General features: G+C 44.0%; 4 protein-coding genes across 8 annotated transcripts in view; 1 reads left to right on the forward strand and 3 right to left on the reverse strand.

Moving 5' to 3' along the window:
• The first annotated feature begins 4,856 nt into the window (after positions 1–4,856).
• med9 (mediator complex subunit 9) lies at positions 4,857–6,980 on the forward strand. Of its 3 annotated transcripts, none has more exons than XM_084670935.1 (3): positions 4,857–4,980; positions 5,342–5,617; positions 5,908–6,980. In XM_084670935.1, the coding sequence occupies exons 1-2, from the start codon at positions 4,892–4,894 to the stop codon at positions 5,568–5,570; spliced, it is 318 nt and encodes a 105-aa protein (XP_084527061.1). In that variant the 5' UTR covers positions 4,857–4,891; the 3' UTR covers positions 5,571–5,617; positions 5,908–6,980. The 3 variants fall into 3 exon arrangements, with proteins under 3 accessions (XP_084527061.1, XP_084527062.1, XP_084527060.1); XM_084670936.1 differs by having other exon boundaries at positions 5,342–5,605; XM_084670934.1 differs by having other exon boundaries at positions 5,342–6,980.
• On the reverse strand, positions 6,959–9,225 carry rasd1 (RAS, dexamethasone-induced 1). Its single transcript, XM_084670933.1, has 2 exons — positions 8,374–9,225; positions 6,959–8,186 (listed from the first exon to the last, which is right to left on the reverse strand). The coding sequence occupies exons 1-2, from the start codon at positions 8,963–8,965 to the stop codon at positions 7,657–7,659; spliced, it is 1,122 nt and encodes a 373-aa protein (XP_084527059.1). The 5' UTR covers positions 8,966–9,225; the 3' UTR covers positions 6,959–7,656.
• Positions 9,226–11,197: 1,972 nt separating this feature from the next.
• pemt (phosphatidylethanolamine N-methyltransferase) lies at positions 11,198–35,480 on the reverse strand. 3 transcript variants are annotated; one of them, XM_084670927.1, is made up of 7 exons: positions 35,150–35,480; positions 33,234–33,341; positions 23,953–24,068; positions 19,833–19,978; positions 16,888–16,999; positions 12,716–12,770; positions 11,198–11,373 (listed from the first exon to the last, which is right to left on the reverse strand). In XM_084670927.1, exons 2-7 carry the CDS (start codon positions 33,324–33,326, stop codon positions 11,362–11,364), a joined length of 534 nt encoding a protein of 177 aa, XP_084527053.1. In that variant the 5' UTR covers positions 33,327–33,341; positions 35,150–35,480; the 3' UTR covers positions 11,198–11,361. The 3 variants fall into 3 exon arrangements, with proteins under 3 accessions (XP_084527053.1, XP_084527051.1, XP_084527052.1); XM_084670925.1 differs by having other exon boundaries at positions 12,696–12,770; positions 35,150–35,463; XM_084670926.1 differs by having other exon boundaries at positions 12,696–12,770; positions 35,406–35,426.
• Positions 35,481–51,937: 16,457 nt separating this feature from the next.
• Positions 51,938–71,618, reverse strand: part of rab26 (RAB26, member RAS oncogene family) — a 19,771-nt gene continuing 90 nt past the window's right edge. Inside the window, exons 1-9 of the mRNA XM_084670258.1 lie at positions 71,514–71,618; positions 70,641–70,751; positions 60,545–60,586; positions 59,805–59,871; positions 57,600–57,652; positions 52,986–53,051; positions 52,581–52,637; positions 52,336–52,412; positions 51,938–52,124 (exon numbers count right to left, since the gene is read on the reverse strand). The exon at positions 71,514–71,618 is cut by the window's right edge and continues 90 nt beyond it. Of these exons, the coding sequence (XP_084526384.1) occupies positions 52,022–52,124; positions 52,336–52,412; positions 52,581–52,637; positions 52,986–53,051; positions 57,600–57,652; positions 59,805–59,871; positions 60,545–60,586; positions 70,641–70,751; positions 71,514–71,618 (681 nt within the window). The 3' untranslated portion in view covers positions 51,938–52,021. The remainder of the gene's footprint in view (positions 52,125–52,335; positions 52,413–52,580; positions 52,638–52,985; positions 53,052–57,599; positions 57,653–59,804; positions 59,872–60,544; positions 60,587–70,640; positions 70,752–71,513) is intronic.

The raw sequence follows: 71,618 nt of genomic DNA on the forward strand, positions 1-71,618 counted from the left end.
TGTCATCCCTCTGCAGCAGTGTTGGCCATTAGCAGACAAAAGTCTCATCTTTGTCAGCCTCAACTCCGCAGTAGCACAACCTCAGTGTGCACATGATGTGAATGGAGCAGAACCAGGATGAGGTATCTGGCTGGTAGGGAGCGTCTCCAGAAGCCCTGATGGGACTGGAACAGTCTGAATCTGTTGGCATAGCTGATCTCAACAGCAACTGTATCATACCCTTGGGTTGGATACAGACAATTAGTAAAAGGTACAGACAGATCTTGAATGTGACAGACAAACAGGGTAAATTTACATTTGCTGCACCTGAGTGCTCAGGCCTTTCTAAAGCCCTCTCCCAACAGCTAGCCTGTGATGTCCTTTCTGAAACTAGTTAACAATTGACAGAGGTCCCCTGCAACAAGGTAAGGACGGAAGGAAGATGAAAATAAAACAATATTTAACTAGAGGGCATTGCAGTCAAGATACTTTTTTTTCTGCTGTGTTCGAGAAGCTCTTGAACTTTCTTTGAGGCAAGGGTCAAACATTGGAGCAGCATAACACTTCAGTGTATAGGAGAGCTGAAGAAAATGAGAGAGAGAGAGAGAGAGAGAGAGAGAGAGAGAGAGAGAGAGAGAGAGAGAGAGAGAGAGAGAGAGAGAGAGATAGAGAGAGAGAGAGAGAGCTTGGATTATGCTTATTTGTGGAGGTGTATTTTATTTCATGTTGAATTTGTATTCATGAGTTTGTAGTACAAATGGTTGAACAAAAGCAACCATTTCACAATTTCCAGGAGAGGCATGTTCCTTCTGTTGGACTACAGCATAGGCAATACAAACTACATTTCAAGATTTTTTAGAATAATGTGTTTGTGGCCCAGGAGCAACTGGCAAATGTAAACTTTGCAAACAAACTTGAACACACATGCTAGGTGAGGAGCCACACTGAATCTGCAACTGCAAATCAGGCTGATAGCACATTACAATAACTGGATGTCAACATTACAAAACCAGAATGCTTTGATTGCTTTGTTAATATATGACCCATTTTGTCATGGCAGTTTCTTTCCAAGATTGTTTTTCCAACATCATAAACACAGCTCAGAGAGGAAGGAGACAGTCAAGAAGAGAGAGAGGAAGGAAACAAAGCTATAAAACGGGGATGTGCTTTATGAGAAACTCATAAAGACTCATGAAATATCAACTGTTATGGAAAAAAGGAAAAAGAAACAAGGCGCCAATAGCAGCTCAGATCAAATCATAAAAACATCCATCTCTCTCATGCTGTTCACACCCGTGTTTGTCTAGGCAGGGCAGCCATGACAGGGAACTGTTACTGATTAAGTGCTAATTATCGACTGGCAAATCGCAGCGCTGAAGGTGGAACTACCGGTGACAACATAGCCTCAGGATAATACACCTAGGTATGAGAAACATGTCTAAAACAAACCCTGAACACAATAACACCATGCCTCCGTCCAGAAAATGAAACCAGCATTTTCTGGATTACAGGTGTAAGTAAGACAGTGGAAGGAAATTAAATGGACAGCCAAATGAAAAATTCAATAAAATTGGCTTAATTGGAATTGGTGGAATATGTTGCAACATGTTGTTGTCTACATTGTCCTGTGTAAAAGCAAAACAAAAACCTGAGGGTTAAAAATCTATAAAAACTTCACAGACTGTTATCCAAGAACTGGTCTTGTGGAGTCCATTGGGGATTGTTCCACAACAGACGTGCGACTCAAAAACAAGATGTTCCTGTACACAGGATGTTAGTGCAGCGTTGTGGATTCCTATGTCTATCTGCTCTCTCTGTAGATTCTGCTCATTCAGTGTGCAGATACAGCAGTAGCAGCACTGTTTATCACAACCAGCCTAACCTGATTGCAAACGTGAATTTTATCACTAAAGTGGTAGCCAACTATCCGGTCAAAATGGCCAGCTCATGGTTGCCTTAACTCTTCTGGTTCTTGACTACAAGTCAAGGGGACACAACCTCAAGTGCTATTTTCAGGGTTTATGGTTAGGGTTAGAATTTGTATTAGTGTGTGAGATAGAGAGAGACAGGGACATTTAGTCAGAGACAGAGAGAAAAAGAGACAAAGAGAGAGAGCCTACAATACGTAACTTGTTAACCTGCTAATGTAGACTGTTATGGAGGTATGTTATTTCTCATAACAGTCTCAGATTATCAAGATAAGATCAGTAGAAGCACACAGTCACAGAACCAAGCACTGCATTGACCATCTCACTCTGACAGGGTCAACGATTGCATCATGTGTCTCTTGCAAGACTATTTCTGTTAGATTACATGGAGCACTACATTTCGGAGACGGTTATTTCAGGAAAATTGCCTGATGTTTAAGAAAAAACACAAGAGCAGGTTTCCTGTCTTCCTGTGGATTTCAGGTGCCACAGTTTGTCTCTGGAAAACCAGCTTTGAGTAGGAGACTGCAAAGATGGAAAAGTTGTTCATACTGTTTTCTGCCTCAACCATCGGATGACCTTCAAGAACAGCATCCTCACCATATGAAAGAGCTGATGGGTTTTCTCTAAATCTTTAGTCATTCCAATGACTTCTAAATTAAACTATTATCATCAAATAACCTCAGGAGACAGTGATGGGGTGCATTTGCTGAGGACTGACTCACTCTCAGTCATCGTGAGTTCATGAAACAAACTCCAGATTTAGAATATCTCCGAGAAGATGAAGAGATTAACAGAACCGTGTCACATTTGGTCTCATCTCATCGCTGTAGTTGTGGCTCACTGGTACTGGAGCTCTGCTGGGATTGCGTAATGGTTGAGTGATTGTGATCCATGAGATAACACAGACATGGGACTGTCACTAGAGTCAGAGGTCAACTCTCCTCTGGCCCAGTTTGTAAAATGTGTGAAATTACAATTGTTTGCCTCCTTGGTTTGACCTACAATCAGAGAGGGCAATGTAAAGAAATGGGTCAGTTCTAATCTACCTTAGCTCTGTTGTCTATTGAGCTGTCAATCTGACCGTAGTTGTGTGGCCAGACACTGTAAGTGACCCTGGCTCGTGAATGACCACCATCATGTTATATTCAGGTCAAGGTACATCTTGTTCAAATCCTCATGGAACCAATAATCAAGGTGTTACGCAATTGAGACATAGGGTTCTATTGAACACATTGTTTGTGTCTGTGGTGTTTGTGTCTGTGCTGATTTTACATAAATACGGGTGCAACTGTTTAAAGAACCAATTGAAACAGAAAAAAACACCTTCTAAAGATTTATTGTAGAACCAGTTTATTTTCTGAAAGGTTTTAGCTCAAACATTAACTTGCAAACTCATTAGAAGAAAGGGGATGGAATTTAGAACCTTAAGGTTATGTTTTGAAACTTTTTGAAAGGGTGCTTCTATTGTTACAGTTTATTCTATGTATGGCAACGTTTTGCTTTGGTTTGTTTAGTAAATTGTGGCATATCTTGTTCCTAGTTAAGTTGGGTACAGTAAAGTACAGTACTAAGTACTAAGTACTAAGTGCAGTAAAACATAACACTCTCAACTTATAACTCACTCAACTCTCAACTAATAATTGTAAATACCAATTCTTTCAGAGTACAAATTGAAAGATGGTAATTGCACTTTAGAGTCACATATTCTGTGACTCTTACATAACATTATGTAACACAAACATGTTATAAATTATCCCTCAACAAACACTGTAGGAAGCAAATACCTCATGACAAACATCCATTAGACTAGCTGAGTTCAACAAATTAGCTCAATTTCTACACACACCGACAACAGACAAGCCTAATCGTCATGGAGGATTCACACAGACAGTGCCCACTATAACATGTTACAGCCATGAGCTGGAACAGATCACTGTAACACGACACAAAAAGCGCGTAACTGCTACTCATGCTAGGGTATGAGCCAGTCCCAGTCCCGTCAAAATCCTGAGTCATCATCACATGGTGATCTTCAGAGCCAAATTTCACGCAGCCAAGTCAATTTGCATGGTTCTATGAGGACAGCTTAGACAGTGTTTGTGGTTGATTGAGTGAGTGCGTCACAGAGTAGGCCCCCTGTTTAAACACTGGCAGTGGGATCTGATCAGAGGATAAGATTTGTGATTGCATTATTTGTCTTAATTTGCTCCCTGATGTGAATAGGTTAAGGTATAGGAGAAACACTCAATGAATTATGTGTATCCTGCATCTTGTTGTTCTGTCCAATGTGATCTCAGTGATGAAATTCTGGTCTCCCAGAGTAATTTGTGTGCCGATGTGAAAGGATGCCACATATCCCAATTGCATAACATTGTATTTCCACTCTACAGAAGAAAAGATTGTGTAGTTTCTCTGCTAACATCTTCTCTAAGCTGTTTTGATGCTGAACAACAGGGACATTGTTATCAGATCCAAGCTAACCTCCTGATCTGGGCCATGTCTGTTGGTGCTGCTGTAACAGGCTTACAGGCAATTTCGAAGGATCATAAGTTTACTGGGTTGCTTAAATCCAGCATTTGCAATATCCCAGTAGGTTTATGGTTGGTCTGCACTGTATTGTATCCGACTCTTTTCTATATCATTCTGCCCATCTCTCTCTCTCTCTCTCTCTCTCTCTTTCTCTCTCTCTCTCTCTCTCTCTCTCCCTCTCTGTCTCTCTCTCTCTCTCCCCCTCTCTGTCTCTCTCTCTCTCTCTCTCTCTTTCTCTCTTTCTCTCTCTCACTTACAACTCTCTTTCTGTGACGCATGTTGAAGTATGAGTGCAGCCGCTTATTCCCCTTGCATGCAAGCATTTCAGCAGGCTGACTTGAGCAGTTTACCGTGTCGTTTGAATGAATAGAAAATGTGCTACAATAAACCATTATGACTGGTGTTATATGGAAAAAGCCCATAAGAGCTCTGGCATCGCGTTCTGATGACGTATGGGACTGTGTCATGGTAGAACGATGGAGGTGGAGACAGCGAATCAAGAGAGTTCATGGCTTCCGCTTATTCTTGAAATTGTGAAATGGTAAATACTTGTTATTGTTTGTGAACGTGCCACAGTCGTACTTAACCGTAAATGGGTGCTTGTGCCCTGTCCTAATAGTTTTACTCTTGAGACTGGCTATGCTAATAATTAGTTAGCGAGGCTAACAACAACAGCTAGCTGGGCTAGTGCATGACAACAGCTATACCTAGGCTAGGTTAAAATAGTAGCTGGGTCATTCAATCCGGTTCCTTTTTGTGTTGCCATGATTTAGTGCTACATATCTCTCTAATATAAAATAAAATTGCATTTCGTTTGGATTTTTAGATTTTCCGATACAGACACACGCACAGAAACACTTTGAACGGCTATCATTAAGCAGTCTCTTCTTCCTTTCCCCCAGCATGGATAAAGACAACCAGGATGTGAACCAGGAGCTTTCGAAGCTGAAGAGCCGCCTCCAAGAGACCAGGGAGAAGATATTGGCCATGCCCGAGATAGAGAGCAGTCCTGGGGAGCAACAGGAGCAGCTGAGGTCTATGAGGGACCAGGTGGAGACCAAGACTCAGCTCCTGCAGAAATACAAGGGCCTGTGTGTATTTGACTCCTCCACTGCACAGAAGGACCAATGATGAATGGATGGATGGATGGACAAACCATAGAGAAGGTCCATTGGCTGGTTCGTTTGAGAATGAATGAAGAGAAAGAACATGCCTGGCATGGACTACAAAAAGATTGTTCATCATGCTGGAAGGCTAGATGGCCATTGGCATTCGTAGATTGCACATACTTCAGCTCTAGCCGTAGCTAGATATACTTTGTAATAGCAGACAAGTGTTGATCATACAGGCCAATAGCTTCTGATGTATAGAGTATATATTTAGTTAATGCTTTTGTCATATGTATTGCAAAACAAAACAAACATTTTAAGTCAGCATCCTGCATTTACCGTCTTTTTCCCTCTCCCAGCTGAAGACTGTGAAAAGAATCAATAGGCATACCAAAGCAAATCCCTGGCCAAATCTATAGCAGTCTCCTCATTGTTCAGGCACAGTGAACACACTGTTCAAGTGTACATGGTGATGTCTACAGATCCCTATGACGTTAGCAGGCAAGTGTTGACACTTCTACACATGGACTGGGGGTGTGTTGGGAAATTGGGATTGGTTCACATCTGTTATTTGTATGCAACATATGGAACATCTCAGCCTTTGGGAAATTATTGTTAGATATGTGCAATGCATGGATTGTGCGTTGACAGTGCATGTATCAGATAGTTCCTGGCAGGAGGCCAATAGCACAACCTGCCTACAATACACCCACATCCAAAGATAAGGAGTCATTAAGAGCCATGGAAGGTTGTCAAACACACCTTGTCCCCATCCAACCAAGCCAGTCATGAATATTAATTAAGACTTTTAATTATGTATGCAAATAAACCCCAAAGGAAAAGGGGGGTGGAGTGTTACAGTTGTTTGTGTGGGGTAATGATTATGTTCCTCAACAACAAAGAGAAGGCCCTGTTCCTGCCTCCACACTCAGACATGATAATGAAGATGTTCTCTGGGACCGCTGCATGCATTGACAGCACACACAGGATTATGAGGATCTGGAAGGTTAGAATGTCCCAGAGGAAAGTATATTTTTTACACTGTTCCAGTTCACAACTGGGCAGGAGGGGGATGGGGGCGATCAACTGGCGTCTATAGGTTAGATAGCTGTGGTTTCTGTAACTTGTGTGGGTGGGTGTTTAGAGCTCTATCCCCCCCAAACCTAGGTTTCATGTACTAGTTAAGATTGCTGGGAACATCTGTCTAAAGGGTCAAAATAGGAACTATTCTCAATGGCTCTCATGCAAACAGCTTTGAGACCTTCATTTATGTTGCTGTTGTGGTAGCTTTGATATGTGTTGGCTAACAATAGGCTATGATGTATAATTGAAGAAAGGTATATATTGTTATCAATGTATAAGGTGTGAACTATAATGTTACTGGGATTGGTCAAGATAAATAAAAAGCAGTTTCTGACAGAATTTGAATTTATTTTTTCAGTTCTCTTTTTTTCTTTGCAAAAGTAGACGAAACACGAGAATAAATATACATGCACAGTACAAAATGTTGTTCAGATGCAAACATTCAAGTTTAATTATTTGTTATAAAATCTATAAGTAAGGGATAATGCCCGACGAGGTATACATTATCAGCTGATAATGGACGATGGGGAGGCGTGAACCGTCCGACGCGCAGCGGAGAAAATCAGAAAAAGAAATCCGAAAATCAGAATCGAGTATTCACCCAGACCATGGTACTATGTAAACAAATGGCTACTGAGCATGCATAGCATTCCGTTCTGGAGTAGCCCTATCTTCTGACGGTCTGTTTAAAGCCAGATGTGAAAGCAATACATTTTACGCAGTGGTGTACTGCAACTCAGAAGTAGCCTATATCACAAGATTTGAAGCCACATCACACTCTGACTCAACAGAACAAAACAATGTTCTTACGTGCCCTCCCATGTCTGAGGTGTCCTAAAGACAGCCTTGCACCCAAGACCATGTAGTGCGGGGATCGCGGCACCTGTCAAAAGTCCCATCATGGACTGCCTGGAGACAGTTCAACTCAGCTACAGCTGAGTCAGTTGTTGCCTGACAATCGAAGCATACTGCAATTGTCTAATTTCACTGGTGTTTTCCACAGGTTGTTTTACCTAACAACACTCTTAGCTTATCACACATCTCTCTTTATCCTTCCCCTGCCCACCACCCATTGCCTTCTCCTTTATGTACAACAAGTCGCTGTGGACGCTCGGGCGCCTGGCAAATGGCGCAACGATGCCGTACGCGTCTCCACTGTCCTTTTGTTTCTTATTTTTCAGTGACTTTCTGTGCAGCATGTCACAGTACTGCACCGAAACCTTCCGATGGAGGTCCGGGCTCATCTCGTGCGGCAGCTTGGCCATGGTGAACAGCGTCTGAAACATCTGATCAATGTTTGTGTTGCGCTTAGCTGAGATCTCGAAGTAAGCGCATTGTTCATCACCGGCCACCAGCTGCTCAATCTCTTCGCGTTGAACCTCCCGATAGAATTCACGGTCTCCCTTGTTTCCGCAGATGACCAGAGGCACGTCAATGTTCTCTTTGGTCTTATTTTTCAGGCACGACTTGGTTTCGAAGATCTGGCGTTTGAGTCGCTGGACCTCTTGAAAGGAATCGCGGTTGTCCAGACTGAAGACCAGAATGAACACGTCACCTGAAGGGAAAGACAAGAGGGGCATGGTTAAGTTTCATTGCTGTCATTGAAAATATAAAGGCTAATACGGTATTTGGATTGTGAATGCATGAGGTAAATGGAAAAAATAAACAACTTTTGGGGTTTTCTACAAAGATCATACTGAACAGTCAGCTTCTGATTTTGCATAAATGAACCTGTTAATTACCTGTCAGTATAGATAATCTCCTCATAGCGGGGAATGGGTGGTTGCCCGAAGTATCCAGTATGTCCAGTTGGTATACATCTCCCTTGATGCTGTAAAGTTTCCTGTGAAAGTCCTCGATCGTCGGCGTGTACTGCTCCTCAAATCTTCCGTTCAGAAACCGGGACACGATGGCCGTTTTGCCAACTTTCGTGGACCCCAAAATTACCATCCTGTAGCAGTTCTTTGCAGGTATGTCAAAGTCAGTCTCCGTTGGTGACATTTTCTTTATCATATTTGTTAAGTGGTTCGTAGAGTGTTTCCAATGTATGTGCACTGACCGTTCTACAGTTAAAGCCAGAGCTGATTTTAGTAGAGTTTCGGCAAATGTTCTGAGTTTTCTCTGAGGCGTCTCTGTCTCAACTTCGGAGAGCGCACGGTATTTAAGCAAGTAGTGAACCCCTCCTCCAGGCGACGTCACTGGGCACTCGGCGCTCCATTGAGCGGAGAGGAAAATGTAACAGGTGCCTGCTGATGCGTCAATCTGTTCCAGTGAATGTGAGAGCATGGGAACTGCACGACTCCCGCGGGGACAGCTAAGCATAGTAAGGGACATGGGTAAAAGCAACTGGATTTTGACTATAGCTGGAAGTCTGATTCTGTTTCACCCTGTTGTATGGAAATCTGCATGGCTCCCTGGAATATTCCCCGTGTTAATAATTGATTTGTTCTTCCGGCATTTAGTCTGCACTGGAACACTTAGTTTAGGATAATGTTGAACATTGACCATTTCTAACAATAACAAAGCTTGAAAACGGATATTAAGTCTTGTACTTTAAACACTGTGAGCAATTGGCTTCTGTAAATTGCCTCGATTGCCTGCGTGCATAAATAACGAAAAAACAATATCAGAAGATAACTCTCCTATAACAATGACTAATTAGCAATAGGCAATTTGAAGTTCATTCCATAAGCATGGATAACAAGTCCTAGTGCTGAGGGCTGTGTGTCAAAACTTAACAATTAGGTTACATTTGGCGGAAACACCTGCAACAGAACTAGATGGATACAAAAAATATATTTATATTCTGTCTAGTTCTAAAATTCTCCGCAAGCGTAAAAAATACATTTGTATCCCCCCTCTAGTATTTTGCTGTAAATTACAATCTAAGCAGGGCTAATCGTTCTTATAACATGTTTTTATTTATTTAGCGCCTTTTATATTAGGCATTTGCATTCTCTTGTGTCTGCAGCCCTGCTGAGAACGCACAAGCTGAGTGAGTAGGCCTACAACGTGTGGCTGCAGTGCTGTTGTTACCAAGCGCACCAAATGGAGGCGCTCATGTCTCAACTCTCCGAAGAGATCTTTTGTGAGAGACGGAGTGCACTGAAAAAGCTCTTAAATGTATTACTGGGATTTTTGGTCATGTTTGACTTTAGAGTGTTGACTCAAATTATTAGATTCAATATTTGTGTATGGGTTGTGTATCCTCTGATATTTTCTGCAGCATTTCTTCCATCTTTAAGTTTCAATATTTACATGGCATCAAAGCTCCACCAATGAACTGATCCACCTGAATGATTCATCTATCCCTCGATCCATCACTCCATCCTGTAACCCAGGTAGCAGTGTGATCAGAGCTATTTTGACTTTCTGCAGTAAGTGTGTGTCAGGATGAGCTTCTTAAAATATATTCAATGTGGTTCTGCAGAGGCATGATGAGCTGATGTTCTCCACCCAAAACAAGACCGGTATGTGTGTGTGTGTTTCAGCTGAGAATCAATGAGTTGGCAATAGACAGCTAAAGAAAATGAGGGGAAAAAACAAACTGGCAGCTGTTCTGTACTTTACACCCCTCAGACCAGTAAGAAAGCTGGGTTCAGAGTGAAAGAGAGGACAACAACAAAGTCAAGATTTTTTTTCAATTTTAACAATGTTTAAGTCCTTCCATTCTGAGCAGGTGGCCAGGTAGCCTGGTTTACTGCTCCACCCCTGCTCTAATCAACCCCCAACTTGTTGGATTCAGCCAGCCCAGCTAAGGTGAGAATACCCAGATTTGAAGCAGTAACCTTCTGGTTCAACTTGACCTCAAAACCCCCTGGTTTTAGATCCGGCTTCCAAGCTATCTTACCCTGGGTAGAGGAGGAACAATACCGGCCAAAGCACCAGAACAAACCAGAGACAGGACATGGAGTAGTTAACAAGATCAGTTGTGTATTCACAGTTTCGGAATGGTCACCTGTACAGTTTCCAGGTAAAAATGTCTGGAATGATTGTCCTTGCTTGTACATACAGTGAAAAACCACTGGCTATGACTTACATAGCAGACTAACTATGCCAGTATCAAACTAGGCATGACAGATTCTGGACAGTCTAAAAGGATCTCCCTCTCAAACCTCACAGTAGCTTGAATTGTATGATCCAGATGGCTAGCTGACAAAAAAGCCTCTTGTTCAAATACTCAATTCAATAAGGAAAGAAAATGACAAAAAAATATAAAGAGAAAAAACAATTAGGCAGACAGACATTCATCATCATTACCTAGAATAGGCTAAACATTTTCCCCAAGCACACCTCTCACCCAACCTGCCCTCCCTCCCTCCCTCCCTCCCTCCCTCCCTCCCTCCCTCCCTCCCTCCCTCCCTCCCTCCCTCCCTCCCTCCCTCCCTCCCTCCCTCCCTCCCTCCCTCCCTCCCTCCCTCCCTCCCTCCCTCCCTCCCTCCCTCCCTCCCTCCCTCCCTCCCTCCCTCCCTCCCTCCCTCCCTCCCTCCCTCCCTCCCTCCCTCCCTCCCTCCCTCCCTCCCTCCCTCCCTCCCTCCCTCCCTCCCTCCCTCCCTCCCTCCCTCTCCCCTCTTCCCTGAAAGTCCTCCATGGCGAGGCGGGGGTGGTTTGAGGTTGACCGGTAGTCTGGCAGCTCCCTCTCTCGGGGGTGTGATCCCTGGACAAACACAGATCACTGTCCAGGCCCTCATTTGTGCTTGCAGCACTGGGCTCTCTGCCGATAGATGTTCTCAGTGAATGGTCTGCAAATACAAATGGCACCATAAAACACAAGCTGCCCTGGTCCGTACCAGCCTGTGCCAGGACCTGTGTGTAAGAGCGTTGGTGTACATTGTGTGTGTGTATATATATATGTATGTGTGTGTGTGCACTGTACATGCTGCATGTATGTGTGTACAGTACACTTTGTGTGTGATGTGTGTGTGCGCGCAGATGTCTGCCTTCCTGCCTGATATCCACTGTTGCACGAATGGATGCACACCCCAACACCTCTATCCTTATTTAAACAAGCTCTCATTCTCCGTGCCTGTTTCTCTCTGTACTCTCCTGTCTCCATATCAACAACCCCCGTCACACACACACACACACACACAGCCCTAGCAGTCTTGGGGTGACATTTTTTCAAAGACTTTGATTACATATTGGTATGTAATATTGGTAATAAATCGTAACATAGGTCTCCATGACGCCACAGCACATGTTGTTCCAGCGGTAGGTTCTTTAGGTAGAAAAAACTCAACAAGACATAGTCCTGCTTTACTGGAAATGACACGTGGATCATTTTGTGCAGTAATAGACCTTGCAAATGTATGCTGACAAGGATTCAAATTTAGTCGCAGTTTAATTGTAACATTTCAGAAGAGGGCCATGTGACAGGAATGAAGACTGAGCTGTGAAAACCTACCAGAGAGAAGGTATATTGGGTATATTGAGTTAAACGTGTGTGTGTATGTATGTGTTGGTGGGTGAGTGAGTTAAATATAGGTGATCATGATTACAAATAAATGTAATCTTCCTTCCTGTCACATATGTAATTTGTCTGTCTGTCTGTCTGTCTGTCTGTCTGTCTGTCTGTCTGTCTGTCTGTCAGCTGTCTAGTCTAGCTTATATTCTAACTCTAGAACTAGAGCCACATGTGCGCACACATTCACACAAAAACACACTTACACACAAGCAGCCATATAGTTGGTACATGGCTCCAGTTTGAGTTCTGACTACTCTGATGTGTGTACGTGTGTGTGCGTAACGTTTGTATGTGGTGTCGAGGGAGAAAAAAACCCCTACTTTCCCTCCTTCAGTGTCAAACTCATTGAGATGACAGTTCTGAAGAACAGTTTGAAAGAGAGAGAGAGAAAGAAGGTGAGCGAAAGTAAGGGATATTGTAATGTAGAGCGAGACCTGGACCCTACACTGTACATGAAAATCTTATCAAGTAACCTCATTTGGAAATGCAATGAAATGAAGCAAACAGATACTGTCAAGCTGACATGCAGATTGACGGAGAAGTAAAATAGATACAGAAATTGAGAGAGAGAAAGAGCGAAAGGGAAAGGTATACACCTACCCTTCAAAGATGATGGCTACCTGGTATGTGATGGCGACCACAGCAGCCAGGATAACACCCACTGGGCTGGCATTCCTGAAGGAGACACAAAATATGTTTTACCTATATAACACACACACACATACAAACACACACACACAGGCCTGGCTCTTGCACTTTTGATGACTTGTCAAGATTTTCTGGACCACCCAGAAGAGCCATGCTCACAAACCCAAGCCGCCCTCTACACACGCTGCCCTTATAACTTTTTTCCTGACCTGGATTTGAGAGTCCTACAGACAACATGCCCGGTAAGGTCTGAAAATAAATGGAAGCCAAATGACTTAAGTGTATTGATACATATCCCGTTGTTCTCTCATCAGGTCTAATTATCTAAGTGGACAAAGTGAAGGTGGAAAAGGCATTTGAGGGGGGTAAAGTAATGGCTGTCTGGATCCAGTATCCAGCTGACCCCGTTGGCAACGTAACCAGTATTGACCTGGTTCTTTGATTACTGGGGTGCTAGAGGAAGTTCACACATGCTAGTTTAAATTGCTCTTTTCCTTCTTTTGATTGCTCCATTCTATACTTTCCCTCAGCATTTTTGATTATCCAAACCTCTTGTTCTGCTTTCAATGTGCCCTACTCAGCCTCGTTGGACCCAAGAATGTTCCCAATGGCACAACAGCACCGGCTGCACACACACTCATACACACATTTGACCGGTCTGGACATGACTCAGCGGCACACGAGGAGAGTCAGAAACATTCAGTGCTAATATGGGTTGTTATTCAGTACTATCTGTCTGGCAGATGGAGGGTCCGGTCCTGAAGCCTGCAGGCTTGGCTGGGCTAGACTAGGGGATGGAAGACAGACACACACAGAGAGGAGAGACTAACACTAATACTAAGACAGAGATACAAGTCCATGCATATTTTAACAGCAGTCTGTTGGTTAGCCTTGGTAGGCAGACACAAGACTGTTAACACTCAAGTCTGGGTCAGTCAGCTCTGAGGGCTGTACTTCGCATTCTAAATGTTGGGTTCTAAATGTAGTTTTCAAGAGAGGAATCCAACCACCATAACACTTTCTTTGACTACGGCACAAACGAGTCCACTCCTTGAGGTGTTGCTTATCCACGTTGTGTAAGTAAACCAGTTGTTCTCTCTCTTTCTCTTACATAGAACTGACAGAACTGATCTAAGGCTACAGAACATGGCCCGGTTGGGAGCTACTGTTACAGTAGGACAGGTAGAGAAGTCTGACCTAGATGTATAAAGTATTCAAGCAATAGCTCACAACAGGCATTGGTATATGGTTATCATATCCCAGCTAAGATGGCCAAACAACGCACCTTAGCTGTGAAATAATAACCATATCCCATGGCCTGTCATGGGCAATTTATTAAATATCACTTTGTGGAGAAAAAAAGATAAAAGAGAGCTGTCCAGTAGGACCAGCAGATGACCCGAGCAGGATCAGCAGGGGACAGTGGTGGGTCAGTTACATAACAACAGATTATAAAGTATAGTATTATGCTACAGTGAGTGGATATGCTGATAAGAAAACCTGTACCTATCTGACTGCAGGTACATGACTGACTGCTCTTGACTATTAGATAGAGAAGCCACTGTGTATGTGTGTGTGTGGGTGCGTGCGTGTAGGTGTGTCTGTGTGTGTGGGTGTGTGTGTGCCAGAGATTCTCCTTTTTCTTCATCTCAGAGATATCTAATTAGCCTGGTATATTGGCCATGAGAGCTCAATGGTAATATGATTTTGCTGCAATACCGTGGTCTGGGAACAGACAGAGACAGGGGAATGACAGAGAGAGAGAGACCGAGAGAGACCGAGAGAGAGAGAGAGAGAGAGAGAGACATGGACTGTGTACAGCCAGAGAAAGACTTAGAAATGAGGAGTAAAGGACCGGGTAGGTGGGTCCTTATGGGTCACGGTGATCACAACTTATCTGAGGAATATTTCATTCAATTGAATTACAACTGAACCACCCACCTGTGAATACAATAAACACACACAAAAGTACACATTGAGAGAGAAACAGTGTTTACTGCGTCCTATCTGAACAGTTTTTCTTCTTTAAAACACACTTAAAACCATCTTGGGAAAAACAAAGAGGTCATTAGCAGTATCTGCCACTAACCCTCCAGTTGTCTGCTCTCGCATCCCATATCAAGACTAGTGAAGCCAAACACACACTCTGAAACAGCAAGGCCAGAGAGAGGCAACAGACACACACAGAGATGTTTACAGAGGTCTCTTGACCCACTTGAGGTTTTTTGTTGCAGAACGATTGCTGTAGTGTAAGAGACCAATTACATCCCGGGACTGAGGGAAGACAAAGAGGAGAAGATGGCGGAAGGCCTTGTTATGGTCTTTAAACCCCCCGCCATCAAGGAAACACTCACGAGCCTGTCCTCTGCGCAGTCATTATGACGGGCTCAGGAGAAAGTAGGTTAATTCATTTCTGGGTGGAGGAAGAGATGGTTAAAAAGGCGGAGCATGTTACTCCTTCTGCGGGTGTGCGTCTTTTCCTCAGCGTCGTTGACCTGTTGTCCTTCTCTTTCTTACTGCCTGACCAGCCAACCAATACAGTCACACACAAATGTGGGTTAATGATATGCTAACATGGAGGTGGCACATACAGCTGTCCTCTAAACGAGTGGGTGGCTGGTTGTGTGTATGTGTGTATGTATGTGGGTTGTCAGTGACGGATGACACACACCAGCTCTCTGCTCCATATGGCTTAGTCTGCAGGCTACACAGACTGCTGGGAGAGTGAGAAAAGTCCCTGGAGGACCATGATAGACAAATCATGATAAAGCATCATGAGCAACCTTAACTGTTTATGAGACCCCAGGCTCAAACTAAAAGAACTTAGGATGAATATGGTACTGTCTCGACAATCTTCCATTCCAAAACAACACCTGCCTGCATCTGTTCTGCAGAATGTTGACATTTCAAAGCCCAGTTGGACTTCTGAGTTTCTACTTATGTGGTCTATGTCAGTGGTTTACTGCAACAAAAACATGTATGGGCTTCCATGGCGACATCAGTATTAGAGCCAGATGTGGATGTTTCTGCCTGCTAATTATGCAAAAAACACACACACACACGCACAAACACACACACACTCATGTTTACACATGAGATGTTTGGGTCAGCTTCAACAAAGCCTGATGTGCCTCTTCTTCTTGGGGTCTCTGAGGCAAACCCGCAAGGGATTAAAGGCATTGAAGTATGGCCAGATTTAGAAAGTATAGCGCGGGATGGTGGGATAGAGAGAGGGAGAGAGGGATAGTTAGAGAAGGAGAGTGAGAGAGGAAGAGAGAGTGAGGGAGAATGGAAGACAAATGGAGAGAAAGAAAAAGAAAGAAAAAGAGAAAAAGCGAAAGAGGGGAGAAAGACAAGTACTAGTGGGGGGGCTAATAGTTGGGAGGCGACAGGCCGTTTTCCTCCTCAGTGACTGCCTAGCAACAACCCAGTTGCCGTTGTCATGGAGGCTGTGACAAACACTCACGCACATATATTTTACGCAAAGATTTTCTGTCTATATCTCTCTGTATCTTCTTCTCTTTGACACGGGGATAGAATAACGTAGTATAATGACTATTATTCTGTCTTTATTTGTTCGATCAATATTTACATACGATTTACACAATGCCACTCAAGGGTTCGCATTATGAAAGTTTTCTTAATTTTCTTTTCTATGCGTGCCATTACAGTACATCACTATCATATACACCGATAAACATTATGACCATCTGCCTAAAGTGCTGTTGGTCCAACATATGCAGCCAAAAACAGCACCAGCCCGCAGAGGCAAGGACTCTAGAAGACCTCTGAAGGTGTCCTGCTGTATCTGGCACCAGAACATAAGCAGCACATCCTTCAAGTCTTGTGAGTTGCAAAGTGGAGCCGCAGTGGATCAAACTGGGTCCAGCCCATCAATCAATTGGATTGAGATCTGGGGATATAGGGAGGCCAGGGCAGCACCTTGAACACTTCATCATGTTCCTCAAACCGTTCCCAAACTGTGTGCAGTGTGGCAGGGAGCCTCATCCAGCTGAAAGAGGCCACTGCCATCAGGGAATATGGGGGGAAGGAGGGTAAAAACAAACCTAGGAGCATTCACATTCACGTGCAGGTGGACAGGTATTCATGTGTGGCACTGATGGCAACACACACACACACTTACATGAGTGCCAGGCCCAGGTAGTTGGCAGTGCTGCCCCAGTACATGGGGTTTTCTGTCACATTGAAGGGAAAGCTGGTTACCTTCTGATCCATCAGGATACCAAAGTAGTCTCCTAAAACAAACACACACATGCAGTCAGTACATTGGACCAAGACTCTTGCACAGCATATAAGGAACCATCTCATGTACAGTATTATATTCAGTGTTTTAAATTGCTTAAAGATATATCAATGTTTTTGGAAAGCAGGGGAAGAGAGATACGGATTGAAGGAGAAAGGGATGGATGAAATGGAAGGAAAGAAGGGAAGTCAGATGACCAGATATGGGCCACAACTCACTGTAACATAAACACCTATCTGAGCTACATAACCTTTCCTATGACACACACACACAAACACAAAATCAGTTTAATCATGACCCATTTTAGGACAAAGATAAACAGTAGGTAAAAGTGCCCCTCAGAAGTCATTTTCTTCTCCCATAAGCCTTATATAACTACATAAAACATCACTTCTGGTTTAGTTAGTGAAAATGTTATGCAGGACAAGCTTCTATAAACAAAGTGTCAGCTGCTGTGACCTGTCTTCATAACAATACTGGGATAACCTACTTTTTGACTTGAATGGCAATTCAGAGGGAAATGTTGTCGTCTTTAAACAAAGCAAAAAAATAGCTGCGTCATGAAAAGGAAAATTACAGTTTTCAATCAGTTTGTGTGATTGCCAGGCTGGATTTAATGACAACTGAAAAAAAGTCACTCAGAATGTGGATCAGACATTTGCTCTGCTTTTGTATTGAACACCTCAGGCAGTTAGCCAGTCCACTTGAACAAGCCCCCTTACTAAACAGCAATCCTTCCTACCAGAATACAAAGGAAAAAGATCCTTTGCGTTGCTTAACTTAGGCACCCAGAACATCCAGATTCAGAGTCGGAGTGCCTTATGTGAGTGTTTTATGCAAGCCACAGTCCCCATCACACACACCTCTGAATCCCCCTTTGCCAACAACCAAAAACAAAACAACAACATCCTCTGTGAATCCCTTGGCTAACAAACATCATGAATCTCTATAGGATGTTTTGGAGGCCAGAGACCTGACGTCTATTAGAATGATGCCTTGTTGATGGGCCTGATTCTATGTTTAACACTACCCCAGGGCAGTCTTCACAAAAGAAAGCACACACACACACACACACACACACACACACACACTCAAAACAGGCCATGACTCGATTGAAGAAGCTGTGTTTGCAGTTCCATCTTCATTATTCTACATTGTTAACCTGTGTCAGGTCACAATAACCATAGTGAAGCAAGTAGGGTGTGTGTGTGTTGCCATAAAAAGGTTGAATTCTGCGTATAAAGGTTGAGATTGTTTACTAGTGTGTATCAATGGACCACTCCTCACCATAACATATCAAACGCACAGAGGCCAACAGAATATTACTGACTTGGTAGTTGAAGAAGTGAGTGAAGGAGAGGGAGAATGAGGGTTTATAAGCGCATGAGTAGGAGGCAAGTCACTGTGAGAACCAGTAGGTGTGAATTAAAATTGTCATCTTTTTTATGACGATGCTTGAGTGGTGTATTCTCTTTATTCCTCATCCTCAGAGACTAATCACTGGAAGAGCACTCACACAGAGGAGAATGAAACCAACACACATACTGCTCTGGTAAACGATAGACGCATCAGAAACAGTTCCCCCCCGCCACCCCCATCCTCCTTCCAACTATCAAACACAATGACCCTCTCAAAGCTCCACCATGGCCTTCATGAAGCAGCAGGAGTTGTGGATGTTATCTGTTTAATAAGTTACTGTAACCACCCACAACGCAATCTCTCCAAATGCATACAAACAAACACACTCAAAACAGGACAAGAAGGAATAAATTGAGGAAGCCATGTTGGAAGTTTCATCTTTGTTCTTCTACAAAATTAACCTGCATCAGGTCACACTGACCATGGTGAAGCAAGTGGTGTGCATGTGTGCATGGTGCTGGATGTGACCTGGGTGTGTTTGCACAGCAATGTCTTCCTGTGGAGGGGAGCATGAGTATGTGTGGGTGTGATGAGGAACACAGACATCTCAGGTCAAGGTGCCCTCGTTCTATCTATAGAGAGAAGACACTGAGCAACAATGTTAACATGCACTTGTAATGAGCTAATAACCAGGTCTGTAGGTCGTGGGGGTTTATATCCCGTTGCTGTACGTCAGTGTGAGAGAGGTTTGTGGTTATAATGACCCACTCGTAACACAAACATCTCCCTTTCTTCATCTCTCTTTCTCCCCCTCTCTCTTAATCTCTCTTGGTACACTGTGACCGCTTGTCTCTCTTCCAGTTGTCAGGTCAGAGTTCAGCAGGGTGGAGAGAAGGGAAAGGAAGCTAGGGAAGGTAGAAGGGAATTGGGAAGGTTTGGAAATTCCCATTTGGGAATGGGAATTCTGTGATGATGTTTGAGAGTAGTGTGTTTTCATTACCCGTCATCCTCATAGACTAATCACTGTAAAAGCACTCACACTGGGGAGAATTAAACCAGCGCACAATATTTCAGATGGTGGAAATTTAATTTTTGTCTTGAGTGTGTGACTACATGCATCATTTTCTGATGTTTTACAATACAGTGTGTTACAAAGAGACAACTGTGTAATATAGGACTTAACAACACAAATAACTTATGCAATAAGAAGTAACAGCCTTCAATTACACACAGCAATAATATAGTCACCACCACTACTCCGAGCACTGCTGCAGTATTTCACATAGTTGTAAGGTTATATTCTACTGATGCTTGTGTACATATTACTTTATACCTTATTTATGTAATTAGACTGTAACAGCAACACTAATGTACTCTATAATATTACCCAGTGTTTTGTATGACATTATGTTTTTGTTCTTTACTCTTTGTGTGTGTTTATTTTTGTGTTTGCGTGCGACACTCACCAAGGAAGGTTCCGGTAAACCCCAGTGCCAGGAAACTGGTCACCACCAGGACAGACCCCAGCACCATGAGAGCTGCCCCCAGGTAGAAGACCTCCTGGCTGGACAACACCTCCCACTTCACTTGGGCCCTCATCGCCACTGTAATACTTGAGAGGAGGTATATAGATTAGACATTGTTTCTGAGGAGAGACTGAGGCAGTTCAATCTGTTGAATACATGCATGTGAGTGAAGACCAAATTCTGACCCAGTTCTTGTTGGTTAAGATATTGATTACATCACACCAACCCATCTGGCTCCACCCCAGTAAGAACATCCTTTATGATGGCTAAGTGTCATTTTAAATGGTATGTTGCGTCCTTTTGATCTGCTTTTCTCTCAGAAACTTTTTTTATACCATAATACCTTAATATTATTGCAAGAATTAAAGATAATCTGCACCAGTATTATGAGGTTTGATCTTCCTAGATGACTGGTGCTGTAGTAGTTTGATCACTGTTTTATAATTTTTTACTACCAACCATCACATTCATAGAAAGACCTTGCTATAGGGTAGATGGGCCTAGGGAGATGTTGCTATGGAAACACTGGGCCAATCAAAGAGCAAGGACTAGCTACTCACTGAGAGGCACATAATTAGTCAAGAGTCTTACATGTAAATTACTGTAATGGACTGTAAATTACTTCTTACTGAGTTTAATGCTGCCAATCTTTGATCAACATGTACTTTTATTAGGCTACTCAAAGTAATACTATAACTATTGTCCATTAAAAACAGTGCTTATAATAAAATTAAATAAAAACTGTAACATGTACAGTTACAGTTAAGACACAGACAGATCCAATCAGATTCACAAGTACACTTTATTTAAAATAATTACCTTTGGTAATTTAATTACCTTTGGTAATTAACTTTAATTCAATCATTTTTACTTGACCTACATGTTTTCCTCAACCCCCACCACTGAACTTGGTTCAGTGTCTTGTTAGAGAAATCCAATACCTTTGGGTCTAGGATGACTTAAGTTGCAACAGAGGCAAAATAGTGAGGCTACGTATAACAGAATCATAGATTTGGCTGACAAAGTAATGCAGGCCAGTGTTTAAGGCTAAAGTCTTCATGGTCACCACAACCACTCAAGAACATGTCCCTTTTAATGTCACACAATAGTCAGAACTAAAACACGATTTACACAGGAAGGCTGGTGCTCTCTCCCACATTCAGCATGAGGTAAACATACAGTGTGTACTGAAGCAAGGATGTCATACTCGTACACAGGAACCGGTAATCTGTCTTTTACGAAAATAAGTGATTGGATTTTATCCTATTCAGGTGATGGTCCTTTTCATCTGCAAGGCCATGTACAGTACCAGACTTGCAGTGGTGTTGTGATTCTGCTGTACCACCACAGGAGAAACTAGGTGAATTGTTGGAGGGAATTTGGGTTAGCAGGCCATATTAGACCTGCTGGTGTCTTTTCTGTGATTTGGTTCCCGGTGTTACATCAGGAATGAAAGGGACTGCCACTGGGCTCCACGGTGGCCTGGAGGGGACAAACAGTCTCTGTCCTATAGAGTTTAGGATTGGATGGGAGATTGGAAAGCAGGGGGAGTGGGGCAATGCAGAAGCAGCGAGTTGTCATTTTTAGTGAACCTTTTGGACATAAGGTCACGTTTGACCTTAAACTTCAAATTCAATCTGGAGGGAATTATATTGGCCATAGTGGAGAGGATTTTCAATGCACTATGCATGCTAATGTTTAGATAGAAGAACACTCACTTTAGTGGTTCTCCTGGTGAAATAGATTTATCAACACATGGCCATAATTCTTATTAGTACTGCAAACACACTTACAAACATACTTGTCCTCGTATCATTGTTGGCATAATGGTCTATATGGTGAGCCAGGTGTGTGTACCGAAGTGGAACATGTGATTGCAGAGGTTGCAAGAGGCCCAGCGTATAAGTGAGCAGACAGGAAAAGGTCAGCTAGAGCAGTCAAAACACATAACCAAAACAACACTGGCCTGATTTTGATCCTTTTTTGCGCTCATCTCATTCGACATAAGGATCCCTAATTAACACCCTTTATTGACCTAGGCATTGGTTAGGAGGGAGAAAGAGGGAGAAGCACAGAGTTTACTACATCCTAACTGAACAGTTTTTCTTCTTTAAAACACACTTAAAATCATCTTGGGAAAAACAAAGAGGTCATCAGCAGTATCTGCCACTAACCCTCCAGTTGTCTGCTTTCTCATCCCATATCAAGACTAGTAAAGCAAAACACACACTCTGAAACAGCAAGGCCAGAGAGAGGCAACAGACACACACAGACATGTTTACAGAGGTATCTTGACCCACTTGAGGTTCTTTGTTGAGAGAGAGAGAGAGAGAGAGAGAGAGAGAGAGAGAGAGAGAGAGAGAGAGTGGAAGAGAGAGTGTGTGCCTCAAATCTTTTGTTTTATAAAGATTTATTTGGCATAAAAATTCTAAACTACAGTACCTATTTTTATCTTGCAAAACTTTATTGATGTAATTCAACTTATAAATCTTAGAATAAATCTTAGCGCTTTGAGTCATCCACTTGCACATGCCAAGGCACTGAGACACTACCTCAGCTGCTATTTATTTATTTATTTATGTATTTTACATTTACATTTAGTTATCCAGGGCGACTTACAGTAAGTACAGGGACTTGTGTAGGCTGAAGCGCCTTGCCCAACGATACAACGTCATTTTGGCACGGCCAGGAAACAAACCAGCAACCTTCTGATTAATAGCCCGACACCCTAACCGCTCAGCCTGCTAACATCATTGTAGATCTTCATCTCAACTGAGCAGGCTAGAGGGAACAGGGGAATGGATAAGTTCATTTAGAATGCACATGGAGGAAGGTTACTGGGCTCTGATGAGGGAGAGAATGGCATAGTATTTATATTTAAAGAGATTAGGAGACATTTGTGTGTGCTTGTCTCAGTTTGTCCCTCTCCCTTCCTACATGTGTGTGTGCGTGTGCGTGTGTGTGTGTGTGTGTGTGCAAAGAAAGGGAGAGACAGAAATAGATAAAAGAGACAGGAGAAAGATTCTACAGGGGAACAAAACAAATTCACACAAACCAGATCCACACCAAGGAAATTCCCACCTCAACCCATAACAGATAGTCAACAACATAACAATCTCATGTGACATCTACAGTCAAACACAAACTGTAGCTCGCAGGCCTGGGAACTATAAGATACCAAAGCCTGAAGATATCAATGACAATGTGCACTGAGAAAGTGTCTGCAAAATAAATACACTACTTGTGTTCAAAGTTAAGATCACAAGGTCACAAGATATCTTCCTCTACTGTACCTTGATTGTGTATTGTTACCCCTGTGTGGATAACCGTAGCAAGATTCTCTAAGACTACAACTGCTATTGGACACACACACACACGTATGTTACTGGACACACACACACACGTGCACACATTCAAAGGCGTGCACGCATGGATACACACAGGCGAGCATGAGTGGTGGTGAGAGCAGCTCAGTGGCTGCTGGTGCCATAGCAACAGTGACATATGTAATGAACGAGGGAGTGTGTGGGAGACAGGAGGGGAAAAGATGAGGAACAGGAAGTAGGGTAGGAGGAGAACTGGGGATATCACAGTGTCACAGTACACACAAACACACCGTCACACACACACACACACATGGACACGGTCATAAGGTGTTTATAAGAAGTTAGGATGACCTGACTGACATTCAGCATCTGATGAATGGACGTGAATGGATGGATGAATGTGGACGGCAGGTTAGGGAAACCTCCTACGGACAATGACACCATTAAAATAATGAAAGATGACTTGTCCAGCAGTATGTCTCCCTTATGAATCATATCAGCTTGACCTAATTAAGGTAAACATGCTGGATTTGGACGGTTTGTGTGCACGTGAGAGGAACAGAGAGAAAGAGACGGTTTGTTACAGAGGAAGGTATAGATGTCATTAGAAAGGGAGAGAGGTGCTAGTGAGGGAGGTGTAGATGTCGTTTGAGAGGACCGGTGACAGTGAGATGAGAGAGACAAATGGAGAGAGGGTTAGCAGGTAGAGAAGGAGAGTGAGTGTTCAGGGATACCTGTGGCTGCGGTAGACATTTAGCAGTATGATGAGGAAGCCTAAGCAGTAGCAGGCCAGGTAAGGACCTCCAAGCAACCTGGTCAGACCCCTGGTCCTGTGCTCCCAGCGCGCCATCTGCACACACACACACACACACACACACACAGACAAAACATACATGATATTAGATATAGTGGCGTAAGACTTCAGATATTTTCAGAGCAGGTGGTGTATACAGTACATAGATTTGGTTGTATCAAATATAAGTGGCTGAACCATACATACAGTAGGACATTCAATGTTTGGTTATTGTGTATCCTCTGTGAACAACACATTTCATGTTGTACAAAAATCCATGCTGTTTGGAACAAAAGGACTATTGTATTATCCCGTCGTTGGTGCTTTAAGGAGCACCAGCCTCTCTTTCTTGCTAGTGTCCTTTCTCTTTAATTTGTCTCTTCATTCACACATACAGATCTATTTTCAGCATCTCTTTCTCTTACCACAGCTTCATAGGTGAGCTGTAAAAGCGTATACATAATCTTGCTTTCTATTCTCGCTTCCTCTTTCTACCACATAACACCATGTAATTAGGTTCATAAACTGTAGCTACATGGGCTCTGCTGACAGAGCTCCAGCAGGCAGAAGAACAGGTCTGTGGTGGAGACAGAAATCACATTACATGCGGCAGACAATACTTCAGAAGACTAGGAGGAGTGTGAGGGAAGCCTTGTGGTCAAGGCACTTGACTGACATTAGTGTAGGGATATGGCAGCAGCCTCTGTGCACGCGTTACTTGGAGAACTAACATGAATAGATGGGCTTCTACATGGCCATCACATTTTGAGGAGAAAAGTAAGATGAGCATTTTGTCCATGCCCATGTTTCGAAGGATGTTTCTACTGAAAGGCACTATCCCTTTCTCAATTTATTCAGGTCGTCCAACATTTCTGGTGTGTGCGTCCATCTGGGTGGGGCCTCTAGACAGATATAATATTTCACATTTCCTTTGCAAAAAGAACTACATGACAGGTTTTGTAACAACTGTCAGTACATAAGCTTTTATTCTGCCTGGAGAGAAAGTAGGACAAACGAAAGCAGGATACTGAGTCTGTTAAGTCTTTATGATCTTACGTAACACATTTAGAAATATACATGCTGCTTGGCAGCTCATTCAGTGGACTAGGGGTGAGTGGCACCTGGGTATTTTGTTCTTACATCCTCTGTACTACACAGCAGTCACCAGAGCACAAACATGTTCAGTCCTCTGGCCATCAAGCAGGGTCTTAGGTAACAGTTCACTCCCGACTCCTTGTCCAACTTCTTAGTACTTGGCGTCTAGGCTATTCCTGACAAGGACAGGAAAGGAGTGAAGTGGAGTAAAGGAGAGCAGACTAAAGCAGACTAGAGCAGACTAGAGCAGACTAGAGCAGAGTAGATGGAAGCAAAATAGAGTAGAACAGAGTGGAGATGAGTAAAGCAGAGTAGAGGAAATGGAAGTAAAGCAAAGGAGATGTAAGTAGAGTAGAGTCGAGTCTGGTACTTGGTGTCTCAGTGGGTATCAGACCCAGTCCGGTCCGGTGGCTCCCCTGGGCTGTGTCTCTGGCAGGGGGCCTCGCTCCGGTCTAATCACCATTCCCAGGATTAATGCACAGCAGTGCTCTGTCTCTGGAGCCAGACCCGGGCAGCAGAGAGGGAGGACAGGAGAACAGTACATGCCCTGACCACATGATGCACCACGCCTGCTAATCACTCTTCCTTAGGCAGGGCCGCTGCTGCATGGTTAACCCTTCATGGTGGGGAACTTGGCAGCACATCTGACAAAGATCTCTGGATTTTTACACAGGGTTTCTCACATCCTAAGTCTGTCACAGACCACATGAACGAATCAGTGTACTTACATTAGAGTCACACCCAACTGTGTCAAGTTACAGCTTGTCTTTGACAGGGTCAACAACCTCTCACAACAAGGACTTTCCTGTGCTCTGTGCATGTTCTTCTGTGGCCTCCAAACATTCATCATCTCCATCACGCGCCAACCTTCTGATCCTTTACCCTTCTGCTTTTACTGTAGTCCACCAGCACTATGCTGGGTGCAGAGGGTTTAGAGTACATTTCTTACATGTAAGCGCTACTGGGCAAAAGCTGCAGAATAAGGTCATTATACATGATACTACTGTAGTGTTACTGGGAGACAAGTAACGTGAGAAAAGAAGAGAGGGAGGAATAAAGAAAGAAAGAGATTTACTGTGTGTAGAGACAGATAAAACTGCTATTCACTGAGACTTCTCTAGTTTGTTTGGGCCCTTGACTGGACCACCATTTATCAACTCCACAGTAGAGGAGGACATTCAGTACCTTATACAATATACGTATACAAACTCTCTCTTAAACCAAAAGAACTAAAACAACTATAGTGTACTGGATTTCCAATGCAACCCAGAAGGCAAAACACACTCTCTCACACACACAGAAGAAGCACACACCACATATACACGGATTTACTTTGCATAGACGTGCTAATCATGGCATGGGCTTAACAGGTAGTCTGAATTTGGAGGAGAACAATAATTCCATCTGTAACCATGACAACAGATTCCACTGACAGATCCAAAGATTTGATGGATTAATCTGTAACCATGAAAAGAGATTTCAATATAGACTGACAGTAGGTCGATTCAGGCAGAGATATTATTAAGAGGACCCAGATTGTATTAGTTAGTACAAAATCTCATTTGCCCGAGGAACTGGGGAGCTTTAATGCCCCTCATGATATTCTTCCTCCTGCCTAGGTTCTTATTAAAGCTGTTAATGTCTGTGGGTGTTACGAGCAGTGCTAAAACAAGTACCTGGTTAGAGTGTGAAGTGCAGAAGTTCATTAGCAGCACAGCTAACTTTCAACAACAAGTAATACGTCACAACAAATCTAAAACTGAAACCAGGCTGACCATTAGAGAGTCAAAGAACGCCCCTGCCCTTAAGAAAACTCCTGGATGTTTGAACTGAATATTGATGGCTGAATCAAATATATTATTTGTGTGGCCCACTCCTGGCCTAAGCTCCTCCCATCTCTTTGAGAGGCAGGAGAGGGTAATGTATGCACTTCAATGGGTCTCAGCCTAGTCAACATCACAGAGAGGGGCGACTCTGGCACAGAGATGTAGGTCAGACAGAAGGATATGGGGAACTATGATATGCATGCCAAAACAAGTGGTCACAGTACCGTTCGTTTTCAACGTCACAGATGTCATATACGACAGCAGATTGAGTTTCTGTGGATAGTCACACCAATTATCATGACAATTGGCAAGTAAAGATAGTACATTTACTCTCTAAACTCAACATGTCTGTAATTGCGCAAAAGACAGGCCCACACATACATAAAAACCTCTCATGTTCTCTTTCTTTCGCACACACACACACACACGCACACACACACACGCACACACACACACACACACACACACACACACACGCACACTCCTGTCATATTTATCCATAGGAATGTTTCCATCTCACTCCAAACCCCGCAATCTCTCTGACGCAGATTACAGTGGGATAATAATTACCCTAAAAAGAACCCTAATTAAGAGTTGGAGCAGGAAGACAGAAATGGGAGCCCCCACATGTAGCACCCTGTGTATGCGTCATCAACACACAGACATCAAAAGACTTCATAAACAAAGTTGTTAATTATTATCTCCACCAGCATCAGGAGTTGAGTTTGAACCCCACATAACTCTGAGCTGTTATCAACTGAGGTTAGACAATTACTGTTACATAGAACAGAACTGTCACACCCTGATCCGTTTCACCTGTTGGTTTGTCTCCACCCCTCACCAGGTGTTCCCTATTGTCGTCTGTATTTAACCTCTGTTCTGTCTGTTGCCAGATCGTCTTCGACTTCACAGTCGTTTCCAGCATTCCAGTTTGTGTCTCGTCAGTGTTTTCGCGGTTTTGATCGCAACCAGTTTTTTCTCCCGACCAACGAGCCTGCCTGCTCCAGTGTACCTCTGCCATTTGGCCCTGATACGACCTCCGACACGGACCTGCCTGCCCCCTGTGTACCTCTACATTGAAACATTGTTGCCGACCCTTGTTTGCCCTGGACTACGAGATTGCGTTGTGAATAAAACTATTCTAACGCAAATTACCCCGCTTCCTGTCCGCATATAGGTCCACCATCCTGCCTTGTGGCAAGAACAACACACAGAGAGACTACCACAAAAGGTGACCCCTGCCTTGGAGCCCTGGCTCAGACACGGACAGCAGCCGGTGATGAGGAACAACAATGTTCTTCCAAGGAGCTCTAATAATTGAAAGAACATGTTGCCCTAAATGCTGCCTAATGCTTTTATTCTATTTTTTTCTCTCTCTTTTCATGCTTCCTCTCTAAGGGAAATAGTCCTAGTAGTTTTCTTTGTCAGTCCCTACTCCCTGACATTGTGTTCACCCGCCCTGTCTTTCATCCTATGCCTACTCTCAAAATTTCATTAACATGTATGTTCCCCTATTTCTGTATCTCTTCACTCTATCCCTCCATCTCTCTCTCAGGTCTAATTTCAATTCAAATCCATTGCCTCTCCACCATCCTACATCATTTTCGAACCACAAGCTCTTATGTATCTGCCCACTCTTCCTCATCTGTATCTCTCTCTCTACATCTCCTCACTGACTCATGCCTGCCTGCAGCTGGGGCTAAGCCAATCAGGACCCCACATTAGCATGCAGGCAGACAACAGGACACCCGAGGGGAGGGGACCTTGTGTAACACCACCCTGCCTTTGGATTGGCCTGTTGGTGTTGCACCTTGACCAGCCCAGCGCAAGCTATTTCTGTCTTCAATCCCTGCTTCATATCCCTGCTTCATATTCCTGCCACTTTAAGGGTCCTGGAGGGGAGTCTAATTAAGCTCTGAGCACCTGGCAGAACCTGACAAAGGAACAAAATCGAGAGAGAGAGAGAGATGCTTTCTGATCAACACTTCCTATCCTCCCCTCGTGCCTCTCCTTTAAATCTTTTTTCGTTCTGCTCTTCGATCATCTCTCCCTCTCACCTCCATTTCTTTCTGCGAGTCTCAGAGAGAAATGGAGGTGTCTCAGTGAGACAATGAATTTGTGGGTGACAGAGCGAGGCTGTAATGTTACAGAGTCTATGAGAGGTGTAAAGTACAGTTATGAGCTGAAGAGTGCTGTGGATAGTGCATGTCCCCATGTACTGTATAGTATATGTTAGGGTTAGTATGGTTAGTTAGGGTTATGTAACCCTAACCGTCCGCTGCACGTCGGACGGTTCATGCCTCCGCATCGTCCATTATCAGGTGATATTGGACACCTCGAAGGGCATTATCCCGCTTATACCATGGAATTTATGTTTTAAGGCGTTTTGCAGTAGAAACTAATGTTTTTCAACGTTAGCCAACTCTGATATTTCTATCACTCCGCAATTTAGAACGGTGAAAAGACAGTTTTGCTGCAATTACGTAGTAAGTGTCCGTTATCATCCGATAATGGACACCCCTGCAGACAATCAGAATCGAGTATTCACCCAGACCATGGTATAAAAAAGGCTGTTGTTTGTGTGGGGAGGTGAGACATGGAACACATAAGAGTGTTCCATGTCTCATAACAGTACACATGCCTGCACCCAGACACACACCTGTGCGAAGAGGAGAAGTATCCAGGCGCAACAGGTGCAAACAGCTTGTGCATAATTATGCTTTACATACATTTTTATTTCACAGCAGAATGCAGGAAACAATGTCTGTGTTACCCTGGCAACACATTAAGAGGACCAAAACTGAAAAAAAAAAAAAAAAAAAAAAGGTGTTCATGCCTTATGTATCCTAAGTGCCCACACCTAATGTAGGGCATACAAGCCTATAGTACATATTTTTACACCGACTTCAGAGGCTAATGAATACGCTTGAAATATCTGCACTCTACTCCTTCAAAAGGGCAGGTGTCATACTGAAGATTAATACATTTACTGTTCTCTCCTATTTGAAAGCTCACTGGAAACCTTTTAGCAGAGGGAATAGAAAAAGGAGAAGGAGAACAGATTCTCTGTATTAATATGAGTAGTATAGCGGTGATACTAGCCAGCTATGGAGTAAAACAGTATTTAGTTAAGGGTGACCCCCTAATCTGTTACTAAGGTTGCTAATGGATCAGCCACTATAAAACGATAATACTTAGATCACAGGTAGTCTTCCATTCACTGCATGTGTGGGGAAATTAATCTGTAACTGTCAATATTGTTTAGGTGTTGTTGTAATACCTCTTTGTTGCAACAGATAACATGTTATAATGTAAGAAGATGATAATAGGAGTATGGGTCTTATGTAACCACACACATTCTCTGAGCGGTGATCCTTACAGTTATCACAGCTGTGATCATTATAATTAGCACCAATGAAAACAGCATCAGATGCTCTGTGTCTACTTTGTCGGACTGCTAATGTTGCAAGTGTCACATGTTGCCTGCCATGCTGGACAACAACCCAACCTGTAGATGGTTCTAGATTTACATTAGAAAGTTACTGATTGGGACATGGGCTGGGACCAGGTCATGCCTGACCAGGAGAGGAGGAGACCAGCCAGTGCAGGGCCCAAGACATAACACACACGTCTCCAAGACATAACACACACATCTACAAGACACACACACACAACATCATCCAATGACCTACTGAAAAAAATGACCGGAGCACCTAAGTTCTGCAAACACAACAGGTGAGAGAGAGTCCCAAACACAGAAAGCGAACCAGAGAAAAGGAGGAGACGGAGAGAGTGAGAAAGGAGGAGTTTCTGGGTGTCATGAGAACACACAAGAGAAACCTCGAGAAAGAGAGATGGCATTTTTTTCATCCACTTACGTCTATTGTACTGTACAGTTCAAGCCTCAGACACACACGTACACATGTGCTGTCGCCAGTGAGAGGAAGGGACATTGTGAGTAATGTAATTAGCTGTCATGGCAGCTAATTGACAGGCTGTCCTCAGGTAGGTGATGTTGTTAGAAGTTTGCAATCATATCGTATGGAGAACAATACGAAAATCAACCACAGCCTACGTTAGCTAGCAATAAGTGGGACGTTCAGCATATCCCTTTGTCTCCTGCCTCAGGAACACACCTCTTGGTGTTTTTGTTTCTGGAGGGAACAATTTGTGCTGCATAATTTTAGGAGTACCAATGTGCCAGTGCTGTACTCTCACAGCATGAACAATGGGTTTACCTTCTCCCAGACTGTCTGCCAGCTTCACACACACACTACAATCACGCTGTGCTCACACACATCTCTCTCTCTCTCTCTCTCTCTCTCTCAACTTTCTCCCTTTCTCTCTCTCTCTATCCCTCTCTCTCTCGTATACACAAATGCAACATGATCCTGGGTTTACCTTCTCTCAGGCTGTCTGCCAGCTTCACACACATTACATTCACGCCACGCTCACACACACACACAACTCTCTCTCTCTGTCACAGACACGCCCGCTCGCATTCACACACACACTGTCTATACGTACACACATACAGAGCCAGATGCCTGAGGGTTGCCTGAATGATACACTGAGTACCATTATGTTACCGCAGAAACCAGGTGCATTACAGAACAGTACATACAGAATCCTGTATTACAACAGCAGACAGCAGACACCCAGTACATTACAGCCTTCCATACTGTGAAATGCATCCATTATCCGCACGTGTACTAATATTATCTCTGTGTTAGACAGCTTTGGGTGGTATTATTTTTAACGTGTGATATTTTCAACAGCTTTGGTATTTTGGTAAGCTTAATGACTGAGCTAGGCATCCTTCTCACCCTTTACATACCCCTCTCTCTGTAGCAGTGATGATTATGGCGCGAGATCCCACATTTTGCAAGTCAGCAAAAGAGTGGGAGCCGTCCATCCAGGAAATGGTGGGGGCCATGGTCAATCTGGGTGTATTTGCTGAGTGGGTTGGGATAGGGACATACGTGTGACATATGGTGCACGTGGAGAGGGTTGGCGTCACAGGGTCAGCAAAGCCCTCCGGGCCATCAGGCAAACACGCAGACCACCCGTGGTAGTGTGGGTAGAAGGTTCTGGAAACCTGGTTTCTCTATATTTGTCTCGGTCTCTCACACACGGATGTACACATGAGCGCACTCACACAAAGTCACGAGTGTGCATACACACAGTTATGAGGGCTAAACAGGTAAGTGGCATCTCTCCTTTTTCTCTTTCTCTCTCTCTCTGTTGCCATTTAAAAAGCTTTGTTCAAAATAAGGAGGGGATTTCACTGCACAGAGAAATGACTTCTGAAAGGAAGGTGCAGTCGAAGCTAGGTGGATAAATAAGGGGTCAATACTGTTAGCAGCACTTTGCCAATCAGCAGAGCCAACTCTGATTAAAAATAATTCCATCCATGGGCCCCTTCTTATTTACAGAAAATAGGTTGGAGATCCTCTCTTCGGCACACAAAAGCATGGATGCTGCCTCTACTCACACTGTATATCTCGGGGGGCCATAATGTCCAGTGCTATTAGATAAATGAGGGGCCACTTGAGTTCCTGTATATCAATGCTGAGTCATGTACAGGTGTCCAGGAGGTGGGCAGTGAGGTGAAATAAGGCCTCCATTTGTGAGGAAGAGTGCATGCTCTCTGGATTATGAAAACAGGGGTCTCTGGAAATGGCTTTCAAAGTATATAAAATCACAGAAAAGTAGATTGCTTCAAATGCTGCCTGGATGAAACCCAAAGTCATTTTCACAGCAACAGGTTTTACAGATAGACAGGCATAGACACACACATACACTGAAGGCTGTTGACATGGGGGACATTAAAAGTTGCACCTCTTTACTTCCTTCTCAATCAAAAACTTTGTAGATCTAATCCATTCATTATCATTTGACATAAACACAGTTGATGACTTGTCCTGCTCCCGCACCTCTACTCCACTGTCTGTTTTTAAACACGAGAGCTGCTGTGGTAGGCTAAGGGAACAACCAGATATAATTTTTATTTTCTCATGTCATCCCTCTTTCTGCTCCACACTCTGTCTCTCTATGACCAGTCATGGTTGTGTCCTAAGTTCTGAAAGAAGGGAGAGCTGTTTAATTCCATAAGGGGAACGTAAATTGGCAACCGTTTTGTCACTGAGGAACACGTTATTGTTTCCGCTGGAACCTTTCTGTAAGTGTATCAAGTAAGTGTACCATCTATTTTCATTGCTGTACTCATATAAAGAGTGCATTGTAAAGGAATAATCTATAGAGAGACCAAGCGTGTTCTTGTTGGTTAGCCCACACTTACCACATTCCAAAAGAAAGGGTTGAAGAGGATGGCGATGACGGCTACACAGAACCTGGGATCACACACATCCACGAGCCCCAGAACCTTGTCCATGACTGACAGGTCCACCTGGGAGAGAGGGGGAGATGGGGCAGGGGGGGAGGGAGACGGGGCAGGGGGGGAGGGAGATGGGGCAGGGGGGAGGGAGACGGGGCAGGGGGGGAGGGAGATGGGGCAGGGGGGGAGGGAGATGGGGCAGTGGGGGAGGGAGACGGGGCAGGGGGGAGGGAGACGGGGCAGGGGGGGAGGGAGACGGGGCAGGGGGGGAGGGAGACGGGGCAGGGGGGGAGGGAGACGGGGCAGGGGGGGAGGGAGACGGGGCAGGGGGGGAGGGAGACGGGGCAGGGGGGGAGGGAGACGGGGCAGGGGGGGAGGGAGACGGGGCAGGGGGGGAGGGAGACGGGGCAGGGGGGGAGGGAGACGGGGCAGGGGGGGAGGGAGACGGGGCAGGGGGGGAGGGAGACGGGGCAGGGGGGGAGGGAGACGGGGCAGGGGGGGGGGGAGATTGGGAGAGGTTCACGTTTCAACCTTATTTGACCCCAGAGGACAGTTGGTTTTGGAGAAAGTTCAAATACACTGTTCCACTGTCACACAACATGGACATGACAGTGTTGGCTAACTGCAAAGCTTCAGCTGATCTTGTGATGGCTTCCCTGCAGGGTATTAGTTATGTTGACAGTCATACACACCAAGCTGAGTTATTATTACTATTATTTTTACACAATACAACCTCGCATAGTGGTGAACTCCGGCAACATAGTGTCCACAGCCTGGCCCCAATCTGTGTGGGAGCGCTTGGGAAGTAGCCTATGGGGTTGGTTGACTATGTGGTTCATTTGATTGTCTTGACAACCATAAACAGTATGGAGACTCAACAACTTGAGTACCTAGTGCTTCATCCTCACAGTATACACTTGCACCTCGGCCCTGTCCTGTAATTGTGCACACAGGCAGCATGCTCGTCAATAAAGTACAGATGTCGGACGTAAAAAAAAACTATGAAACCTTCACACATTGTTTTGAGTCCTTCTTGTTGTGTAAAATAGGCTGCAGTCTAATTCATTGTGTACTCTATTGCAAAAAAGCACTAACTGAAAATAGGAGCTGTTCACGTGTGTATTATTTACCCCACAGACTCTTGTATGTTTGTATGTTAGGCTATTGAAAGACTATTTTGAAACACAACACCTTTGTTAAAACACAACACCTTTGTTAAAACACAACAAGCTAAATAACTAGTCCAACAGAGCGCAATCATTTCCTCTCCAAGCACCGCTATAAATACAACTTCACAGACACCCACACACACATGGGCTACCTGAATATGACTTAATCTGTCCACTTCCGTTTTTGCTAAACTTTTATTTATGTATTTTGTATTTGTTTACTTTATCTGCCGTCGGCCTACATTGTTTAGTTTACGTGATAGTTAAGAAGTTATTCAGTTACTGACTCCCACACAGTTCAACAAACGTACGAGCATGTAGCTGTCTAAAAGTATGGACCTTACTAATCACACAGTGGGTGCAGATCTTCACAACTGACCACAGGCACATTCAAAGCAACACAGTATGCTCTCTGTTTTTTGGGGTTTGAATGCAAGTTGCTCCAAATACAAATTTTAATATTGTTTTTGTAAACTATATTAAACAATGGAAGTGTGATATAATGTGACTGCTATGTATGGCTATGGGTGGCTGGCTATAATGTAATTCCAAAACAAAACCAAGCAGACTTTGTTTAAAAAAACGTAACACCTCTTTAGATTCTAAATGATAAATAGGCTGTGCACATTTTGAAGTTCTATTGCCGGGTGATCAGCGTTCTTGTCAAACACCACCCATGAACGCCACTGTATTGTTCTGTAGTGTAGGTACCTTGCTGTAATCCACGTTATTAAACCCTCCACAACAATCCAGCACGGGAGGAGTCGCGACCACGTTAGCACCGTTAATGAACAAAACATAAACAAACAACCGAAAGGAACGTGGACGCTTTATCGAGAGCGCGTTTCACAATCTACGGTTCACATAACTCTCCATGAAAGTGTTTTAGATTGAAATTGACTCGATATCTGGATTGAGATTAGGCTACAAGACAGCAAATTTGCTGGACACAAGACACACTTCTGACCCTGTGGCGCGCGCGGTGCTTTCTGGGTATGGTGGTTCAAAGTTCAGTTTCAGTACCAGAATAAGAAACGTGGCTACCAAACCAGACCACGGCCAAAGCCTTTTGCCATATATCCAGAGATGTGGCTGTAGCACAACATGGACAAAAAAATAAGATTTTTTTTTTTGTAGGTACAATTAATTGCATTTTGTCTCCACAGTGCCACCTAGTGTCTTTGATCGCAGTAATACAGAAGGATTGACTCACAGATGTGGAGGACACACACACACACACTCAACTGTATCACTGATGACCCCCTGCTGATGCCAGAGCACCAGCTGGTCTATTAGTCCTAGTGATGCCACCAAGAGACGGGTCAAGTGTCTAATGTAAGAAACGTGTTGTAATTCCAGGCCAGCAACCAGAGTCATCAGCAGTCTGCGAATTACGGGGGGTTGGGGGGGGGGGGGGTCTGACCCCCTTAATTAAGACTTGCTCCCCCTCAAATTAGGTAAAAAAAACAGGTCAGATGGGTCGATACGCGCCCTGGAGAAGAAGTTGACCCCCCCAATTGTCATTGTATAATTCGTACTCTGGCCATCAGCATAGCACAGTGTTGTTTGTAGCCTTGTGCCTCATCTTCATCATCTCTACTCCTCTTCTTCCTCCCAAACTCTCCAGACCTCCTGTTGTTTGTCTGTGTGTGTTCAGACCAGTATGTCATATTAGAGTAGACTCCCTAAGCAGGCTTGGAGGGAAGGGGGCAGGTAGGGCCTCTTCGGTGACTGAGCACAGTGTTCATTAATTAATTTTATTTAACATCAACATCGGTCTCTTGAGGTAAAATGCTCTGGAGAAAAAGTAAAACAAAATGTTTTAACATATCAAATAAAAAATATATATTGAATAAACTTGCATACATTCACTCCCACAAACACACACAGACATGCACACTCTTTGTTTCTCACCAGCAGAAATCCTCAACAGAAATCAGATGTCAGACAGAGTGAAAGCACAGCATTCCCCTGCCTGTCTGTGCATACATCCTTAACAGGACAGTGAATGTCACTGTACTGTTGAGAGCTCAGCTCTAATCAATACTCCGACCAGGGGAGTTGTTCTTATTCGATATATTCTTCTTCTCTTGCCTTCAATTTGACAGTTCTAAAATGAATCCTTCCTGTCTCTCTTGTGTGTTGTTAAGATAACAAACTGAGCTGAGACTGCAAAGCATGGCCGTTCACATACTGTTTTGTTGTTGGTTTGCTTACGTGTTTGAGTGTTAACTGGAGGATGTAAGGGACAGGACCTGAAACAAAGAGTAGAGGAGAGAATAGGAAAAGAGAGAAAGAGAAACAGAGACATACATGACCTTTAGGCATCATTACATCAGAAGGAAATTGAAGCTGATACATATTCTACCAATATTTTAATTCCCATAATCAACTAATCTTAGTATTCAATCTTAAAATGTTTTTTGTTCAAACCTGTGTATAGGGTGCATGGTTGTGGGTTTTCTGAGACGAAGAAAAGTAGATAGGTATGACCATAGTGAAATAGAAAGAGAGAGTAAAAAAGATTGATACACGGAGAAAGAAAGGGAGAGGGTGTGTTGTGTGTCTGCCGCTAATCATTCAGTTGCACCGACAGACACGAACAAACCCACTCCTGCAGGTAGAAGTGATGTTTTTGATCGCCAACCCCTCCCCCCTCCCCCATCTCTTGACACACAATCTGACACGTGTACAGAGACAGACAGATCTGTACTCTATCCTAAAAAATCTCTCTCTTCATTTATTTTTCACAGTGGAGGCATACAATGGAGAGAACATTGAAAACAACAAGGAATAAAAGTCCTCAGGTTATGGGACTGGAGAGGTAAGAGAAAGGGGGTGAGACAAATGAGCGACAACGGAGGGGAGGGTAAAGCTTAGTGGTTCAAACACTTTGGATCAAGAGGTTTCAGGTTCCATCCCCCTGTGTTGTATGTTGTTTTAGATAAAAGTGCCTGCTAAATTGTTAAAACAACAAAGGAAAGAAATATAGAACTCTTCTTAAATCTGTCAAATCGTCATCCTTGGTGCTCCACTATGTCCACTGCTGATTGAAGTCAGAGGGGCAATTAGGGAGCCACGGTGGTCTGGAAAGGTCATCGTTCCCGGGGATCGTTAGGGTGCCGACTTGTAGCAGTTAGGGCCTGGAGAGAGTGCTGCCTGCCAGTATGGAGCCTCTGTCAGAAGGGTACTTCAGCAGGGTAAAGTGCTATCCCCTGCTATGTCTTTAGTGACAGGAAAAGTAGAGTTGTTTTTGTGCCGCACATTTTTGGGGGCAAGGGTATATTTTTCAAGAATTTTTCATGGAATTTATTGTCCTGAACGTTAGGCGGTTGATGTCAAGTGGATGAGGGGAGGTGAATGCTTCTGATGAGGTGATGGTGGTTTAGAAAATTAGTAAAAGAAACTCGACCACAAAATGTTTCTCTTAAACTTTGTGGCTGTGCAAAATCAAACCAGTTTACCGGACACCATGTCAGGAGTTGTTTTGAACACTTCCTGCCACCAGGTAGTTCTTCCGCCTCTTCCCGTCTGTTAAAGTTACTTCACTTTATAATCCCATTTATATTATGTAATCATCATCACAATTCACTTTTTTTAATTATCAGAAGAGACTTTAGAAAGTGGGGTTAAATAAAAGTCCAAGAAAGGGCCATGTAGGTTGGCCATGTTTGTTAGCCTGGCTGCCAGCCCAACTTCTCCCCGCCCACAAAAAAATGTTGTCAGGAAGTTAGGTCTGGAGGGTCTCATATTAGGGAACAAGTACCGAAAACCAGGATCTGGGCATACCAATGAAATTGCCAGGGCGGGCTTTATACGATGATGGACAGATGATCAACAGTAACGTAATCACCCATGTCACAAAAGTGAGCTTAAGTTGAATTCGTTTTAAACAAACAACATATTACGTTGCTCTGATTAGTTGTAGGTCTATCCAATTGAGCGAAGAAGCATTTGTTTTCCAGGTTCGTTTGAAACACGCCCCATAGTCAAAGTTCAACGGAGAGTTCTCAGACTCGTATTCTGACTAGAATTATGAGTATGACAACGTCAGGCTACATGTTTGTTTGGGTGTACTAAAGTCTGCCCTTGAGCAGATGCTGTTCTGCCGGTACGTGTTGTCAGAACACAGGACAGCAGGGGCTTGCAGTCTGAAGTCAGCTCATGCCCCCAGCTGAGCAGCACATCCTCTAGGTCTCACTGAACAAAAGGTACAATGTATCAGCTCTGACCATGGAAATAAGGAAGACACAGCTAGGCACATATGGACTGGATACACACAGTATTACAGTATACACACAAGCATAGGAGAAGAATCCCTTATAATTTTAACATTGTGTGTGTGTGTGTGTGTGTGTGTGAGAGAGAGAGAGAGAGAGAGAGAGAGAGAGAGAGAGAGAGAGAGAGAGAGAGAGAGAGAGAGAGAGAGAGAGTCATAATAGGACAGTCACACCAGTTACACTGTAACTAAGTTCTCTGTTCTCTCCTCCTGTTACAGTTGTCTTCTTTTCTTATATGAAACATCTCAAGAATAGACCTAGTATATTTCAACGCTGACTGTCAGTGTCTACAAACTGCATCACGTCTGGTGTGTGTGTCCATTCTGTGAGGACAGAATAACTATTCATGTCTGTACAGTATCTTGTTACCATTGTATTCACCATGATCCCAAATGTGTGTGCTGGGTTGTGGGTTGTGCGTTCATGTATCTGTGTGCTTGCTTTTGTGTATGAATATTGTGATGCAATCTGTATGGGAAGTGTCACTGTTGACACTGTTGACCGCTTGAGGGGTGGGGATGGGGGTGTGGGGGTCACAGAGGCCAGTCTGGCCTCATTAGGATGCAGCCCTGTTCCCAGGGGGACTAGGTACCAGGGCACTGATTAAGAATGAGCTGGAAAGGCCAGCCAGTACAGGTAAAACCTGTTGAACCCTGAAACCATTGTACCACTGTGGTCCTGAAGAAAATATACTTCATATAATGTTGAATAACATATACATCCAGACTCACATGTCATTTTGAACTCAGCTAGGTCAGTTCTTATCAAGCCTCCTCAGAAAGAGCATTCCCTTTATCTTGTCTTGAGAGCTCTTTTTTCAACCAACTAACACCTGACAGCCAGAGCACAGTCCATAGCTATCAGCAACTCAACTTGCACTGAGGAGAGAGTATCTCTTCAGCCTAGTAACTGTACTGACACAGCTCTGAGAGGCCCTACTGTCTACCCACGACACTCACAGAGGAAAACACATTCAGAACTCCACACTGCCTAGACTCCCCTGGTCTCAAATCAGCCAGACTCCCCTGGTCATCAATTTGCATGTCCTGGCTCTACATACAGAACCTGCATGTATGTGTGCTTGCACATGTGTGGGTTTGCGTGTGTGAGTCTAGGCGCCAGGGCACGTGTAATATACCACTCAGCCATCTCATCTCAGCAACAGCAGGGTAGCTGGAGAACTACAAAGCTGCTGCAAGATAATGGCAGTTGTCTTCAGATAAGGACCTCTTGGTCTTAGGAAGCAGGAAAGAGACTATCCATATAATACATACATATATGCAGAACAGATACAAACATAAATGTATGAATTTCCCCTTGTAAATATTAGTATATACCATGTAAGTCGACAGACAGTCCTCTTGGGATCTCCTGGTGGACTCAACAATAGCTTATTGAAGTGATTGACCAATGGGCAAAGAGATAGAGAAAAGAGAGCCAAATGGAAGCCTAAAGCAAAATAGACACATAATTGAACAAAAGTTTAGCTGTCAGTTTCTGCTGCCTGAAAACAGAAGAAAAACTGTGTATGAGAGGAGAGCAGAGCAGAGAAGTGAGGAGCAAAACAGGTAAAGAAAAGGTTTTTGTGTAGGGTAAAAAAAATGACTTCACATTAACAGTCAACAACCAAATTTATTTTTAAAGACGACAACATGGAGAGAACACCACTTGTGGCCAAAATACAACAACAAACTCGAAGGTTGTTTATCTCTCAACTTTGCAGACTCTTTTTTCATCTGGTATTAAAAATCAAATTTAAAAGGACTTTGAAGGTTGAATGTTTACAAGAATAAACATATTATATGTGTTTGGGCAGACAGGAACATTAGCAGATTGTAACAGATTTCAAGTGACCTTTAGCTAATGTATTTTGGACCCAGTATTGCCACAGTGGCCAATTTTGTTAACCAGTCATAACATGCAGGGGGAAAATAAGTTATTTCATGATACGGCGTAGTCAATTAGAGATTATCAATTTAATATTTTTTGACCCGCCTATGTCTGTCTTGTCCTTGTATCAGATTTATCATCAGGTATTTATCATTAGAATTGCAATAGGTGACAAAATCTATTCAAATATGAGTGTCAAGGCTTCTTTGACAGTAAAGCACAAATTTTATTGACAGAGGTTTCCCAAAATAAACAGAGGAAAGCATGACTTGCCGCCAAAGCCAATTTGCTGACAATTGTCCTTTCTGCAGTGAAACAGCACAACCAGGACTGTCCTGAGGTAAAACATCATGTGAACAGGGTGATACTATCACAATGGAGGCGGTGCAATGAAGGATTTATTCATTTCCACAAAAGGCTTCCTGTTCTAGGTTGAAGGTTAAAGCTCACCACTGTGAGGATACTGAAGGGAATTGGGAGCACCATTTCAATAGACTATTGGTTTATCCCTCCCAAAGTTCTCCACAAACCAACTTTCTAATCCAAACGGTTAGGTAAACAGGGACAATCAGTCGATATTGTTTACACATCAGCATTAGATCACCAGCTAAAATGGTAAGACACTTACAATTATTATTGAGTTTTTTTTGTGTTCTTTGTGCTGGGTGTGCACACAAGGTAGACATTCCTGTCTGAGATCCTTAGTTCTATAGCCTGTTCTGCTGAACCAGCCCAGCTCCTCCACTGTTTAATCCTGAACCACCCCAGCTCGTCCACACCCCCACACCAGTTTGTTGTGTACTAAACCCTCGGCTCACTCATCTAGCACAGCCAAATCAGCCACCAGCCACTGCCTGTGTGGTGTGACAGGAAACAAAGGCCAGAACCAAGCCCCCCCAACCCCACCTCTATCATGACCCCTGTGTTGATGTTGTATGTGTCTAATCAGACAATGGATGGAGGTCAATCAAATCCCACAGTGGTCTGATGACTCTAGTTCTGTCACATCTCTCAGGGATTATCCCTGGTTCCATGGTTCACTGTTGTGAACTGTTAAAGGATCTTACTGTACATAATCACTTCTGAATGAGTCCATCGTGTTCAGTTAATTCTGTCTTTATCCGACACCCTTCCAACCATCCCTTGTCCACTTCAGTGTTCTCTCTTCTTCCTCTTTCCTTCTGCCCTCTCTCATCCTATTCTATCCTTCAAAGGATCATGGAGGATCATTTCCATCTCATCTGTTGGAGAGTGAAAAGGAAGAGAGGGAGAGAGAGAGAGAGAACGAGAGAGAATGAGAAGAGGTAAGAATGATAGTAAAAGACACAGCAGCAGAGAGAGAAAGCCTCCTGTCCTGTCTCAGAATCTAAATCTGATTATATTTGATTACCTGGTGGGTTGCATAATGCTGTCTCCCTTCACTTGGACAGATATTCCATTACAGACATCACACAGCTGGCCATAATAGGATTACACAACTGCAGGTAGTCAGTGGTGCCTAGATGCTTGTTGAAAAGCAATCAATTGTTTGATTATGTGAAGGATTGTAGTTCTTGGTAGGAGTGGGCGGATAAAGTATCAATAGTATTGATAGCATGTTTCCACCTACAAATACTTGGGCATCTGGTTAGACTCTACACTATCCTTCTCTCTCCACATCTCTAAGCTACAGTCCAAAATCAAGGCCAAGTTGGGGTTCCTCTACAGAAATCGTCTCTCCTTCACCTCTTCCGCTAAACTCACCCTCATCAAAATGACCATTCTCCCCACACTTGATTTTGGTGACACAATATACAGATCTGCATGTAAGGCCACGCTCTCAAAACTGGACACTCTCTATCACTCTGCTATCTGCTTTGCCACTAACGCCTCTTTCCACACGCACCACTTTACTCTTTACTCCCTGGTAAACTGGCCCTCACTTCACACCCGTCGTAATATTCACTGGCTTATCCTCATCTACAAGACCCTTCTTCACCGGACACCCCCCTACCAGGCTCACCTGCTGCATCCGCTTCCTGTCACACACAACACCCGGTCCTCTCTCTATATCCAGTTAAAAATTCCCAAACACAAATCCATCCTAGGTCAAGCATCATTTCAGTCCACTGCAGCCTCTGACTGGAATGCTATGCAAAAACATCTCAAACTGGACACATTAATTTCCATCCCTGCCTTCAAAAATACAATTTCCCTCATACTCACCGATTTCTGTAAATGCTCTCTCACCTGTTAACCCCTCCGCTTAGTATTGATGTCCTATCCCCATGGTCTGTCTGTATGATCTGTTGCCAATGGTCTAGTTTAGTCCTGCTGTTGCAGCAATGTTGCCTTGTCTGTTTCTCACCTGCCTGTATCCTCTGTTCATTCCTGCCAGTCAGTCTGTCTTGATTGTGGTTGTTGTCTAGTGTAAATAGTCTGTCTTGCTTTGTATTCTTGTGCTTTTACATTTGTATCCTCTCTGATTCCTTATGTACAAAAACCCTGCTTGTTTTTCTTCTGTATGTTGTACTGCTGTAGCGTGTGCCGTTATGCTTTTACAGTAACCAGATTTTTATTCCATAGCCCCCTTCCCCTCTCCCTCAAAAAGCTTTTGCTTTTTGCCAGGCCATCTTTGGAAATAAGAATTTGTTCTTAAATGATTCTGCCTGGTTAAATAAAGATTAAATAAATTTAAAAAATAAAAGCAATGTTGGTATCAATGTATCAGTATTGATTGATACTGTGATGAGATCGATACTTAGGTTTCAATTTATTTTCATTCAGTACACAACTCCCTTACATCATAGTGGTTGTGCAAACACTGCACCTCTCACTTTGCTCAAACTCACTTTGCCCCTCCCCCCGGCTCCCCTGCCATGCTGTGAGTGCATGTACAGTAACACGACTCAGCAGCACACTATACTAACAGTATTTTTGACAACACCCTTTGTCCTGTGTATTGTTATGGTCATAATCATGATCAATTAATTGAAGGAAAAATCACAATCATAACCATTCAATGATCATAGAAATTCTGAATTGTAATTCAAATTTGCCTATTGATGATGTATTCACTTAATAAATGATGAGCCATTGCTTTCCCGACACAAAAGCAGATCAGCTGCTTTTCTAAGTAAAAAGTATCACTATTGGCAATACTGGCCCTGTATTTACTTGGTATCGGAACTATACCAAATTTTGCAGTATCGCACAACCCTAGTTGTTGGTTATTGCTGCTGGTGGCTTGTTCTAAAGTCTTATTATTGTGTAGTCTCGATGGTCGTTGTGCCTTGAAGGCAAATAAAACACCCCAAAGAGCAGCCACGGTCTTACACATGGACCATGTCAAAGTCAGTATCTGCCTCACTGTACAGAATAATATTATCCAGTCGATGTCTGCAACTTCGGCAGTTTATTGTACAGTTTACATAACCCTTTGAATCATTAGTACTCCTACTTTCTGTATTGTCCTCATGGTTGATCTCAAGATTTAAGACACTGGGATTTTGTGCCTGCAATAACAGGGAGCCAGTCAAACCCTCCCATGTGGAGAACTTGATTTTGTCTGATTTCAAAGATTATGTAATAGTATTCTTTTTTTTTCCACATTCTTTTGAAGAGTCACTCAAAATCCCTTCACTGCTAATGGAAGTACTAGTCCAACACTCAGAGACATTATTGAATCAGGGTTTTCATGATTGTTCTTGACAGTCTCTAAGTGTTTTCCGATTGTTTCCTTGATGAAAAGTAAGGATCAGTAAGAGATGGAGGGATGGAAGAGGTGGTGGAAAGAGCAGGAAAAAGTGTTTCTCAAACACACAACAACACAGAGAGATTACAATGACGGTTAACATGTATTTATCCAAAGGGTTGTGAAGGTGTACATGTTAGGTACAGCTTATAATCAAGGATCAGAAGTAAACAGTTCTAACAGTATTCCATTGGTTATTTTCAAAAAACGGCCTGTATTTCTTTTTACCAAACACAGTGCAACCATGGCAATCCCAACTGTTATACTATATAATTATAATGACAGGAAAATGCTACAACAACAACAACATCAGAAACCCAATCATCCACACAAACCCACACACATGCATCCAGACACAGAGAAACAAACACACCTAAACCAACTTCAGCTAACAACAGCAAGTTCAAAATGAGAGGGGGTCCAGCCCAACAAGAGCATATTTGCATAACTAGACCTGCATACATAGCAGTCTATTGTGTAACGTTAAGCACTGTCATTAGGTGCTCCGTGTGGTGATCTGTGCTGGGCCCGTCTCCTCCTCCTGACCAGGAACCTCCTGCTGGGGGTGCACAGCGGAGGCTCCAATGCTTTCCAGCCTGTAGCCACGGAGCCGCTCTCAACAAACCCCCACCGACGCCCCCTCTGCTGACGCAGGCCTCCTCAGATGGGCCACTCTCCAGACCTCACATGGGCTGAGGCTCTGGATTGTGTAACTGTGCTTTACGTTTGTTTTTGTTTGTTGGTCTGATGGAATGGAATGGCTGCGAGGGGTGGGGGTGTTGGCGGGGGCAGGGTGAGGGGCCTCATGACTGGTCAGAGGTGTGTGAAAGAACTGATGGACTCGGGAGTGTGTGTACTTCTATTGTCAGACTGGGCACTGAAACATATAAGTACACAGAACATAGATTACTTATCTATGATAATCTCAAATAAAACAATATACAATATCCAATACAACATACTAAACCTCTAAATACACATAATACACCTAATAACCTATACTAACCTTATAAACCTATAATAACCTGAGACAAGTGAAGTACAATAGTGCATTGCTGATGGTGCAACCAGTAGCTGAATAGCCTATACTAACCTTATAAACGTATGCTAACCTAAGACTTGTGGATAAGAGCCACTGTCTCTCTCTCCCCCCCTGTCAGGATGGTCCAAAATGTTAATGCAAGTGAATGTTCGAACAAAATAGTTTGTTATTTAAGTCTGGTAGGCAAAACCTGAAACAAAAAAACTTGCCCCGCAGTCAGGAGAAAACAAATAAGGGAGGAGCAGACATCGAGGGCCAAGGCAGGCGCTCACTCTATACAGCACAACACAGGCAGAACTGGCTCAGCTGAAGACAAAACACAATGTAGGAGAAATCCCAGCATAGGAGGGAGGACAGCTAGACAAGGTCATCACAGAGGGAATGAGGAACAGGTGGTGCTGCTGAACAGAATGACAAGATAATGAGTTGACTGAGAACGATAGGAACCCAGTGGATAGGGCCGGCCACGTAAACTCTGAAAAATAAATCAAATAAATACAAGGAACCAGACACACACTCAGAAAACACAAATCACAGAGAATCCAGCAGTCAAAACCCTGAGTCCCGAAACCCTCTATTTTGCCCCCTCTCTATCTCTCCTTCTCAGTCCCCCTCTCTCTCTTTCCCTCTCTCTTTCTCTCTCTCTCCCTCCCCCCCCCCCCTCTCCCTCCCTCTCTCGGTCTCACCTGGGTCCTCCCTCCCTCAGTCATTTACCAGCTATCTGTGTTGTTCACAGAAGGCCTATTAGCTGTATTGATCCTATAGCAGTCCTGTGTTCTTTTTACAATACACACACACACACACACACAGACAAGTGCACACACACATACGTGCACACCTGCTCACCTGCACACCTGCACATGAAAACACACACAGGTGCAAGCCCTTCTCACACCCCCGCACACCTAAACACACAAACACAGGTGCACAAACACAACAGTTTGCCCACATGTTTGCCAACATGTGGGAGGACAGATTTCCACCTCACAGCATAATGATCCTCTCCCTCCGCTAATATACCTCACAGCATGATCCTCTCCCTCCGCTAATACACCTCACACGCTTCTACAGGAACCTGAGGAGCGTCTTTATTCTGGTGTTAACTTTGTGTGACCTGAATCAAAACCATCATAGCTATTGGGAAGAATGTAATGGGATGAGCAGACAGACAGGCAGGCAGACAGACAGACAGACAGACAGACAGACAGGCAGGCAGGCAGGCAGGCAGGCAGGCAGGCAGGCAGGCAGGCAGGCAGGCAGGCAGGCAGGCAGGCAGGCAGGCAGGCAGGCAGGCAGGCAGGCAGGCAGGCAGGCAGGCAGGCAGGCAGGCAGGCAGGCAGGCAGGCAGGCAGGCAGGCAGGCAGGCAGGCACATGCAGACCATGAGAACCCATTTTGCGTGTGAGAACGTTTCAATGGAAACACATTAAATATGACCCCTCTGCCCTCTGTCTATACAGACACACACATACACACACATACACACACACAAATGTGACAGGGATCAGACTAGTCAGGTGTTTAGCATGCTTTTCGGTTACACGGCTCATTAGGCACAGACACTCTCTATCCTCTCAATGCTCAGTCCATCCTCCTCCTTCTCTCTCCTGCTCATCATCCCTGATCCACCATATGTCACACCAAGAAGAAAGAGAAATGGAAAGAGAGAGAAAAATTGAGAATTCATGACTTCAGGGCCTCTCCTCCCCTCTCCTCTACTCTTCTCTCCTGCCCTGTCCTCCCCTCTCCTCTCCTCTTCTCTACTCTTCTCTCCTCCCCTGTCCTCCCCTCTCCTCTCCTCTGCTCCGCTGCGCTCCCCTCTCCTCTCCTCTGCTCCGCTGCGCTCCCCTCTCCTCTCCTCTCCTTTCTTCCCTCTTTTCTCTCTCAGTTGGCTCTGGCCTGTCTAATTAGCAACAAGTTCTATAATCATGGCCTATGGTCAGATGCACCGCTACAGCCTATGGTTTTACTCTCTGTTGACTCAGTCTCTCTCATCTTTCTCCTTTGCCTCCACAAACTGGAGCTGCTCTTTTGCTGCTTTCACTGGCTGGAGGTTGGAAGTGATCTTTAGTAACAGTGGGCCATAACCCCCCCCCCCCCCCCCCAGGGGGACCCTGGGTTGCTGAGAAAGCAAACACTGTCCCCATCTCATAATAAGTATTCATAAAAACAACCAGAGAGAATAACAACTAGAGGATATTAGTGTGTGTGTGTGTGTGTGTGTATGTGTGTGTGTGTGAGCGGAGCATTTGTTAGTTTGTTGGATGAATCAGTGGTTTCTTAATTTTAAGGAATCGAGCAATAGAGCAGGGTGGAAAAGCAAACAGGAGGGCTCGTTTGCCCCCCTCCCTTTCCCTGCTCTGTCACTCTATCTTTCTAATGAAAGCTGTCCAACTGAACATAACAGACCATGTGGAAATGATGTGCTGCCTGTCTAGACTATGTTTACCTGTGTGTGTGTGTGTGTGTGTGTGTGTGTGTGCATGTCTGCCTTGCATATGTGTGTGTGTGTCGGTGCATGTGTGTGAGAAAGACTGTGAGAGAAAGTGTTTCTGTGTGACATCATATTGACGATTCATGGTGGGTGTATGGGGTAGGTGTGAAGGTTTATTAAATGTAGCTTTTTCCACCTAGCTCAACATCCTTGTCTTTGTCTTTTTAAAGGTCATCTCTCTCTCTCTCTTCCTGCTTCCGTCTCTCATGTGAGGTCTATGATGAGAGAATCAAAACACAAACACACGTGGCCCTCCGGTCGAGCCTGAGTAAACTCACTCAGAAATCTGTCTGTGTGTGTTTGTGTACCGTGTGTGTGTGTGTGTGGGTGGGTGTGTGTGTGTGTGTGTGAGAGAGAGAGAGTTATGGAGCTTGGGGGCCCCTGCAGCCATCCATGCAGTGTCATTAAGATAAGCCCTCATCTTCTCAAGCAGAGAAGGTAAACAAATAAACCTCCTGCTGTTCGTGCACACACACATACACACACACACACACACACACACACACAGTAAAAACATGCATACATTATACACAAACCCCACACATTAATGAACCCACACATGCACACACATTAAACACAGGAGACCAGTAGACACAGAATATCCACACACAGTACACACCATGTACGCACACACCAGTGCATACAGACCATTGAGAAACTCCATGGATCCCTCAACACTAAACACTAGGATGTGTTTGGTTTGGTCGTTACTTAATGGCATTGGAGAGCAGAGGACAGTTGACAATCACCATGCAAACCCACTCACAATCGCACACACACTCACACACTCACTAACAGACACACACATCCCAAACACACATATACCCTAAACGCACATCAAACACACACCACAGCACCACCAAAGAGCACCTAATAATGAAGCCATTGGGGTCGTGGTGGCCGCTGACACAGCTAATGACACCAACAGATGCTCCTGACCCACCCAGGTCAAACGAAGAGCTCTACCTAAACACACAGCCATATGTGATGTAAGTAACGGTCAGACACGTGTTAATCTACCAATGCAATTCTGTCTCACTGGGGTTATATTTTCATTTTGAAAACCAATGCAAGTCTGCCTCCTGCTGTTCAGTTGAATAATGGCACTTGAATCTGAAGTATGGACGAAGGTACAGTTCAGTGTATCAAAATCTGTGGTTCATGTCAAATGGTGGTTGGAGCCTCACTTATAGAACTATGCACAGTATAATGACAGAGATCCTCTGTATACAAAAAATAGGAAAATCCTCTTCAATGATGAATCTAAAGCGAGTAGACTGTCCTGCCAGACTAACTGCACACTCAGGGCCCACATCATACACGGTTGGAGGTTTCAGACAGAGCTGCAATGTTGACGCCACGCACACAATCTGACAAGATCAAAGTTGAGGATGGACACAACTTTGATGGCCAGACCCTTGATGGCCGTTCATTATCCATTTATTTTCTTTGTGTACAAACTTACTTCTGAGTCATTCCATTGTTTAGTTCTGTTCTATATGTAATGACTTCTAAGGAATATCCATGGTAACCTCCAGTCGGATCTTGACGTTGCTGTTGAAAACCCCAAGAGTTCTCTCTGACCCTATAAAAGCTTCTTCAGTTGCTGTTCTACTAGGAGCTACTGTGTCGTGTAGAGTACTGTGTACAGTTTCTGTGATTGAATCACGAGACAGTCATTCTGCCTGGTCAATCTTCCCTGCCTTTGGCTACTGGAATGTGTGTACTATGAGGGAGAAAGCAGTTGTGGCCCATCATGTTCTCTGTCTGTCCTCATGTTGCAGTCTAAAACATTCTCAGAGGTGTGCCTATTCTAAAACCCAGTACCTCTGACCTCTGTCTGCCCGTGTGCTAAACTCATCAGACAGTAGACACACATAAACTCCATCCTCCCTCTCTTGCTCAGTCAGCGAGGTTACATGTACCCGTCTCCATTAAGTTATGTTATCATGTCAGGTCAGCCCTGTCCCATCTCTTACTAGTAGTGCATTTACCGAATGGTTCATGCAGCCCCAGAGAGATGGAAACAGTGGACGCTTGTTTCCCTGCAAGAGAGGATGTAGGAGGGAATGAAAGAGTAAGTGAGAATCACGGATGTTGGCTGTGAGGAGAGAGAAGTGAGATGCACTACAATAAATACATGAGAGATCCAGACAGATTCCTGCATTTACCTGGAGACTCCACAAGGTGGCGCTGTCCATTCACGTTTGTGACTTGGATCAATGTTCATAATCTTTATTGTGGATAGTCAGTTACATTATAAAATAGATGTGTCCCTAATTGTTGTTTGGTTGGCACTTCCATTCAGAATCTGAAAATATGGTTGCTAAAATATAGAATTATGATAAGTTGAAAACATATGATAACAACTCAAAACTTAAAGGTTTTCTATTTCTAACATTAATAAAATACTGTGTGAAAATGTACAATAGGTAATGTATATACAACAACTATTACAGAAAATGGTGCAAGTTGGTACAAGGATCAGATTCACTGAGAAAATCTCCTCAAACCGCAGTTCTTTTCACAAGAGTTTCACAACCATAAGACCATCAGAGTTCTGAAGTCAATGTAGAACCTATTCCCATACAGCCACACACAGACTTAAATAAAGTACTGTTGCCCAGAAATACATGTACTGTAGCATAATTCCTGTATCAACATATTGAACATTCATATAAATATATTAATTAATTCCATATAGCATAATAACGTTTCAGTTTGTCTCTGTCGGTGTGTTTTATAGTGTGTGTCTGTGTGTGTGTGTGTGTGTGTGTGTGTGTGTGTACGTGCGTGTGAAAAGTAATAACAAGTACAATACATTCTCAACTGGAGGGTAGGTGGGTCAGAAAGTATGGAGGACTAAATGTGCCAAAATTAAATACATAAATAAATAAATACATAAATAAATAAATACATAAATAAATAAATACTTAAATAAATAAATACTTAAATAAATAAATACTTAAATAAATAAATAGAAATCTCTTAAGTGATGTTATTGTTAACATGTGGCCTGTTCACAGTCACGTTTATTGAAGCAAGCGCATGATCAGGTAGAGGGTCAGAGAAGTGTGTGCGTTTTGGTTGTGCCAGGCTGCCAGCACCGTTCTACAGCTCCACACCAGGCATAAACCATTACAGGTTACGTTTTAGGGCCATTTAAACATTTTCAGGAAAAAACATGAGGACAGTTCTATCAAATGGCTTATGTCCCGCCTCTTTTCATTTAAAATGAAATAAGCATTTCTTTTCCTTTGAAAAGAGGCGGGACATAAGCAGTTTTATCAAAGTCCCGCCTCTTTACATTTAAAATGAAATGTGGATTTCATTTTAAATGTAAACCCGCCTCTTTACATTTAAAATGAAATGAGAATTTCATTTTAAATGTAAAGAGGCGGGACTTTGATAAAACTGCTTATGTCCCGCCTCTTTACATTTAAAATGAAATGCACATTTCATTTTAAATGTAAAGAGGCGGGACTTTGATAAAACTCCTTATGTCCCGCCTCTTTACATTTAAAATGAAATGCGCATTTCATTTTAAATGTAAAGAGGCGGGACTTTGATAAAACTGCTTATGTCCCGCCTCTTTACATTTAAAATGAAATGCGCATTTCATTTTAAATGTAAAGAGGCGGGACTTTGATAAGTCTGCTTATGTCCCGCCCGATAGAACTGTCCTCATGGAACTGCAGTGTTTTAGGCTTTATAAAACACAGTTTTTTCCTGAACATGTTTAAATGGCCCTAAAACTTAACCTGTAATGGTTTATGCCTGGTGTGGAGCTGTAGAACGGTGCTGGCAGCCTGGCACAACCAAGACGCACACACTTCTCTGACCCTCTACCTGATTATGCGCTTGCTTCAATAAACGTGACTGTGAACAGGCCACATGTTAACAATAACATCACTTAAGAGATGTCTATTTATTTATTTAAGTATTTATTTATTTAAGTATTTATTTATTTAAGTATTTATTTATTTAAGTATTTATTTATTTATTTATTTAATTTTGGCACATTTAGTCCTCCATAAGAAACAACAGATACAATAGGGGGCTCTAAGAGGATGCAATGTGTATTGCGCACAAAACACAATAAACAAACATGTACACACAAATGTAGGGAATAACACATGAGTGTTTTAAGAGTGGCAGCAGCCAGCAGTCTTCATCTCCTTATTGACAAACTCCTGAAGCTGAAACTTGGGGTCGTCAGACTCCTTCATGGATCTGTGTTTCAGCTCTCTGATGAAGACCAGAGAGAGAGAGAGAGCGAAAGAGAGAGACACAGAGAGACAGAGAGAGAGAGAGAGAGAGAGAGAGAGAGAGAGAGAGAGAGAGAGAGAGAGAGAGAGAGAGAGAGAGAGAGAGATACTACTGGTATATTAGGTGCAGCTGCAGTAAATGCTATATAATGGTTTATGCTATATAACTGTATCTGGTGTGTCCTACTCACTTGGCCACAGCAGTGAAGGCTAGCTCCACATTCAGACCAGACTTGGCACTGGTCTCCATGAAGGGTACCCCAAATTCCTACACACAAACACACACACACACACACACAGAAACATGCACACAGTCAGTGAGAGAGGCTGCTATGGACAACAGAGAGACAGAGACTGTGATAGACTACATTTGTAGAAAAGGTCTGTGTGTGTGTGTGTGTGTGTGTGTGTGTGTGCGTGTGTGTGTGTTTCTCACCTTTGCCAGTTTCTCCCCCTCCTCCCGTTTCACCACCCTGTCATGTGTGGAATCAGCCTGAAACAGATGAGAGTTTAACAAATGGTCCTGTCATTCTAGTCATCCATCCACCCCTTTACCCTGCGCAGTGCATCCATCCCACTTCCCTTACTCCACAGCTCTCCAAATCCAACCCCCCTCCATCCCTAAGTAATTTATCCTTCCCTCCCACCCTCTTCCATCCATCCATCCCTTCACCCCGCCCCTTCCTTAATCCTGCACTTCCTCTCTTCCTCTACCCCCCCATCCTCCCTTATTTCTGCCTTCCTTCCTCCACACCTCCCTTATTTTTGCCTCCCTTCCTCCACACCTCCATACCTCCCTTATTCCTCCCTCCCTTCCTCTGTCCTTGTTCTGTCCTGTTACCTTGTTCCCCAGGAGCATGAGCACCACATCCTGCTGGGTGTACTCGTGGATCTCAGTCAGCCAGGCCTGGAGATGGAGAAAGGGAAAAGAGGAGAGGAGGACAGTGAACAAGAGAAACACTGTGCTGAACAGGAGGGCTGCTCCTCCCTCCCTGTTCTGTCCAACTGTCTCTTCCAGTTCAAGTTCAGCAGTCCCCTGGGTTGCTGTCAGTGCCTAAACCATAGCCTTCCCTGGGATCTGCTAGAACATGACAGCCTTCACACACACACACACACACACACACACACAAATGAGGATGTTCATAGCATGCACACTATACACACTTGAGTAATGTATTTCATTATTTTACAGTCTCGGCTTACTCTCCAGGTAAGGATTTAACACTGCAATGCACTGCTGTATCAGTGTCTGCTGTGAGCCCAGACAGTTGTGTGTGTGTGTGTGTGTGAGAGAGAGAGAGATAATCTGGATGTAATAACCCAATATAATTCCATCCCCCAGGTGATAACAGAGATGAGCCAGAGGCTGTAGGTGAGCGATGAGGGATTAAGGATCAGGGATGAGGAATTCTGAAAAACTGTAGAGCCTTCATAGGCATGGACGTAAACATTCAATGGAGAGAATGTTGGGGGTGCAAGCGGGAGGAAGAGAGTGAGACAGAGAGAGAGAGCCTTCCAGATTAATGAAGCGATAGAAAGACTACGAACACAACAGAAAGGTATGCTCTGTGCAATGCACAGCGGAGTATGTCAGCCCCCCTGGGGGGAGTGTTGGCAGAGGAGAGCTGGGTGGACTGGGTCCCTCTAAGTGCAGGAGGGACATGAGGACGCCTCCATTAGAGTCAGCTACCCCCCTTATTGATTTACTGCAGACACACTGGGACCACAGCAGCTGTAGAAGGCTGCTAGACTCTGGCTGTCCGGGAGCATTAAGGCTAGTCTATAGCTAACAGCACAGAGGAGAGAGAGTGCGAATCCATTACACAACTGCAGGCCCAATATGTGTTTGTGTGAGTGTGTGTTTGTGTGTGCGTGTATATGTGTGTTAAGAGTTGGTGTTAAGTGTGTTATGCGTTTGGAATATAACGAGACAACCCTTGTAAATGATAATTTCCTGTTTCACAAGAAAAGCACACATTTCTCAAACCGAGCAGCACAACACAAAAGTCTTAAAACTCTGAATGTGGGGTTCTTTCCCCCCAGGATAAGCAGCTGTCAGATCAGACTAAAGTAGCAGATCAAAGATACTGGGAGCAGAGAGCCATGCAGTGCTCTGGAACCTGCAGGCTGGGCACTGCAGGCTTGGAGCTGTGCTACAGACAGGAGAGTTGAGGGAATGAACATCCCCACACTGTAATACACATCCTCTGCACACACACACACACACACACACACACGTGCATTTGTATCCGCACGTGTGCACACACTTTTATCGATTTCTCTCCCACACACAGTAACTGTAATGCCACGCCTTATCACAAACACACAAGAAGTTGTACACGTATGTGTGTGATATTCTTCTAGCCCCGGGGATCTGTGTCAGTCTAGGTAAGTGCTTCAGAGTTCTAACTTCTGTTCACGGTCACGTACTGTACAGGCTGAGTTCTCAACCAACCAGAGCCTCATAGAGGCTGTTGCAAGTGAGTCTATTTAACATTCATACTCTTGTATTTGACATTTACAGCTACTTACAGTATGGTCTAACTGTGTTTTGTCCTGAAAGTTAAACATGTTCAAAACACAGTTCTAGTCTCGTAAGTTACTCTTCATCATACTGTAGCTTCACAAAGTCCAAACTTGTCAGTGTGATGACGGGTTAGAAGCTGGTGTCGATGGAGCCTCCACCAGCCTCTCTCCACACCTTGTTACTGCAGCATGGAGAGGAAAAGAAGAAAGAGGGAAGCGGGAGGAAGACATGTTTCATCTTTCAGGAAGCAGGACGATGAAACGGAGAGGAGAGGAGGATGAGAAGAGGCACAACAGAGTCTGAGTCTGAGGAGGCTGGCTTTGAAGGTCTGTGAGTGTGTGTGTGTGCGCACGTCTACCTGCTCACTAGCATGCGTGCATGCAGAGAGTGCACTTTAATCTTTTACATACTAATGGGACATTCTGTGGCCTTTTTAGTTGGCTGACTCTGGGATTCTTTCTCAATCTAATGAAGTGTTGCTAGCATGTTAGCTAGGCTGGCTGAGGAGGAGACAGAAGATCTACAGTAGGTGTAAGTCACAAGGAAATAAGGGGATGGAAAAAGGGGTGAGGATGCAAGAGAGAATGAGAGACGCTCGAGGAAAAAAAGAGGGAAAGAGAGTATCCAGCCTGAGAAAAACCGATGGGAGAGATGATGTGCCGGAGAAATAGAGAAAGCAGTTACAGTGGCCTTGTGTCATTATGTTTCTCTCTTCCATTGGAGAGAGCCAATCAAAACGTGGCTTTCTTATACACACATTCACATCCAGTCAGAGAGAACCAACACACAACCCTCCTACACTCTGACAACCACACACACATCAAATTATTATTTATTCACCCCAGTTTGCCTGTGCATGTGCAGTATAAAAATATATATAAAGAGTTCTGACTGAACATTCATCATGTCTGTTTACTGTCCCCCTGAGTGTGTGTAAATGTCTGCACGTATGTGTGTGTGTGTGTGTGTGTGTACTGTACGTGTGCATGTGTGTATGTGTGGTTAAGAGACACATACAACAGCTGAGAACAGATGCAAGGTTACTGTACTGGACAGTGAAGTCATAAAGATGCCAGATTCAGCTTTACTATCCCTTCACAGTATTAATGTGACATTCAAGTTGAACATGAAATACTGGATGTGTGTGCTATATATGCATGTGTGTGCACCCGTGTGTGAGTGTGTGTGTGTGGGTGATTGTGTGTGTGTCAGCAAGCATCTAATAACAAACTCAGCAGATGAAGGCTATCTCGGCACAATGGGAATATGACAAGCTCACCTCCAGTTAACAGCTTATAATAAATTATGTACATTACGCACCTATGTGTGTGTGTGTGTGTCCATTTTGATGCATTGATGTCTCTTTACATTAGACTTTCTTAATAATAATCTCTACCACTACCCAACTACTTCAAGAAATCCAAAGTTCCATATGAATGTGAATTGAATGTGAAAAGTACACCAGTGGCTTCTCTGCAATGATGCTGAAATTATACACTGTGCTGTCCAATTCCATCTCTCTTAAAAGCATCACTCATGCTTGCAGGTCAAACACACACACACACACACGGCAGTCTTATTAATGTTGATCAATGGTAATCAGGGTGATTGAAGTACAGAGAACAAAGCACCAGCCTGGCAGGGTGCACTAGTGTGTCTGTCTCTCTCTCTGTGTGTGTGTGTGTGTGTGTGTGTGTGTGTGTGTGTGAGTATGCTATGTAGCAGGCTGCTGAACAGGTGTGCTCTCTCACCCAGCTCTAATCAGGTGTGACTGCTACATGGATCTTGGCCCAATACCCCCCCACACACACCCACAACCACCACCCTCCTGCACCACACACACACACACACACACACACACACACACACAAACACACACCTGTCTCTGTGCGTGTCCCTGTTCCAGCAGCAGCATGCAGGACAGTGCTGCACCTTGCCTGAGGTTCCTGCTGGAGGGGAAGCTTCCTGCCGTACCCCTCCTCCAGGCCAACATGTACAGACCAAACCCTAACCCTCAGAAGAGGGAAAACGTGAATTCTACAAATGACCATTTTTAGTACCCACCCCAGGTTAGGAAGAGAGAATAATGAGCGAGAATTGAACAGAGACTGCAGACAGACAGGATAATCCACGTCTATTTGGACAGTAAAATCAGAAGTCTGGATGGTAACTGGTGCTCTCATGCTTATTAGAGATGTGATCCCCAGTATGTGTCTTCTCCTGGAGGCGAGGCTACCCCACAGCCCCCGCCTGATGGAGGCGAGGCTACCCCACAGCCCCCGCCTGAAGGAGGCGAGGCTACCCCACAGCCCCCGCCTGAAGGAGGCGAGGCTACCCCACAGCCCCCGCCTGAAGGAGGCGAGGCTACCCCACAGCCCCCGCCTGAAGGAGGCGAGGCTACCCCACAGCCCCCGCCTGAAGGAGGCGAGGCTACCCCACAGCCCCCGCCTGATGGAGGCGAGGCTACCCCACAGCCCCCGCCTGATGGCTTCACGGGGCTTCCTCGTCCTCTTTGAAGCCTCTGCAAGCTATTAGAGAGCATTAGAGCAACCAGGTCTCTCAGCCTCACACAGCTTATCCAGCCTTTCATCTGGATAAAGAGGACTCTGAGGCTGCCCGAACCCTGCCAAGGAGCAGGAGATGGGCCATAACAGCACAGTATTATCTTGTTAAAAGTCTGTACAAAGGAAAGGCCAGACCTGGGTGTAACCCAGCTAGTAATCTTTCGAACGACTAGCTTTCATATGCTTCAGATTCCTTCATGTTTGTCAACATCATCACCATTGTTATCTAACTGTCCTATAATTCAATATGGCGGATGCAGCACAAGTCCAGTTGCTGTGATTCCCTCTGTTCAGGAGTGAGGATGGGTAGAGTGATAAACGGACAGATGAAAGAACAAGGGTCAGAAGTCAGGTGTGCTCTTACCTGGATGTTGTCAAAAGAGGCCTTGTTAGTAACATCGTACAAGAGGAGGAGAGCTGGGGAGAGAGCACACACACGCATTAGCTCAATAAGTTTGTCAACAGTATTGATACCGCCTCCTGGGCAGGTATGATATAACATTTTGGTGGCTTTTTTGTCCTTATAACAGTTACTACTTCATTCGTTCCCCACCTTCTCCCTCCTCCTCCCCTCCATTCACCAACTGTGGCTGTTCGGTGGCAATTTGTTACATGGATTAATTCCTCATATTTTTGTTTTTCTGAGGGACAGTTCCGTCACGGGTGCATAACAAGCTGTAACTACCGTACAGATGGGAAGAAGGCAATTCTGAGAGAGAGCGATGTGTGTGAGAGAGAGACAGAGATGTTCCAGTCCACCTGAGCAAAGCAAGCCCCAGGCCTGGTCTGAAAGGACATCTTTATCGCTCTCTCACAGACAGTGGAAAAACATCTCTCTCCTCCACGTCCTCCCTCTCTCCTCCACCTTTCATTACCTTGGTTACCATTCTGTGCGTGACCCACACATACACACACACACACATACACACAGTCTCGCTCAATCTGAATATCTGTATCTCTCTCTTTCACGCTTACCACAAACATTAGAAGAAAAATAAACTGAAGTGACAGCTAATACATTTTAAAATGATAGCTAATAAGACATACATGAGCTGATAAACCGCAGCTTCCATTGTAACCATTAAAGTCTGTCATAACAGAGGTTTTCCTCTCTGGTAGCAGCAGTGCAGCAGAGTATGCTGTTACCTTAGGGTGGGCCTGAGGCTGAGGATGAAGATGAACGTGATGAAGATGATGTGTGTGTGTGTGAGAGAGTATGTGCTTTTGATTGTCTGCAAGACAGATACTGAATGGCAGTAACACTCATGCTACTTCAAACTGGTGTCAGTCTAACTCTTAACCTCAGTGTGACAGTGTGAATTGTCAAACCATAAACACCCCTCAAGTTATGAAGAAACAATGAATCCTCAGAATACACTTATTACTCACAGTATTACTCACAGTATATCTGTAAATAGTGAAATATAAGAGAATAAATAATAAACAATTTACTATGTTTTTATATTGTGTTTCAGGACATCAGTTTCCTAAACTACTATATAAGAAAGTATATAAGAAAGAAAGAAATGGTGAGAGATTTGTCCTTTACTAAAAGAAACAGTAGGGCAAGAAAGCATTTAAACAATATCAGTATCTTGTCTCTCTTTGACTTTTATTCAAATGTCTCCCACTTTCCTCCCTCCATGTCTTCCTCCATCAGGAGTGAGTAGGCTCCTCTCCCAAGGGGCCTGCTGGTTGGGATCCATAGGAGCCATTAGGGAAAGATGAAGGAAGAGGAGAAGGGAAGAGGAGGAGGAAAGAAGAGGAGGTGTACAGTGATAAATGAAATGAAAGGAGCAGGAAGGAAAGGGGGCGGAGGCTTTTAACGAGCCCTGCAGCAGTAAGAGAAAGGTCCCATGGGGACCAGTGGTCCATCTATCCATCTCCATCCCTCAATCTCCACGCAAGGTCGGTGCTCAGACTGCAAATGAGATGTGTCACTTACATAGACCGGAGAGGAAAACTCAAACAATTACCTGTTTGAAAATGGTTTTCTGACTGACTCGTGATTGAGAAATGAAAGAAAAACAACTGTCATGTTGCAGAGCACGAGAAGGCTGAGAGCTGTCATGCAGCCTGTGGACCTCCTGCCATGCAGCCAAGGCAACAGAAATAGAGCCGTGTGCCTGGAGAGGGAGGGAGCCAAGAGCCCATGCTGTGACAGAGTGTGGACCAGGCTGACGGACACATTGACAGGTCCAGGGAGTGTACTTCGCAGGGGGGGGTTTGGACCGCACTGACACAGATGGGCCTGGCAGATTGGTCCAGGCTCATCAAGAACCGTTTAGGAGCTTATTTCTTCAGCATGTTCAACTTCATGTTGTGTCTTGAAATGCTAGCCAGACTAGAGACACTGGTACAGAAATGTAATCACACCCTAGAGAACTAGCCAACTGGAGGGCCAATGGGAAAGCCTGAGAGTCTAATGTGGGAGTGCAGTCACACCTGCTCAGGTTGGCCCGCAGCAAAAAATCTGTTAGTGCTCCACAGGGATGCTCTGGATGTGGCTCCATTACACGCACACAACACACACAAACAAACACACACAAACGCACACCCAGTATCTCACCGTGAGCGTCGCGGTAGTAGGCGTGTGTGACACTACGGAAGCGTTCCTGTCCAGCTGTGTCCCAGATCTGGAGAGGAGGAGAAACATGTTGCCATCATCATCATCATCATCATCATCATCATCATCATCATCATCACTAGCATCATTGTCCTCACCATTATCACCCCCCCAAAAAACATTCTAAACAATTCTCATTATCTTCATCCTTAAAATGATTGTTGCAAACTTTTGTTAATTCAATCAAGTCTGTAGCCTAAACATCCCCTCTCCTAATCTCAACACAAAGAGCTCATTCCCTCGGCTCTTAATGGCCACAACCTGATTTCCTCATTAGATAGTAAGTTGCAATTAGTGTATTTGACATCTGTGATGACCGCTAACATCTATCTCTGCACACTCTGTAATTATAACATGTTTGGTTATAATTGATTGACTTGCATGAGAGTCTCTAGTCAGGCAGACGAATGCCATAATAAACTGATAGATTAACGATGAACTAATTAAATCCCTGTTAGGGAGGATTTCTTCCTCTGTCTCTCACTAAGGACTTGGGATGGCTTCTGGAAGGTCACTCTACAGTACGACGTGTAACAGTGGCTAGTGTAGTGGCTAGTGGTTTTCAGTTTCTATGTAAATACACTACATAGAATATACACATGTACGAACAAACACACATGCACAAACTAGCCCCCTTCAGACACACACACACACACAAAAACAAACACAAGGATTTCTCTTACCTGCAGTTTGACCTTCAGCATGTCGATGTTCAAAACTTTATTCTGGAAAAACAAAGGAACAAATGTTGTGCTCAAATAGGGTTCTAGAATGACTGTGCTTGCAGTCTGATGACACTATCTGGGAAAACGAACCAAAACAAGAAAATGAAGACACTGTGTTTGTACCTCAGAACAAAACACTGTTTGTTGTGAGACATTACGTCTGAAGAAGATCAATATCAACACTTCTTTATTGAGGGCGGAAGCAAAGTTTCAGACATATACCTTCTTCCGCTTCAATTGATGAACAATGATTGTCTTGGTGCTCATGCTGTGTTGAGCATCTCTTTAATCACTCTGTTGTACTTTTTATGGCCTTGTGGCACACACACACACATACACGTGTTTCTGCACATGCACACACACACTCTCGGACACACATACAGTACACACAGCTGCCTGTTTCTGAGGGTTTCATCACCTCAGTGCTAGCTTAATACTCCCAGCCAATGCAGCTGCTACCAGTCGAACACACACACACATGGCCGCAGCTGCCTTCCAAAACTAGTAGACTATCAGATATGGTGAGCCTTTATCGCTATGTCAACCCTGGGGCATGCACACATACAAACACACACTACACACACACACACACACAGAGTAACCCACACTATAAACACATGCAGAGGAACATACACCAACACAGAATCACACACACCACAAACACACCTACAGTCCTACATCATCAAATCATATCCACAGAGACCATGTCAGCATAAAATAACTAATGAATAAACACAAGTTTCCATCCCTTACCTTTCCAAACACACACACACATTAGCTAGAGAGAGGCTGAGGGCAGAGCACAGCCAATCTACACAGCCTCGTCCCAGATCCACCTCTGCTCATTCGCAATGCATTTCATCCATATTGGATGGGGCAGTTACATTAAATGGGACTGCTAACATGGATCAAATGCATCATACAAAATTCTCTCTTAAGGTGGATACAGTCCTATCACCATTAGATGTCTGCATGTGAAATCCCATTCTTTTATATTTCCATAAGCTCAACAGAAGATAGAAGTGATCAGTTTGCTGTATAATACATAAAGGGTGCATGCGTATGGGATGTTACATTGTTTTCTAGAAGCCCATATTAATCTCTAAATCATTTCCCTTCACTTTCCTTCCCTTCCTTCTCCTCTCGCCTCCTCTTGACTCCTCTTGTCTCTCCTCTTCCGTTTGCATGTGTGGGAGTGTATGAATACAAATTTATTTAATGATGCTAAACAAAATTATATATAGTTTCAGGATAATCACTAGTCAATTGCAAGGAAATGGAAAATGGAAAAGATGGAACATCAGAATTGGACTTGTTTATGTGTGTGTGATCTATTCCTTGTATATCAACACAGTGAGCTACTCTCCTCTCCCCCTCTCCCCTCCCCTCCCCTTTTTTTCTTTCCTTCTCTCTAGGGGAGTTGTGGAGAAGAGAGGAAAGATGGAGGGAGGGAGGTTTAGGGAGGGATGGTTGTGCCTGAGTGGGGGGACAACTTTTAAAATGTGAAACTTTCCCAATTTCTCTGCCCCAATCAAAAAGTTCTCTCTCGCCCCCTCCCCTTCTCTCTTTCTTCCTCTTTCTCTTTCTCTCTCTCTTACTCCTTTCCCCTCTCTTTCTACCAGTGAAGCAGCAGTGATGAGCCATGTCCTCGGAGAGTGGTTCTGTGTTCAGGGCTGCAGAAGGCAGAGTAACTCTGTCAGAGGGATCAAATGCTCGGAACTCCCTTCTCCTCTCTTTGCAGCTCTGCTGAATGCATCACCAGACACTCCTCAGACCACTTCAGTCTGTCCATGTCTCTCTGTCTGGTCTCTTGTCCGTTAATTGAGACACTGAGGTATGCGTCTGTATTAGGACATGCAGAAGGACAGGAGCTCTTCCAGAGATCTGTCCCCTCCTTTCTCTCCCTTTCATTAGTGACGTTCATCTCATCGGTATGCCGTTCTCGCTTCCTCCAATGTAGATTAGATGTCATGTAGAAGGCTACATCATTGAAAAGACCTTGGTTTCAATGGCACTGCGTATATAAAGATGAAATCAATCAATACATTTCAGTCATTAGATCGATGACTGTGTGTGTGTCGATCGCTCATCCTGAACTCTGCCGACTCTGGCTATATCCCAGGATGCCCACAACCACTTCCCTGATGATGACCAAGCCTACTGTCGAAGCTAAACACCTGGGTTCCACCGGTGAAAGAGAGGTGGGGGACACACACCTGTTGTGTGTGTCCCCAAAACAATGTTTTACTGTTGGTTTAATTCCGTTTACATAAAATGCCAATGTTAACCATCTCTCTATATATCTTCCTTATACACTGTGTGTTTCGTCGTGGGGTGTTGTGCGGAGGAAACCAGTTGGAGCATGGAGGAAATGTTGCAAACTTCAGACCTTCAAGCTGTGAGGCCTTGCATGGCTGTCTCTCTCTCTCTCTCTACCTCCCTCCCTCCCTCTCCCTCTCTCTCTCTCTCTCTCTCTTTCTTTCAGTGTGAATATTTATTACCGCTGAGACCCTTCATATGAATGAGACAGCTGTCAATCACATTCCAAATTCATTCCGGACCAACCCCCTATCTTAAATATGCATGAGGCAAGAAAAGGCTGTTGTTTGGCCAGAGCTATCTGACATGGCAGGCTGACAGACAGACATCCTGGGGACAACCAGGGCACTGCACCAACCTGCACATAGAACTAGATTATGTTGATCAGGTACGCTTGCTCTCTCTCGTTTTACATCTTACCACTTTCATAAGAAAGCAAGTAATTTTCAAACACAGCTTATCCAATATTAGGAAGTGGACATTGAATAGTTGTACATTGACCCCTTCTCTTCTGCCAAATCAATCCTCTATGTCCAAATCCATCCATCATGTCTGTAAACCATGCTCAATATATCCTGTCATATAGAGCACCTCTGCTCTGGAACAAATTACCTGCCTCAATTCAGGAGGCTGATACTGTTTTGACATTTAAAATTAGGTTAAAAACTTTCTTGTTTAGTCAATTCTACGATTGTTAAAGGTAAGTATATGTATGTACTTTATTTATAAACCTTGGGTGCGTGTTTGCCTGTGTGTGTATCACATGTAATTTTTAAATTGTAGCTCATATGTTCATATTGCCCCATCTAGATGTTACATCTAGATATTACAAATAAAGTAAACCTGTTACTGTAAATTGTTACTGTTATAGTTTCTGTTACTAGTTGGAGACAACGGGGGACGGTTGTTTTTATCCTTATTCGTATAAGTATAACTTCTTTTAGAGTTCTTTCCCATGGAACAGATTTCATGTTCCAACCGAGGGAGGCTGTCGCTGTCTTGGTGTGTGGGGCTGCATCAAATACCCCTTTTTGCTCTGTTAAATTGCTGCACTAGTCCACACTTGACCGGTGGGGATCTCATTCTATTATGACTGTAACTGTTAGCTGCTCCAGGCATTCTCTAATCCCTGCTCTCCCCTCTCTGTCCCCCCCCCCCCCCCACACACACACACCTCCCTTGTGGTGTGGGGGGTTTGAGCTGTCAGCACCTGCCTGGTCATCGGTCTGCCAACGCTGGACCTGGTCGTCAACCGGAGACCAGTCTCCATGACGGCCAACAGCGAGTCTCCCAGTCCTGTCCTACATCTATAAAGTTCAACAATGGATTTTGGTGTTTCAAAACCCATTGAGACTGTATGACTATGTTTAGCCTGTGTTCTGCTCCTCTCTCTTACCAACCGTCTCTGGAGGAGGGGATCCCTCTTTGAATTGCTCCTCCCAAGGTTTCTTCCATTTTTTCTCCTGATGGGAGTTTTTCTGGGAGTTTGTTCTTGTCTTCCTTGAGGGTTTAGCTTGGTTGAGGGGCAGTTCTATGGGCGCATGTGAAACCCTCTGTGACATGCTTGCGTGTAAAAAGGGCAATACAAATACATTTGATTTGATTTGACTCAAGGAACTTAAGAAGTATAATATTGACCAAACCTGTTTTTAATAACACTCCACAACATACAGGCAAGCACATGCACAGACACACACACACACACACAGAGAGTAAATAGAATGTCAGTAAGGTAATCCCACCTCAAATAACCTTATGGACTCACTGGACAACTATCTGATGAACACAACGCTAGTGCTGTGTTAGCCTCCAGTCTCCTACATAAATCCTGCAGGCCGCAGTAAGGCATTATTTGAGGGTAATTAAATAACAGACACCCAGGGTAATTACAGCTGGTCCACACAGACGCAATTATGTTACTGCTGCATGTAGGGATAGCGGGAGGAGGAGAGGAGGTAAAAGTGAGAGACTTGGCTCTCTTCTATCTATCTGTTTCTCCATCATGTATCACCACTCTTACTCAAACTTGTTCTTACCATTTAGAGTGACTAACCTTAAGATCGGTTGTTAGTACAGGTAATTTTGCAGTACGGTTAAAACTCTCGTATATATGTAGAACGGAACTACGAGAGCAGCAGTCTAGGTCCTGGACTTTGTCCTCCAGTTGTAGCACAAGGCAGTAGTTTTCCAGGCCAGGTGCAGCAGAAGCTGTGGCCTCCTATATCTTTTCTAGTTGCCTTCTCTTATACCTCCGGGTTGGCCAGACAGAGGGCAGACTGCCATGTTAGCATAGCTCTGTGCCAAGGAAGGAAATGGACGCGTGTAACTGATAACACGCCATAACACACACTAATGCAAACAAGCGTAGGCAGAATAACAGAGGTGGTGGGTTGGTGAAGATATATAACTCTATTCTATTCTATTGTGCAATGTTGTGTTATAAATCAACTCTAGAGTGCTTCTTTGTGCCAGCCCAGTGCTGATCCTTCTATCCCAGCATGGACACGCACACTTCTCCTGGCTCTGCTAATAGGACCAGCTTAGGCTGACTTTGTCTCCTCTCTTCCTCTTCTCTTCTCTCATCCTCCAACGTTTCCTCTACATCCACCCGTTCTCTCCATCTGTCACAGGTCTGGGTCTTGGCCTCGCTCTCCCTTCTTCAGCCAAGGATTCTTCAAAAATCCCTCATTTTCTTTCTGACCTTTTAATGATCTCTTTCTCTCTCTCCTATCTTTCAATCACAGCCCTTCTCTCTCTTGCCTTCCAGGCAACTTCTGTCTCTTGCACCACTCACTTTGTTTGTAAATGCCTCTCTATCACAAACAGTACAATATAATGTAGTTGAAATGTTGAGCGATATCTGATTATGAACGATAGGACAGCAAGAGACAGATGCCATATTTATAGAGACATCAGTATGAGGACGAAATGGAAACAGAGACTCATCAGTTACACGGTCTCTGCAGTCGCTGTCTCTCCCATGCTGTGTGTGTGTCTTGCCGTGTGGATATACTTCCTCTAATATGGATTAATGTGACACTCACGCTGTCATTATATACAGATATCTTCACTTTTCGAGAGAATTATGTAACTGAATTAGGGGATACTGATTGAGTAAGAGTGTGTGAGTCTATAAAGTATGAGCATGCATCTGAGTGTGACTGTGTGACTGTGTGTGTGTGACTGTGAATGTGGGTGGGGAAGGGGGGGGGGGGGTAAGAGAATAAAGCATGCAAGTATGACTGCATCTCTGTACCAGAATATGACAGCATAAGCTCTGGAAACAGAGTGGAACCAGAAACATGGAGTAAGACCATCGTGACACACTTTACTGATCTGTCTGTCAGTCCTATTTCCTAAAGGTGGCTGAATTTCCATCCTTTCTTTCTCTACTCTCTCTCTCCACCGGCGTGTGGCTGTTTCAATGGGTTTGAGAAATATACTTTGTCTCAAAGTTTGTCTCTCTGTCTGTATTTTGTCTGTCTGTATATCTATCTGTATGTCTGTCTGTTTATCCCTCACACTCTCTCTCTAGTTTGGGAGCTGCCAAGACATGCACCTGAACCCTGGCATTTCAATTTTTTTATGTTTGAAATTGTTCACATTGTTTAAATTGTTCAACTCTGAAAGCCTGACCTCTCATTTGTCGTCAAAGCCCTGTACAACATATTTTCTGCAAAACAAAATTCATGATAGTCCAGTGCATACAGCACACACACAAACACACACACACACACACACACACAATGTAATAGCATAGACCTCACAATCCAGACTCAAATCAAATTTAATCAGACCAGGAAATGATATCTGCAGGGAACGCATACAAACAACTGATGAAAGTTCTTGGGTGGGATCCATACTTGAGGGTCTATCCCTCTTTACTTAGACCAGAACACTATGTCACGCATGTGTGAGTCTGGCTGTATGTGTGTAGAACATTACTTTTGTGAGGAAATACATTTTTGTGGGGCTCTGTGAAAATGACAAGGGGCAAGAGTTTGGAACCGCAGACGGCACGAGAATACTGTATTGTCTCATGCTCTGAGGTACAGACCACTCCAGGCAAAAAAAGATTTGGTATGTGGCTCACGCAATTGATTTGGAAGTCAGTGAGACCGACGCCAACATGTGGGTGGAATAATTCAATCATTTGGTTAATCCCTGTACCCAGTTAGGTGAGGTAACCAAGCAGAGATGAAGACAACCTCCATTCCCAGAGGCTGAGGATGGAGGTTCACCAAAGTAGAGATCAAGACGGGAATTTGTAGGCACAGAGGCAGGTGCATGTAGTTAGTACCTCAGGTATGTACTGTACACACAATATACAGGATTTCCTATTGTAAAGCATATGTTGATGTGACAGAAGTGTTACTTCATTTTCTGTCCCATAGGTGCCGTGGTTCCGGCCTGTGAGTCCAGCTGGCTGGGTTTGACACAGACGGAGCCGAGCCGTATGAAGGACCGCCAGTGAGCCTCCGTCATGTGGCCCTGCTCCTCTGATGCATCCACAGGAAACAACCTTTTTTTTCCAAAAATGTTCAAACAAAACCAATGTGCTTTTCTGGTAATGACTTCCAAGGCATTCACTTATCAAAAAAAAAAATGTATTTTGGCCAAATGATCCCTATGCTGTGGGTCCAATGCCCTGGTCGTTATTCCTCTATGGAAACGTTGTGAAATGTATGCAAAACACCTGAGGTGACGCGAAATACAGCAAAGGAGAAGATCGTTACCCATTTGAGAGCTGTGTTACTAAAGTGGGAAAGCATTGCCCTAGGACTGACGGGGGAAAAATGGAAACGTAAAATGGCTCCTCCTGCTTAGCTTTTCTGGTGGGATGATTGGTGGATATCATTACTATGGGATCACTGTTGATTAATCGTGCCTGTAGGGAGGCAGATGGGTCATTGCATCATTTCCCTCTGAGAAGCTACGCAGGGTCGTTAATCGATCATTTGGCCTGCCTCCTCCATCCTGATGAAATACTGTAGGTTAAACACCTGGAGTTGATCCACACACACAAAACATGTGACATATACATACACACAAGTGCATACTAACACACACACAATATACACAAAAAACTAAACACCTCGGAGCTACACACACACCTCCAGGCAGCCTAGCCCCCCAAGGTCCAAAGCTACACACACCTCCAGGCAGCCTAGCCCCCCAAGGTCCAGACCCCCCTGCCCCACACACCACAGACCCCTGTGGGCTTGTCCCCACTCTCTCTGCTTCTTGATTCTAGTCACACCTTTTGTGTTTTTTGACATTAATGTATATTTTTTCTAGAGTTATTTGGTGAACCAGCCAGTCAAGCAGTCAACAAACAGTCAAGCAGTTAACAGTCAGTCAGCCAAGCAACAAGTAGCAAAGAGCTGACGCTTCACATACAGAACTGCCAGGCTGTTCTGTTTGTGAGAAGGAGAGGAGACAGAGAGACTAAAAGAAAGACTGTGAGAAAGAAATAAAGAGAGTGATCTTGATGTGAGAGGGGCCCAATAGGAGTCATCCTCTCCTGTTATGAGGGGCCACAGAGGGTGACTTACATAAGCGTGAACCCATGAACACTTCATCAACGAGAGCAGACCTTCAGAGGAATAACCAAGAACCTGAATACCAATGATCTCTTATGTAACCCTAAGCTCACCGACACTAAAGTATATCCTTGAAATCCAGCACGATCCACAGTTCTCAATCCGAGTGTCATCCCCTCTCTATTCATCTTTGACTGAGCGGCATATAGTGGTTGCACACGGTACCTTGAAGTGCTCCACTTGAATAGGTCTGCCTTTTACATTATCATACAGGACTATTCAAGTCAAGCTGGATACAAGCAGCTGATGTGTGAATCGACAAACAGCCTCGAGCCTCCAAGTGTATTGCCTGTGGTACCCAGGCTGGAGTGTTGCTACTCCTTCCTCACATCTCTACAAACAAATATGATGATGATTAGGATGAAGGTGATGATGAGGATGAAGATAATGATAATAAAGAAGATAAGGATGATTATACTGATGATAATGAGGTTGTTGATGCTGATGATGAGGAAGATGCTGATGATAATGGTTATAATGATACTGAAGATAATTATGACAATCATGATGATGATAATAATGAAGATGGTGAATAAAACTGGAGCATGGCTTTCCCGAAGAGCTTCATCTCAGATGAACCCAAAGATGACTCAGGGCTATCTGGAATCCCAACACATCTTTACATAACCCACATATGGTTATGTAAAGTAATGATACGTCGAACTTCATTTATGCCGACTGTTTATTCATTGAATGGGCACAGTTCAGGTTGTATGTCAAGTTAGGTCATGCTGTACACAAACAAATACACACGCACACACAGACAAACAGAAACTCGACTCTCTTTCCACTCTCAAACACACACACACACAAAAGGCAGCAGCAGAGATATTTTCCAGTAGCTGAATCCATTAAGGAGCACAGAAGCTTTTTGCTCCGCTGCCTCAGTACCTACAGGCAGCAGATCAGCGATGTATGACGGAGTGTGTGTGTGTGTGCTTACATGTGTGTACTTTACCAAGAGTCTGTAACAGTGTAACCAACAGAAGACAGAATGTCCTGTGTGTGAGGTCAAGCTCTGGGGGGAAGAGAACTGATAGAACTTCTCAGTACGTCTCTGAATGCTGTTGAGTGTTTTCTATCTCTATAAGTATGAGTGTGTGTTGGTCAAAGAGGTCACATTGTCTGTTCCCAGGAGGATTACCGAGCCAAATCCATCAAGGGGGAGGTGGCCTTATCTCTATGACTCCTTCGGAAATCAGATGCCTGGTCTGTAAGTCTGGAAGTGACGGTGATTGTAACACGACAAGCATCGTCACAAAAACGCCATGTTTCTTGATGTGCATGTTGCACCTTAACTCTCACTCGGTGCTTTTCTGGAATGGAACAGTTCAATAGTACGTTTGTGACAGGGGCCCAATGGTGGTAGTTGTAGTTCTATTATATTGTGTTAGTTAGACGGGACACTGTATAAGGGAATGTTACTTGGAATTCTGCTCACTTCTCTCTCCATCCCAGAGGATCTAGTTAATAACTGCAGTAAAATAACACCTTCTCTCCACCCCCCCTCCAAGGCCACCCCTTATGTGCTGTGCCTGTAAGGGCTTTTCTGAGTATAATTCTTTTTTTTTCTGTGTATGACATTAAACCAAAATACACCCACTCACGTGTAAATACATGACAAAGAGAGAGAAAGAGTGAGAGGATTGAGTCAATCACACAATCAATCTTTGAACTAATGGATGAGAGGATGAAAGAAATCAAACTGAGAGACAGCATTTCACACTTGTGAGCCAGAGCAATGAATCACTCCAGGAATGATTTATCCAACTGTATAGAGAGAGAAGGCTGATAGGGGAGGTGTGGAGGGAGGAGGCTGAAAGGGAAGCCATGGAGGGAGAGAAGGGATGTATGAAGGGCAGAGGCTGAGAGGGGAGATAAGGAGGAAGAGAGGGGAGGTTTAGAGCGAAGAGACTGAGAGGAGAGGTGCAGTAGTAAATTACACCAGGTACCAGATGTTGCCAGACTAACTGTGTACTTCATGAATCTTGGTACCAATTGGCCAAGAGAGGAATAATGGTGTTGGCATTACCTCCAGCTTACAGACAAGGAAGGGACGGAATAGTACCTACCTACATATGGAGCATTGATGATGACATCCAATAAAGAGAAGTGTGTGTTTGTGTTCTTACCCTGAAGTCAATTCCCACAGTGGAGATGAAGCTCCCTGCCAGGAAGGCTCCATCTTTGAAGCGGACCAGCAGACAGGTCTTCCCTACACCAGAGTCTCCAACCAACATCACCTGGAGGGAATGAGGAACACACACCATCATCTACCAGGACAGGAGGAACAGGCAGGAGAAAGAGAGAAAGAAAGAGACGGAGACTCTTTAAACTAAGAGTTAGTCAGAGAAAGAAGGGCAAGGACAGGACACAGGACAGAAAGGAAGATGCATGGGAATGTAAGGACAGGAGGACAGTGAGAAATGGCTCAGATAATGTTTATGTAGAGGTAGACATTTTTTAAATTAGGTTTTGCTGTCTGGGTTGTTGAAGTGCTTAAAACGTTCTCAAAATGTCCTTTGCTAATTGCAGTGTGGTAAGGGTATATATCTAACTGTCTAGTACTCAAATTTTACTCAAAACATCATAGTACTCAAATTCTAGATCAGTGGTAGAAACGGGTTCTCATATAAGATTAAATGAAACCCCAAGTTGGGGGACAATGGCATTACACAAACTGCACCTGTTCAGTGTAAATATTGTCGTTTGTTTTAAGTCATTTTTTTGTATTATTCATAGAATAGTTTTTGGGCATCAAACAGTATGTCCGTGTTTGCTCTTGCCGCGTTGGCAGTGCATGTGAGGCGCGCACAAGTCTCGCGTATCCTTGTTGACACAGCTGAGAAGGAACGGACAGTTTGAAAACATGTAGTTGTTCAGGTTAAACTGCCTCACTATTGTCTTGGCGTTTATTTACTGGACAGCCGACTGTGCAACGTGTATTCATGCTGCGAATAGGAGTGGGTATACCCAGTTATGTTTGTGTAAACACTGCATCTTACCTTGAAGGCGACATCATAAAACTCCCCGCTGTTGCTGATGGAGGGCCGGCTAGGGTAGACCACACCGTTGGTGGGAGCAGCAGCCAGTCCCTTTCCACTCTTCCC

The sequence above is a fragment of the Hypomesus nipponensis genome, chromosome 13, assembly GCF_054491055.1.
Source record: "Hypomesus nipponensis isolate SF chromosome 13, ASM5449105v1, whole genome shotgun sequence".
In the NCBI taxonomy this organism is placed as follows: domain Eukaryota; kingdom Metazoa; phylum Chordata; class Actinopteri; order Osmeriformes; family Osmeridae; genus Hypomesus; species Hypomesus nipponensis.

What these genes read in the sequence shown, in the direction of transcription:
- med9 (XM_084670934.1), top strand. Translation starts at nt 4,892, where the DNA reads ATGGGACTGTGTCATGGTAGAACGATGGAGGTGGAGACAGCGAATCAA. An exon ending in ATTCTTGAAATTGTGAAATG is followed by an intron (nt 4,981 to 5,341) that starts GTAAATACTTGT and finishes CCTTTCCCCCAG; the next exon opens with CATGGATAAAGACAACCAGG.
- rasd1 (XM_084670933.1), bottom strand. Translation starts at nt 8,965, where the DNA reads ATGTCCCTTACTATGCTTAGCTGTCCCCGCGGGAGTCGTGCAGTTCCC. An exon ending in GAGATTATCTATACTGACAG is followed by an intron (nt 8,187 to 8,373) that starts GTAATTAACAGG and finishes CTTTCCCTTCAG; the next exon opens with GTGACGTGTTCATTCTGGTC.
- pemt (XM_084670925.1), bottom strand. Translation starts at nt 33,326, where the DNA reads ATGGACAAGGTTCTGGGGCTCGTGGATGTGTGTGATCCCAGGTTCTGT. An exon ending in ACCCTTTCTTTTGGAATGTG is followed by an intron (nt 24,069 to 33,233) that starts GTAAGTGTGGGC and finishes GTGTGTGTGCAG; the next exon opens with ATGGCGCGCTGGGAGCACAG. An exon ending in AATGTCTACCGCAGCCACAG is followed by an intron (nt 19,979 to 23,952) that starts GTATCCCTGAAC and finishes CCTCCTCTCAAG; the next exon opens with TATTACAGTGGCGATGAGGG.